At 30.2% G+C, this 72089-nt stretch overlaps 2 protein-coding genes across 4 annotated transcripts; both read left to right on the forward strand.

Moving 5' to 3' along the window:
- Positions 1 to 8915: 8915 nt before the first annotated feature.
- LOC129960773 (uncharacterized) lies at positions 8916 to 17487 on the forward strand. Its single transcript, XM_056074405.1, has 3 exons — positions 8916 to 9009; positions 13056 to 13107; positions 16580 to 17487. The coding sequence occupies exons 2-3, from the start codon at positions 13065 to 13067 to the stop codon at positions 17200 to 17202; spliced, it is 666 nt and encodes a 221-aa protein (XP_055930380.1). The 5' UTR covers positions 8916 to 9009; positions 13056 to 13064; the 3' UTR covers positions 17203 to 17487.
- A 24184-nt stretch (positions 17488 to 41671) lies between these two features.
- Positions 41672 to 59429, forward strand: LOC129960961 (flavin-containing monooxygenase 5-like). Of its 3 annotated transcripts, none has more exons than XM_056074739.1 (4): positions 41672 to 41857; positions 52849 to 53039; positions 55169 to 55647; positions 58154 to 59429. In XM_056074739.1, the coding sequence occupies exons 2-4, from the start codon at positions 52865 to 52867 to the stop codon at positions 59144 to 59146; spliced, it is 1647 nt and encodes a 548-aa protein (XP_055930714.1). In that variant the 5' UTR covers positions 41672 to 41857; positions 52849 to 52864; the 3' UTR covers positions 59147 to 59429. The 3 variants fall into 3 exon arrangements, with proteins under 3 accessions (XP_055930714.1, XP_055930712.1, XP_055930713.1); XM_056074737.1 differs by having other exon boundaries at positions 41673 to 41857; positions 52863 to 53039; positions 58154 to 59428; XM_056074738.1 differs by lacking the exon at positions 41672 to 41857 and adding an exon at positions 49886 to 50025 and having other exon boundaries at positions 52863 to 53039.
- Positions 59430 to 72089: the final 12660 nt, after the last annotated feature.

The following is a 72089-nucleotide window of genomic DNA, read 5'->3' on the forward strand; positions in this document are numbered from 1 at the left end:
AATACCGAAAGTTTAAAAGTAACAAAGACGATTGTGTTTAAAAAAAAGGATTTGTTTTGAGGAAAAAATATCTGAATGATAGAAAAATTTTACAATTTTTGAAATATGATTCCGTCTTTTTCATTAGTCAGAAACTGACTTTGAAAAACAAAACAAAAAAAAAAACTTTATTTCTAATTATTGGAATATTTCAGCATCACATCTTAAGATTTTGAAGGAAAATTCTTTAAAAATGATTATTATAAAAAGCATTTCTCGAATTCAAGTCACATCAGCACATTTTATATATACATGTGATAAAATAAAAAAATTGCACATTAAGATTTTAATTTAATAAAAAAGTGCATAAAACAGATCAACGCATTAAAATGCTTAAAACATTCTTCCACCTTATTCATAGCTGTATGCTCTGGCGATGCTAAAAAGTTTGATGACAATTTTGCTAAAAAAATTAATTTTACAATAATTTAGGAGCTCTATTACCTAATAGATGTATTAAAAATAAGGAGTTATATTTCAAGTTGTAGCTGTTTTTAGATGAAGCAGGCTATGTTTTCATTCCAGGAACTTCTTTCCAAATTACAGGGACACTAATAGACTTCGTGAAAGTTTTCTTACATACTCGTATTCTATGCGCACTGTAATGCACGACTCCATTGTTGATGAGAGAAAGCTGAAAACTCGTTTGAGAAGTATAAATCGAAGTTTAAAATTCCCTTCCTGGAAATCAGTGAAGTAAAAGAAATGAACGACGTATACAAAAGTGTGCAGCTAAGCAGTGTAATTTTTTTTAAATGATCGCCGTGGAAAGTATTCTTGAAATACACTAAGTTTTTTTTTAAGGGTTAAGAATTTGTAGAAGACTGTAAAGTGATATAAAAACTATATATATATATAAAATATATATAGTTTATATATATATATATATATATATATACATATAATGATATTTTAACTCTAATTTCAATTTAATTAATTTCCAAGATTTTATCTTAATTTTGCCCATAGTAACTTCATTCTAAAATATTCTCTTATTTCGTGATCCAATTCCACTTTCTCTACTTAATTAATTCAAGAGAAGCTTCATAAAATTGCTTAGTCAGCTAAACGCCGATACTTTCACACGCTCGGCGTGAAGGGGTAAAAATGTCCAGTAAGGACATTCTTTCTTAAAAGATCCCTGTATTTCGCTTACACGTGATTGACATGCGTCAGAAATCCCTATCAGAATCTTATTAATATATTAGCACAATGAAGAAATATTTTCCCTATCAAAATCTAAGGATATATAAGGCGAGGGATAATTTATTTCAGCCCTTCTTCCCCATTTCCGCTTTTGGCCGCGCTGTGGCGGACGCGAAATGTCCGCGTCTTTGCTTGTAAATAATTATGCTTTCCCGATGGATTAAAAAGAATTTAAAAATGTAAAAAGTCTCTTCACTGTCTTCAAACTGCATCCTGCTTCACAACAAATAATGTTACATATATATGCACAAAAAAATCCATTTTAAATAAGTTAAATAGCAATTACTATATGTACTTTTTAAATAATAATCACTATATATGTGGTAAATTAACTCCACGAGAGGGCACTCTGAGTTCATCCGGTGATAGCCAGCAGTCGGAGGGCAGAGTTCAGAGTTCACTAGACGAGGGGAGAGAACGGACGTCCGCCGAGAAGGGTGCGACCGGAAACCGAGAAGACGTGATACTCTGAAAAAGGGCCGAAACTGGAATTCTTGCGTTGAAGAATTCCTCTGCAAATGCCAGTGCACCACGCGTAGGTGGGAAAGATCCTTTGAACGACATCAACTGTCCATCTTCATGTAATATAAATTCCTTCTTCATCATTGAATTCCATTTGTAAAAACCATCCGAATCATCATTTGTTAATCAAGAAATAAAAGATTAAGCTAATTCAAGTGGACTGATGCATTAAAACCCATCACACCCACAACCATGGGGGCTCGAAGCCGGTGAACAGCAAATTTTAAAAGGTACTGTGCTACTTCTGTTTTATATTTAGTCTTTCATATTTCTTCAAAGTGAGTATCTTGAATAATTTAAAGAAGTGTGATTTAAAAATACTTGTCGAAGAACTCGGTGAAACTGTGTCAGAAAATGCTAAAATTTTGGAACTTAAGAAATTAATTGAGAATTCTGACGTTTTTAAAACGGATCAAGAATTTGTCCGTGGCGTCATCAAATCGATCGATGAGGATCGTACGGCTAAGGCAGTTACTGAACAATCCAAGTTAGAGATGGAAAGAATGAAATTGTCCCGACTCGAGAAGGAGATTGAGCTAGAAAAATTGAAGAAACAATCATTGCCTAGTGAGCGATCAAACGTGCCTTTTAGTGTTGAACATTTAATAAGTATTAAAACACTAACAATTTCTGTTCCTGATAAACCCGAGGCATTGCATTTGTATTTTACTTCCTTAGAAAAGGCATGTATTACTAAAGAAGTTCCTAAAGACTTCCAAGCTGAGATATTAATTAATTTGCTAGGGGTTAAAGCTAATAATTTTTTAACGTATGCAACTGAGCAGGATTTGTCGGATTATGAAAAATTAAAAGAGTTATTTTTAGCTGAATTTCAGCCGACACTCGAGAATGTCTTAGTAATTTTAAAAATGCTCAACGTTTACCAAGCGAATCGCACGTACAATTCGCATCGCGATTAACTGCAACATTTGATTACTATTGTCAGGTAAGAGAAGTAAAAAGAGATTTTAAAAAATTATGTGATTTAATTGTTGCAGATAAGTTGTACGAAACTTTGGATTTCCGAACTAAAGAATACGTAGGTATTCGCGAAGGAAAAACATGGTTTCCGCCAACTCAGTTAGGTCGCGAATGTGATTTATTTTTTTCATCTCGGGGTAAATCGTTATCTGAAGTCAGTAATTCTAATGTACATAGTAGTGAAACGAAAGCATCAAGGTTTCAAAAACAGGCAATGGAAAGTGAATCGTTTCGTCGAAACAAATATCAAAATGTTAAACCTGAAAGGATTTGTTATGTATGCGGGGAAAAGAAGGAAAGCTTTCATTTCGCTCGTAACTGTCCAAAACGATTTGAAAAATCTACAAATGAAAGTGAGACAGAAAACAAATTTGTTATATCGGGAATTGGAACTAAGCCAAAAAATATGCTAGAATATATTGATATTTTTGTGAATGGAAAAAAAGTAAAATTTCTAAAAGATTCAGGAAGTGAACTTATAATTGTGAACAAATCATTTTTTCCTATCAAAAAAATAACGGGAAATATAAAAATTAAAACTTGTTTTGGAAATGAAGTTTCTGCTCAAACTGCAACCTTTTCATTTGCTTTTAATGAGGAATGTAAACCCGTTGTGATTGAGGCAGTTATAAGTGATCAATTAGTAATGGAGGGAATTTTCCCGCCAAAATGTCTGAGTCTTATTCAGAATAATGAATTGGTAAGCACCGAAAATAAACAGGTAGATGCATTGAGCAGGAATGCAGTGTGCATGGTCACCCGTTCCCAAAGCAAAATTACATCTAAGATCGCAACTGCACAAAAAGCTGACGAACGTATGCAATTGCTGAAAACTCTGGTCGAGAAAGAACTCAAAGATGATTACCATATAAAAGAAAATGTCTTGTACGTACAGGTGGATGGACGTGAACTCATCGTTGTACCGGAAACGATGGAACTAGAGGTCATTCGCGGGACAGGTGTGAAGATGCGAAACAAAACGGACCTAAGAATCAAAGAAATCCTAGATCAAGAATTCTTGCACTCCATGATTCAAGAAAAAGAAACAATTCGTGAGGAGGCCAAAGCAAATATCTTCAAAATTCAAGAAAAGAACCGACGGCAATATAATAAACATCGTAGAATTGCCCCACTCTATAAAATAAACGACTTGGTAGCTATTAAAAGAACACAGTTAGGAGGAGGTCTGAAGCTAAGACCTAAGTTTCTTGGACCTTACAAAGTGGTCAAGATAAAGCCACATGATCGTTACGACGTAGCAAAAGTAGGATCTCATGAAGGGCTGAGGCAACATCCACTTCAGCTGATCACATGAAGCCCTGGACTGATGCAGTTGCAACTTGAGATCAATACATTTCTTTTTTCATCATCACCCTTTTTTTGTTTTTATTTTATTTTTATCCTTTGTCTTCAATGTCCTCTCTTTTTTTTTCTCCTTCATTTGTGTGTTTCAGAGTTCGGAGGACCTCACATGTCGATGGCCGAGCGATGTGGTAAATTAACTCCACGAGAGGGCACTCTGAGTTCATCCGGTGATAGCCAGCAGTCGGAGGGCAGAGTTCAGAGTTTACTAGACGAGGGGAGAGAACGGACGTCCGCCGAGAAGGGTGCGACCGGAAACCGAGAAGACGTGATACTCTGAAAAAGGGCCGAAACTGGAATTCTTGCGTTGAAGAATTCCTCTGCAAATGCCAGTGCACCACGCGTAGGTGGGAAAGATCCTTTGAACGACATCAACTGTCCATCTTCATGTAATATAAATTCCTTCTTCATCATTGAATTCCATTTGTAAAAACCATCCGAATCATCATTTGTTAATCAAGAAATAAAAGATTAAGCTAATTCAAGTGGACTGATGCATTAAAACCCATCACACCCACATATATACCTTTAAAATAATAATTACCATGTGTTTTAATAATCGTAGAAAATCAAATGTTAATCCATAAAATCTATTTTTAACTGTATTGTGTTAGAGAAGGAGATGCATAATGTTTCATCTCTATTGAAATATTATACATAATGTTACTATTGTAAAGATTTCATTATCTCTGTACATTGAATTCATTGAGATAATATGCATGAGTAAATGCATAATCACGATGGTAGATTAATTTGACTTGCTTTAATTTGAATCAATCTAATCTAGGTCTACAGTTTTAAATTCTTTCAATAAGTTCTTGCCATTTCTAGCACAGAGAAATACTTGTTCAACTGACTCAGCTGGATATATGGCACAATCTTCTTCTTCATGAGCACAACACCCCCTTGCAGATCTTGGCTGCCTCAACCACACACACTTTACAGCGCTTTCTATCCCCCGCAACACCCTTCCATTTCTTTATCCTCAGAACATTCAGGTCTCTTTCCAAATCATTCAGCCATCTAGTTGGAGGTCTTCGTTCTGGCCTGGGATCCCATAGGATTTTTAAAAGTGGATATTTTGAGGGCGCTGTTTTCAGGTCATCATCAGATATGACCGAGCCATCTTAACCTATTGCTCCGGATAACCAGTGTTATCTGTAGTTGCCTATAGAGTTTGTATATTTCAAAATCGAATCTAGTTCGCCAACATCCTCTCTCTAGTACTGAGCCAAAGATAGTTCTAAGGGTCTTTCTCTCGAACATCCTGACAGTCAGAGAACGCTAAGTCATCATCTCAGTCAATCAGTCATCTCGAACAGTCAGAGAACGCTAAGTCATCATCTCAGTCAGTCAGTCATCTCGAACAGTCAGAGAACGCTAAGTCATCATCTCAGTCAATCAGTCATCTCGAACAGTCAGAGACCGCTAAGTGTCCAAGTTTCACTTGCTTAGAGCAGAACAGGCATAATAATAGTCTTATAAATTCTTAGTTTAGTTTTTCGATTGATTAAGTTGGATCTTAGTTGTTTTTTGAATTTCAGTCCAAAGAAACATTTATTAGCTATTTTTATTCTGTTGTCAATTTCTGATTTGAGTTTATTATTGTTATTAATCATTGTGCCAAGGTATTTGAAGTAATTGACTTTTTCGAAGGTATGACCATTAATACACAGAGGAACACTGTGATTTATAGTTGATGGTGGGAATTCCATAAATTTGTTTTATCTTCGTTGATGGTAAAGCCCATATTTGTGGCAGGAGTTTCCAAAGCTTGAAATGCCTCCCTCGCTAACTTTTCTTTAGGGTACAATCATATTCAGAAATTTTGTTAGATGAATTAGAATGTTTAATGTTTAATGCTGAAATACAAATATTTCTAGATTCAGTGAAGCATACTTAAATTTTGCAAATTTTTCAAAAATAGCATTTATGAAATGTTCTACGTTGAGCTTACAAAATTGTCCGTCTCTTTCTCACGCATCCTTTATCTTCAGAATATTCTGAAAGACAGCACATTGCGGCGGCTTTTCAACCATATTTAAATAAACATATGTGATGAAGATGGATTAACTAATATTACTCATTCCTTTAAAAGATGACAGACGTGACATTTGAGATATTGTAAGAACAGATTTTTTCTCAATAAATTTCAGTAAAATAAATCCTTTGACCAAAATTTTTTTTAAGGAAAAATTAAACAAAATCTATTATTATTTATAAAAATAAATTGATCTTTATGGAATGTTTTGTGTTTATCATCATAAATGGATTTTTTTAAAATTTATCCTTAATAGAATTTGTACGCAGTATAATCCAATTTTAAATTAAAAATGAAGCAATCGAAAATAATTTTATACCTCACAGTACGAGCAACGTTTCAACGTTTAGAGGTGGCATTTTTACTCTCCCCTCCCCCTCAAGAGAGAGAGAGGGTGAGAGAGAGAGAGAGAGAGAGGGTGAAAGAGAGAGAGAGAGATATACTCGTTGGACTTTTGGCGATAAATTGAGTTTTTCTTTTCTTTTTTTAAAAAACAACAACTCAAAACTGCATTTAGTATATAAAGGAATCTACACACCATTAGTTAGTTATTTAAGAACATAAATAGTTTTTTATAACTTAGAAAGAATTTAAAGAATCACTCTGTAATGCCTGCAAATAACGAAAAAGAAATACTAAAATGAATTTTTATTCTATTATAAAAGCTGATGATTATAGATTTCCAGAAACTCTTATCTCGTCTGAAAGTCATACAACTTTTTAGATTGTTTTTCAATCAACACATTTTCTCTCCCTAATGCCACCTTTTCTGCTTCTTAGTAAAATGAAGAAAACAAAGTTCTCTGTTTGGACATTTTACTTTTGAACTGTTGAGTCTAAATGACGACACAAAACTGCAATTTTGGCGAAAAGACTACGTACCAAATTTTATTTATCTGCTTCGTTCCATTTTTTAATTGAGTTTCAGATACACAAGTATGTGCAGACAGACAAAAGTCAACTGTGTTTTGAAATTTACAGATCTACAATAATAAAACTGTATTCCACTGTTTGAAGATGATAAAACCATGAGTCAAATCTCATTAATTCGGTTGTAGTGAATAGCTTATAAGCCAGTTAACAGCTACGCTACCCGAGCAATTGCTTTTGTATCGTGGTCATGTTACTGGGCTGCGAAACATAAGATTCCGATGTTCTATCCTCGCTCATAACATCCACACTACATTGGTAACCTTGGTCGATGAACCTTCAACCTTTGTACAGCTGTTGTGGCGCCATCAACCCCCAGCAACCCAAAGTCGTCAGATTCAATTGACGCAACAAAGCAAAGTCTTCAGACTCACTTGACGCAGCAACAGCATTAGCAGCCACAAACGCTCGCCATAACGCTGGCGCTACTCAAATGGGTACAGCCGCATAAGAAACAACAGCTAATACATCACCACTCAACAGCCATATCGTTCGTCTCATCTCCGACTCCCTGGAGGGAGAATCTGTAGTGAATAGTTTATAAGCCAGTTAACAGCTACACTACCCGAGCAATTGCTTTTGTATCGTAGTCATGTTACTGGGCTGCGAAACATAAGGTCCCAGGTTCTATCCTCGCTCATATCAATCCACCACACGGTCGTTGCTTTTTTGGGTATTTAGTTGCATTAGGAAGGACAGGTGGATAGATACTCATGGACGGACTTCAATAAAAAATTCATATAAATTTACAATTTATGTGTAAATATAATATACTAAATCACATCTTTTTGGTTTAGTGCGTTTTTGAGACATCAAGGTCGCGGAAAGACTGACAAAAGTTCATTTTTTTTCCTGATGCGTGAAGATCTGAAACGTATATATTCTTAAAGTCAAATTTTTTAGCTATTAAAAATAATTTTTTTTTCAATACTTCGCAATATCGAAACTTTTAATCTTATTTTATACTGAATTTTGAAACGACCATGTTTTTCGAAATTTTAGCTGCAGGTCGACATGAAAACATTTTCTACTGTTTTCTGCTTGATCCACTTTATTTATTAATTCACAATTAGTTTTAAAAATGCGATTTTAAAATAAAACCGAAACGAAACAATAAATAAAAATGAAATTCAAATAATTTTAAAGACTACTGGAGTTTTAAAGACTACTGAAATACTGGAATTTGGGCTAGAATTTAAAATAAATGTTTTAATGGCGTAATAAATAAAAGCAAAAGTTGTACAATAAACAAAAACGAAATGAAACAATAAATAAATATGAAGAATTAATTAAAAAAATTACGAAAAACTGAATACGGAGAAAATTTTAAAAAAGTAATGATTTAACAGTCTTATATCTCCTTCTAATACTTTCTCCTTCTTACTTTACTTACCTATAATACTTTTCCTTCCTATATTTTCTCCTTCTAAACAGGCCCATGAAGCTCCATAGTTCTGAGAACGATTAATGTTAATAACAAAAGACTTAAATAACAATTAAACAGAAGTAAAATAAAACTGAATTCATCTTAAATTACAATACCAAGTATTTTTTTTTTTTAAATAGTCAGTACAATAACAAACAATGCTTCATCCGCTGTATTCATTTTGATTTTAAGTATTTAAAGAAGAACTACGAGGAGTTGATTGTTATTGTCACAAAACTTTATGTAAATCATCCAGATAAGCACAACAGTTCCTAGAAAATTTTGCTTCGCCCTTGAAGATGCGGTAAGACACGATTTCGTCTTTTTTATTATTTAAGTATAATAAACGATGCATACATTTCATCTCTCCTTGTCAACGTAGTATTTTCTTCAATTGCTTGAGTTTCTTATAAAAGATCTCAGATTCTATCATCATATCCCCGTTAGCTGACAGGTATATTAGTGCCGATTCCTCTGTTCAAATTTAAAGGCCTAAGAAAATGTAAGTAAATTTTCTTTGAATGTTTTGTATTTGTTTTTACCAAATATTGTATTGTATTGTATAAATAGTAGTAACACAAAAATTTGTTTTTAAGTCCATCAAAAAACCGCATATCTTATTTTAATAAAAACATTGCCGATAAAATGCGCCTAAAATGGAAAATTATTTTTACAAAATGCTTTTTGGAAATTAAAAGAGAGAATTTTAGAGTCATGATCGTTACAAGGTATCGATATTGAAACCTATTAATCAAATCATACAAATATAACATGCGCATTTTCTTTTCTGAAATATTACGAGAATAAGATTTAAGCATGTGACTGCCTACACAGTACTTTTTAAATATGTCATTAAATCACTTTGCAACTTATACATGGCATCAAGAGTGCGTTGATGACAAAAAAATAATAAATTTATTATTGTTTTTCGTTTGTGATCGCCAATCTTTTTTATTTTGTTTGTTCGATTGAGTATACCATATTTTATTCTGCACTTGTTGAGCTAAAAATTGCCGATTGAAATGTAAGGTGTTTAAATATATATTTATGACTGTTCATAATTTTGTTTACTCTGCTAAAGCCCATTGTTGTTGATTGGCTGAAGGATTGTTTCTTATCTGTAAATCACACTTAAAACAAAATATTCTTTTTTAAAAGAGCTTCTCCCATAATTTACTCAATAAATGAAAAAAAAAAAAAACAGGCAATTCAAGGGTTAAAATAAATCCTTTACTTTTAAATTATTATTTAATTTACAATTTTTATTGCTAATTATCCATAATCATTTTTGTTAATAATTGATAGAAGTCTTAATTTTTTAAATAATTTTTTTTATTTATTTGTTTACTAGTACTTTTATTTATTTATTACATAATCAACCATAAGCCCGGCACAACATGCCCCAAAGCGATTCTTGCGTCAAAAAAAAAAAAACCTCAACCAACCATTTGATAATACATCAGTATCAAAAATATTAAAAAAAATAAGAAAATACTTTTATTAAATTTAGAATTGGATATTATCTTGATGATTTATTCAATATAAAATTTCAGATCTTAACAAAAATTTCAAGATTTTTTTTTTTTCTTTTGAATTTAAAATTTTGGGTATGAAAACTTTTTGTTTACAATCCAATAAGGGAATTTTGTGGGAAAAAGAAATAAATAAAAATATTTTCGCTAAAATTTGAACCACAAAATGCTGATTAGTAAACAGTTTCTTTTTTTTAATCGGAATTTTCTTCAGCAGTTGCTACTTATCTACTCCCTCGTTTTCTTATATTATTTTTCAAAAGAGGGAAAACAAATTTCATGGTTAAATTTTCGTGTTTTATTTTACTACAGTGCTCTTATCCTCTCATATCTTATTGCTGTAAAATTCAAAGGACCATGCCATCCTTATCAGAATCCGAATTTTACTTTTAAGCTGTTCTACCAGAAAAAATGGAATGCTTTTAAAATTCTTTATATTTTTTCAGAAAAAAAGGTTAGAAATGTGTGCATGAGCAAATATCAATGGGCAAAATCCATATGGATAAAAAAATCTGATACCAGTAAAATGTTATAATACAGGAAGCCTACCTTCAATTGATGATAGTCCCTTCATATAAGTTCATTTGCCTATTCTTCATTTTTCTCCTAAGTAAAAGATACCATTTAAAAATTTAATTAAATCTACAGGTGATTCAAAATTCAAGGCGCAAACAGTTAAGTGAGGAAGAGAACTCAAAGGCAAGTCAGAATCACATAGAAAAGAATGGCCGAAGAAACCAACAGATAAGCTAAAAGATGTTGTTTGTCAGAGGCATAATTAGATTTTAGTGCATGTTTTTAAACATAAAAAGCGGACGGTGAACACGCAGGAGTTTAAGACTGTTGATAAGTTCAAAATGACAATCTTATATCAAGCATTTTTATCATCAGTTCAAATGCCAGAGCAACACTGATTAATAATTTGCTAATCTATGCCTCGATGCTATAAAGAGTGCATTGTTGTGAATAGTAAGGACTCAGAGCAGGTATTGTGAAATTAAACGTATAAAAATAGCGTCACATAAAAAGTGTCCCCTCGTTTCTTGACATACATTTCTGTATTTCTGTGTACTCTCTACCTCATCAGAATAGCGTTTCCAATGATTCTTATGCAGTACTGTAATTAAGGTGGAGTAGGCAAAGCAAATGCCCAAGGTGCCATTAACACAGGATGCAAAACTGAGGAAAAAACGAGTTGCATCTAAGCTGATAGTGCATTTTTATTTATTTTTTAATCATTCCCCAGATTCTTAAAAATTAAATTATTTGATATCTATAAATGTTAAATCCTAGGTAATAAATAAATCTGATATATATTAACAATTTTTTAGCCATTAAAGCCACATGTGATTCTAATGGTAATTCAATAATTGCATTTATTAAATGATCATAAATTACATAGTTATATTGCATAAATAAGTAACATAAATTAATAGGTACAGAGGCCTTAACTCTTATAATAAGAATTAACATTTGTTTACAAAATATACAGTAAAATATATCTATAAGCTTTACAACCTATAAAAATCTAAATAATTCACAGTTAATTTATAAATATCTTATGACATATGTAATTGTTAAGTAAAAATTAGCTTATGCAGATCATACAGAAAAAGAAATATGATATATATACCTACAGAAATATAATATACACAAACTATTATATCACTAACGACCTTTACAATGTTTAAAAGTAAACTAAAATTCTTGATTAAGGAAGTTATTTGCGATAGTAATCTTTTTTTAATCGAAGAAAATTGATAAAAAAAATGACGAAAGAATGAAATTGGTTTGATTTAAATTTCATCAATGAAAATTACTTTTGCAGTCATATTTAGGAATATTTTTAGATCAACTGAATTTATTAGATAAATCTAATTAGATATTCAGGATGCTTTAATCAGTGACTAGATCATATTAATTCAAAAGTTTTATCTATAATTATTTAGGCTTAGTCTATATCTTCCCTGACTTAAAGTTTCGGAAGAAGAGAGTATAAAGTTGAAAAAAAAAAAAAAAAAAAAAAAGAATGGTGAAGCTCTGTTTTGGTATTCACCTGGACGCCATTTTACGTAGATGTACCTATGTGATTCCTGTTTATTTTCATACTTTCTACCTTTTCTACAGTTTGTAAGCTGAATTTTGAATCGTCTTCCATTCTCACATGTACGATGTATATTCCATCTTATATAATAGTTAAATTTATCAAAAAGATTAATATTTTTTGTGGTCATTTCCGAAGCCACAATTTAATAAAACCCATTGCGAATTTATATGTATATTAGATAACTCGGCTCTTTTCTTTTCTTTATATGGCTGTTTCTTATAAATATTATAAAAGCGCAAAACTTTTTAAAATTAGAACATAATGCATTTTATATCTCTTAAGTTTGCATAAGACTTTGTAATTTGTAGACTGAAACATCCGGAATAATAAAATTTTGGATTAGTTTGTGAATATATTATATCGTTTCCTTTCAATAATGGGGGAAAAAATCGCACAATTAAATGCTTGACAAAACAGTAAACAAAGGTTTAAATTTCACTGCAACTATTCAATGTAGAGTTGAAAATTATTTTCAAAAGATTATTAAAACTCAGAAAAAGATTGCGTAATGAATAAATTAGTATCATTATAAACGTTTTTTTTTTAATTTAAAAACAGCGTAAAAAATCATTTTAATGTAATAATATTTTTGGAAGTCATTGCAAAAGACACCAAATAATTAAAATTTTAAAAAAAATCATCCGAGTTGCACATTTTTACTTTCCAAAATATATTTGGATGGAATAGGTCATCATTAAGCCAAATAATCTGGCCTGTAGAGCGCTAAAATGCACACACACATTCTTTTTTATTACCAATAAAGATGTAAAGAATTTAGGAAATAAATCTTCGTTTGTCATTGCTATGAATTTTGAAAACTTCCATATGTATATATTCCAATTCTTACTTTGAATTTTTCTTTTATTATTATTCTTTTATTTTGTACTAATTTATAAATCTTCTTTTCAGAAAGATATAATGCTTCTAGCTTCCTTAGTTTTGTCAGCTTCACTTTTTTTCGGTAAGTAAAAAGTTAACTTATTTGTTTAAAAAATGAGAAAAAACAAGTGTAATGACCGTTTTAGATAAAATGAATTATTAGTTAAAACATTTACTGTTCTGTTAAGGATTTACAAAAAGTTACTTTCAAGAAATTCAGTTAAGTATCAATTTTGTTTCCTAAATTTTTCAGGAACCGTATACTCAAAGATAAAAAAGAGATATTTCTGTAACATTTATAGCGTAGTCTGTATATATTTTCTTATGTATATATTTTATTTATTTTAGTAATTGCGCCAAAACTCTTTACCAGCTTCGATGAGGATGATGATTTTGATTTACTTTTATGTTCTTATGACATTATAGCTAGATTAAAACTGCAATTAAAACCATTGGCATTACAAACTATTGAAATTACAATTAAAAACTGATAAAAATGATAAGATTCTTGATCATATATGAAATATAGCTAAAAATTAGAAAATGAAAATTTAAAATATTTGAAAACATCAAGATATAAAGAATAAAAATAGGTAACATATCAAAGTAGAAACACAATGAAAAATCCAGGTATTCTTGTCTAAAGGACAAAAGAGATAAAAGCAGTATCTATGATTATATTTAAAATATATTTCCTGTTAAGAAGACATAATTAGATAACATATGGCTTTTAAAATAATTGATGAAAAGTATTTCAGAAATAACTGCGAGATACCATCTTGTTTTGTCTAGACTACAGCCTGATAAAGTTTGAGGTCAAAGAATCAAGTATGGCCCTCATGATAATTTCAAAATAACTAAAGATCATAAATATGATTTATTATTTAAAAAAAAAGTTATAGTATTGATTATAGCAAAACCTTAAAAATTTGTTAGAATTTGTTTTAGATCGTGTGAGATTTAAGATTTGATTTTATAAAGAAATATTCAGTTCGTAGCAGTAATTTCTCTGCTAAATTTACATATGAGGGAATGCATGTCAGAAAATAACGAACTCAAATCCGTATGTTAAAAATTTAATGAGAGCAACTATACGTTAGCATAGACATAGACACCACAACGTATACCTGACTCCAGAACCTTGTTAGTTCTGGTTTGATGATACAATTACAGTTGATACATCATAGGTATTAACTAGAAATATTTTTAATCTTTTGATGTAGTCACTAACGTTATTTCCAACGGTGCGAAAGTCATATACGAGGGGTGATCCAAAAAAAGTTTACAAGCAGCAGCATTTGTAAAGTAGAAATTGTGGATGGGAATATTGTTACCCAGAGTGGAGATAGATGGCCCTAGTTGTCTTAGACCTGTCGTTCGAGCCGATATTGTTAGTACTGAGACCTGAAACAGCGACTGTAATGGAAGACGTCTAGAGAAGTGGGCTCGCACAGAGGTGCGAGACGTAATACGATTTCTATGGGACAAGAATGTGTCCCCATCGGATATTCACAGACAAATCGCTGAAATGTACGGGGGCGAAGCAATGAGTAGACAACAGGTGGCAAAATGGTGTCATTCTTTTGAAGCGGGCAGAGAGGTTGCTGGAAACTGTTAGGTGGGATGTCTGGAGTCACGCCCATACAGCCCCGATTTGGCTCCCAGTGACTATCTCCTTTTCCCAGCATTGAAGAAACACTTATCCGAAACAAGGTTCATATCAGATGATAATGTTCAAAACGATGCCGAGAACTGGCTCAATAGCCTGGGACCTGATTATTACCAAGACGAGTTAAACAAATTGGTCCAGTGGAGTGATAAATGCCTCAACAAGTTTGGTGATTATGTAGAGAAATGACCGCCACATAGGTCTCTTAATTACCATTTGTATTCTATGTCTATTGTTGATAAAGCATTTTTCCTTTGCCTTGTAAACTTTTTTTTGGATCATCCCTCGTATTAGCTGAAGCAGTACTGGTTAAGTAATGGTTCGGATGGAGGGTTATATCGCGTTGAGAACTTTTGGAACTGTTCGGAGTAACCCCATGAATCACTTATTTGTGTGAAAGGATTGAGAATTGCTATGCATCTCTGTAATCTCCGGATTTACATCCCTGTGATAATGATTTGATTCTAAAGATGAAGGAATCACTTTGTGGCATTCGCTGCCGAAATATTTCAGAGATTCCTATAGCTATATACCGCACCATGCAAAAATCATCAGAACTGATATTGCATCAGATATTCTATGACTTCTTCATAGCTGGACAAGTAGTATTCAACGCTAGTGACTGCAAGGAAGGATATAAACATTGCAAGCTAATATCTAGGATGCATTGGTTGTATTTGTATGGATGTTACCATGGAATTTCCAGCCCTAATAAAAAATGTAAACCCATAAACATAGAGATTTTAACCTAATCACTGATGTCTAGCTGTAGAAGGTATACAAGGCAGTCGAGCTAGAATTCCTCCCATCGAAACACATATTTAAGGAATTGTATTCAACAGCATTAGTATCGGTAGAATCAGGCTAGGGTCTCAAGGATTTGAAAGACCTATTAAATAAATAAAATTGCCATTAGAACAGGACATCTTTTTAAAGAACTATGATAATAAATAAACTTTTATGCAATTGTGATAGCTATATTTTGATATGGGATGCTATTTTACAGCCAAATGTATGCACCTAAAAAATTCTCATGTTTTTAGCGACTGGGAATATGTCAACCTATTAACAACATTCAAAATCTAGCAATTAAAAGTCAAAAATAGGCTGCAAGATGTTGGATATCAATGGCTTTTTTTAAGAAATTTTCTTATTAGATACTTAAATGTTCTGTTATTCATTCGTACAAATAAAACAAACTTTCTTTTTCAAACAGTAATTTTTCGAGTATACAAAGTTAAAATATTAAAAAGTCAATGTTTTACACATGCAAATCAATTTTCCCATGAGTAAGACTCTGTCAGTTATATATACTTGTTAAATATTTTCAGAATAATTAAAATTAAATGCATCATAACTTCTTTTGTAAAGGCGTTGATTAGATATTTATGGCAATTCAGTGTATTTTATTCTCGAAATCCTGATTACAGCAATTTTATTTCTATAATTTTATGTTACTTTTTTTTTTTTTTTTGGAAATGACGAATAATTTAGAAATAAATTATTTACGTCAACATAAAAAGATAATGAATTTAACATTTCTTAGTTATTTGTCTGAGTGGATTATTTCCAGAAGTCTAAAAAAATCGTAATTTATTGCCTATATTATCTCACCAGTAGAGATAGATTATGTATAGATTTGTTTTTAAAGTTAACATAAATTACTGCGCAAAGTGAGGATTTTTCAGCTCGATTTTCTCAGTTCTCGCTCCAGATAGCTTTTATTTTCTTTCTTCTTTTTTTTAATAATCCATTGCTTAGAAATTTTATAGGAAATATGATTGTGTTAGTCATTGGAGGTAAGAACTTCTAGAAAACGTAATGTAAAAAATTTCCCTTTGAACATTGCCACACATTTACCAAAGCAATTTTTTTTCTTTCACAGAGAGTGTAACTGGGTCAGGAACAGCAGAAAGCTATTTAGATACAGTTTTAAATACAGCGCTGCAACTCGAAATCCGGTCTCTTGGATTCGACCCATTACCACTTCCAGACTTCCAAGCAGAATTTGAAGATCATGTGAAAATCTTCGGAAAAGTCCATGGAACTGTGAAATACACTGAAGGACTGCTTCATGGACTATCTCATGCCAGACGATATGGAAATTGCTCTGGACCATATTACGGATACGGACAGCAACCTTTCGTCAATTGTTCGATTAAACTTGATGAGTTAGGCATAACTTTTAATGGAAAATTGAAGTACGGAAAACTACCATCGACTTCAATACGTGCTAAAGCAAACATGTCTTCGACTATATTGAGTATTGGTTTATCTTATTATCCATTCGACCTAATTCATCTAAGAAGCTTTTCATTTCTTCGAATAGGACAAATTCAAATAAAATTTACAGGTTTAGGATCTATTTTAAATAAATATTTAAATGTTTTAGAAACCGGGTTTATTGAGCATGCTTGGCCAGCAATTTTTAACAGTGTTGGAAAGGAATTCCAATTTGCATTGGCGAATGCATTTGAAAGGATTCCCTACATGTGGTATCAAAGATAAAATCATGAGTAAAGAAAGGTATCATCATCTTGAAATAGAGCTGAGGCAGATATCTCTTCATCATGTCTGGTAGTATCAGAGGTACTTAAGAATTTAACATTCTAAAATAAAGTTAAGAGAAAGCTTAGATTTTTAAGATCAGTTTTGAATCAATATGCTCTTAAGTACTTTGGGGTCCAAGAATTTTTATAATAGGTAGCTTGCCTTTTTGAAAGTCGTTCGTGTTTGGTCTTGGAAAATAAATTTCAATGTATTTCTCTCATAATGTATCAAATAATGAAAACATAGGAGGTGATATGCAAATAGTGTAAAATAGAAAATAAATTTGTCAAATAATTTATGTTTTGTTTTGGTTTCTGCTCCCAATTTATTTTGTCTTCCTGAATTTTGGCAGGACTTTACAATAAAATATCCCTTACTGTGTTTGTTACTTTTTAACTAAAAAATTCTTTCAGAAAATCGTTTGCATATGATGATTTTTCTTGAAGGAATATTTATTTAATAGCTGAATATTTTTGTTCATTTTTTTAAAGTCAAGGAAATATCAGTTTATTTAATGTATTGTATTTTCTTCTGAGCCGTAGAATTTTGTTGATAGTAAAAATTCGTTACTCAATAATATTTTAAATTAAAAAAATCTAATCAACTCTCAGCAATTTACTTTGCTTTCAGCAATTTTTAATTAATATAATAGCACATTAATTATATCGTTATATTTGTAATTGTATAATCACGTAATTTGATTATACAATTAAACTTTGTAAACTTTGAAAATCACATTTCCAGATTGGAGATGTAAGAGGGATGTCACACAGAAGAATTAATAACAATAGTTGAGAATTACAAGAGTTTTCATAGTTGAAAAGATCAAATCCATTCTAAGGTAATATAATTTTGAGGAAATTGTTCGTAGGTGTTTTATATTCATAAAAATACGGTATTCTGTTTTTAAATGGTTTATTTTTTAAAATTAATTTCTGATTAGATCTTTAAATAAATCATAAATTTTTCAGATATGAGTAAATTTTAATCCTCATATTTTGACAGGTATCTTAAGCTAAGAACTGCTTAAAACCGTTTAAAAGTACAGTTAAAATCCTAATATGACCGTTTTTCTTGAACAGTATACATAAGAGTGCAACAAAGTTCCAACAACAAGCAGTAGATAGAAGCTCCTAGAAACTTAAGTTGAACTAGTTATTCTTATGCTTTTATCTGACATTAAAAGAACCTATTTCCTGTTTGAAAAGTGGATTTATAGCTAATTAAGATCGATAAAAATAAAGTACTTTGAAATTTTACTATAAGCTAAAGACTATTTCTATACCTAAGAAGGAATAGTCAGTATAAAAATAATCAGTTACTACTAGGTTTTTCATCTGTAATGAAATCATAAGGATACAAAATTTTGAAAGAAACAGATTAGATTGTTTTATTATAATTTTGATCATTTTTTTTTTCTTTTGCTTTGTATGATAGTTGGTAAGGGTTTGAGTTGTTCATGTTACCTTTACCTTTGCTTAAGCTACCTTTGGCGGAAAAGCGCCATACTCATTGTATTAAAAGTTGCAAAGAAAAACATCTTACAAAGTAAAATTATTGGTAAAAATGAAAAGAAAAAAAATTATTGTAAAATTTTTAAAAGACGAAGAATATTTAAGGCAAAGCATCACAGTCATCGTTTGGAACAAATTCTTTTGCGTCAGACTTGAATGACTTTCAGTAACAGCAACCTTAACATTATTTTGGACAAATAACCAAATTTTAAAAAATCACAGTTTTCTTTAAAAACTTATAATCCACACGAGTTTTAAATACATTCCCAACGCATTAAAAATGACCATATAAAAAATATGAGAATTTTTTGAATAAAATAATAAAACACGTAATAAGTTTGGAAAGGTTTACTATGCATTGGAAAGGACAATCACACGCTGCAGGCAATGGCTATTTGCGTGACAAACATCCAAATAGGAAAATTACGTTTTTTTTTGTTCCATTTCCCAGTTATTTTATCCTCTGTAATGAAATAATAATAATCTAAACTTTTAAGGGAAAAAAATGACGAAAATATTTACCGTTGTCAGACCTAGAAACAGATACTTCATCTCATTTTCCCCCCTTCCCTTAAAAACAATTTTTTTCCAATGTCACTTAGAGTCAGGAATATCCTCCCATAGCTGCTGACCGAGACCGGTTCTTTCCGGTTCAACGAACTTGTGGTAATCATCTGGGAAGAATATTCTCGGACATAGCTTGGAGAAACAGAGTTGTTTCTTTCGTACGGTCAGGGCTACTAAGAATTTGTTTGTAACCTTGATTAATAGGTTGAGATAGGCTTTTGATGCTTCAGCTGCATATCAGGCTGCGTGATGCTGTTGCTTTCTAAACAGCTAGGAGAAGATGATAGAACCTTCGACAGCCTTTTTGTTGGTTTTTTGAAAATTCTAGGAACTCAAAAAAAAAAAAAAAAAAAAAAACCATCAGTAAAAACATGAACTCTATCACAACATCAGACGATAACTAATTGTAATATTTGAGCAATAAATTTTGAGAAAGCTTACAGTTTGTCTTAACAGTTTTGAGGTGGGAAAAGCGAAAGCCCTTGAGGTCAAGAAGTTTCGAGGACAAAATAGTTATACATATACAGCATAATGTCATCATTTTATAATCCCAAATATACCTCTACGAAAGAAAAATAAAAATACTCGACATCACTTGCCTTTGCCGTGCGACTTAGTATATAGTGTATTGTTAAATTATGGTTCTACCGTACCTTATATAGTTCTATAATTACATTCTAACTCTAAAATAATCATGTGTTTTCACTCGTATCGTCTATTAATAATTTAGTTAAATATTATGTTGTACATTTGCAACTATAAAACTATCGTATGTTCATATCGCAGCTTTATTTAAAGAAGTTTCACATTACACGATTATGAATCACTGTATATTGTGAACCAAAAATTTTCATGACTTCGGATCATTCTTAACATTTAGAAAGTGCTTAGCCTGACTATTTACCCATGAAAATGTGGTAATATTTGGACTGAATATTCTCATCTATGAGGTAAGTTTGTTTGGCGCATCTTTAAGGATATTTAAGTCACAGAAATTTTATTCTTGAAGGAAAAATTGAACGCAGGGATCAAATCTTATAACTTTAAATGAGCAATTCTTGTATATTTATAAATTTATTTATTTCGTGCATCTCGGAAATAGTTCTAACGATTTGGATCAAATTTCATATTTAGATAACGTTTTGCTTCTTATCTATATAAGTGTTTCCTGAAAAAACGTGGTTTTACGCACACACACACACAACATTTTTTTTATAATTAACTATTAGAGCTTTTTTCTACATGTTATCGTGCTGACAATGTATTATAGCGGCATCTCATAAGTTTTTGTGATGCTTGCATTGATGCCATAGGATGATAACCTATTGGTACCTCACAATTTTTGTGATGCTTGCATTGATGCCATAGGATGATAACCTATTGGTACCTCACAATTTTTGTGATGCTTGCATTGATGCCATAGGATGATAACCTACTGGTACCTCACAATTTTTGTGATGCTTGCATTGTTGCCATAGGATGATAACCTATTGATACCTCACAATTTTTCTGATGCTTGCGTTGATGCCATAGGATGATAACCTATTGGTACCTCAAAATTTTTTGAGCTGACGCTGATGGATGTGAGATGAGGAAAAATATTTATATGTAATCAGTATGTGATTCGTATCTAAATATTTTCTCCAAAAAAAAAAAAAAAAAAAAAAAAAAAAGATAAAAAAAAAATAACCACTGCCACAGCGAGTGAATTTTGGTTTTTTTGATTCACTGCCGAGCGAATTTTGGTTTCCTTGATATTTTTAATTTAACTCGGAAGTTTCATCCCAAAAAGATTAAGGAAAGGAACTTGACCAAGATAAGCAGGAAGTTCTTTACTGTAAGAGTTGTAAAGCATGAAATTGGCTTTTAAGTAATTTTATCTCTCATCTTTGTTTTGATTCTCTTCAAAACATTTACATTTGAGTTATAAGGAATAATTATTGAGTTATAAGGAATAATTATTACCTTTCTTGTGCTATATTTTGTATTAGGTGGAAGAAAGAAGAACTAACAATTCTTTTTATTACACTTAAACGTTTTTTGAATGGAAGTTTGCTTTTTTTTTTTTTTTTTTCCAAATGAAACCTGACTGTTTCAGTTATAGTTTTATATAGTTTCTTTAACGTTATTACAGATTTACATTATTTCTCCTCATTTTTTTATAAGCCAACTGCAAGTATGGATTTAAAAGGTTAAAATTCTCGTACATTATACTCTTAGCCTGCATTTTTAGTAATTATTATGAATCGCAATATGATGCTGAATTTTACCTTGCTATCATCAGTCAAATCTACTTAATACGTTGACCTAATCACGAGAAAATTTGCGATTATCAGATTTCTCCAAAATTGTTTTAGTATTCAACATACTAAGCTGAAATAAATTGTGAATGCATTTTTTCCTTTCTCGTATACGTAGTGCAAAGAAAGTATAGTAATCATAATAAATAAATAAATCTCGATATTTCAACGAATCTCCACATTTTAGACCTTCTTGAGTTCTAAAAACACATTTTTGGAAAATGTCCGTCTGTTTGTGACAAAGATAAATAAAAAAAAAAACCCTTTGAGATAGGTGGATGAAATTTGGTATATGGTCTTTACACCAAATTGTAGATATCTATCAAATTTTCAAAAATTTCTGTGCAGAGGAGTCTGTCTGGCTGATTGTTCGAATAAAACACAATAACTACAAAATAAAGGGAGCTAGATGGATAAAATTCGGCACACACTTTTAAGATCTACAGTGTAGACATCTGTCAAATTTTGAGGCAAATCCAATGAGGGGTTGACCGTTTGTTGGTCTGTACTTTCAGAAACATATAAACACGATAAGTCGAAAACGTAATGAGTTAACACATTGAGTCATGTGGCAGTCATAGATTCACATTGACTACCACATGACGCGCCTGCGGGTTAGAGATAATACGTAATTGTACCAAACCATCTATGTTATTAGATGAACCCTTCTTTACTACAGTCAAGAGATAGCAAAGAAGGGGTCATTTAACTAGATAGAGGACCCGAATATTGGGTGTGAGTCGTGGCAGCGAAAGTGTTAAATATATTTAATTTGTGTCTGCAAGTGTAGCTTTACAAAGTTTTGTTTCAATCGATTGGGAAAAACGCATCTAAAATACTGATTCCATTTTTGGATATCAGTAACCGCATGCCAGGACTTAATCGAAAAATAACTCGCTAAGGTTGACACGACAGAATCAGTAAAAATTCTAAATTCAGCCCAAAGATTAATATTTCGTATTTAGAGTACACCAATGCCATGCAAAGCGTTCTTTGGTATAACACCTATATCTATATTTGGAATAACATCTGCGAGAAAGCTGTGGAAAGACCACTTCCCCTGGTTCTATTAGGTGAGGTTTTATTCCTTCCTTATAAGAATTTTTTTAAAACAAAGAACATCACGGCCAAGGATTTGTGTGTGTGTGTGTGTGTTTTCGCTGTCGGCAATTTTAATTTTCTCTTTAAAATTTTATTTGGAAAAGAAATGAGATGATGCTTTAAATTTTTGGAAGGTTGGAAATATTCACGAATAAAGTAATCTCATTTCTTAACAGAATAATCAGAGTTTCATAATTGAGTACAAAATCCATAATGATTTCAAAAAATCTTTAGATTTTGCAAATATGTCGAATAGAAAAGATATGTAATCAACATTTCTGTTCATTACATACATCATGCACATTTTCGATAATTTGCCACTGTTTAAAAACTAACCGAAATTAATACAAATCTTGAATTCTAAACTTCCTTCGCATGTAATTTCATATAATCTCTAAAATAAATGATAAAAATTTGCTTATTCCCCAAAAATAAAACATTCGAGTACGGATGCTTACAGAATTTAACATTCAGGCTCCAAAATCCAGTCCGGCCAAACACGTGTTTACATCCGAAGTATAACACACGTGTCCAATAAAAAAATGGAGGTTGAGAAAAGATGGTAAATGATCTTGACACAGTTCAGTTAACTGCAATCTCAATGACTGCGAAATGAACGGCGTGCCCATGCGATACGTGATACGAATGGCGAAAAGTCTTCCTCATCACGGAAGGGTCCACGATTTGACTGGATATCTCATTGCTTGCCCGGGGATGTTTATCTCAGAAGAAGAGAGATAAGGTCAATGCATAGAAGTCCAAAGAAAACATAGTCGTTAATAGAGGGAAAATATCTTCTGAAGAGGAACAATACGTTGCTCATGCGGTCATACACCTTTGAAAATCAACGGACAAAATGCTTGGTTGTTTAAAAGCAACCCAATTAGAAAAATAAATTTATTATCTTTCAAAAATTTATTGGAATTTTTTTTTGTTCTTAACATGTAAAAAGGTAGGCACATATTTGACTAGTATTTAAAAAATATTGGAGGCATATTTGACTAGTATTTAAAAAATCTTGGAGGCATATTTAACTCGAAAGCAAAATCGAAAAGCAATTAAAATTCGTGAATACTTATCACGCAAAGCATAGATTCACATTTGGATCGCAGCGCTGCAGAGTTTGGATTTTATTCGGAAGTAAAATAGAAAGATATTTTTAGGGGATAAAAATTTGCATGCATAAAGGATGTTAGTAAAGTATTTTATGATTTTATGCATTAAAATCAATGGCCATCTCTCGTTAAATTTATACAAATTAAATAAATAAGTGGGAAAATATCAGTAACATACAGAACACAACCACTGTTCAAGAATCATGTAGTTTCTATTCTGCCTGGGCAAAGAAAGAAAGCATATAGCATGAAAATATTTACTTAGAATTAAAAAAAAATGTTAGAAATACTCTAATATTCTAAGCACGATTTTTTTTTCATTTGATAAAAGACCCATTGTATATATACTTTTGTAAATATTTACTTAGAATTAAAAAGAAACTGTTATAAATAACAACTTCGAATTTGTTTCTCTTCGTTTAGTAAAAGACTCAAAATAATATTTGTATAAGTTAAATTCATTGTATAGTTTGCACAATTTTAAAATGAAATTTGTAAAGCGTCGATGATTTCTAATTTCTGTGAAATTAGAAATCATCTGTGTGATAGACAAAAAACTTTATAAATGTTAAAAAAAAAAAAAAATAAGAATCAGCCATCTGACTAAATGAAAAGTTTAGAAACATTAGAAGTAAATAAATATGATCGTTATATAATAATATTTTAGACAGTTTATTATAAATAAAGCTTTGTAATAAAAATATAATTGAAATGATATTTACATAAATGATTGATTGGAGGAAAATAAATGTTTTCTGACATATTTTGAAATTTTTCTATGCAGTTTTACACAGAATCTTGTGATTTTCAATCGTAATCAAAGAATTTTTGTGGTGCATCAGTTCTGATTTTACATCAAGGAATTTCATTTCTTGTATGTGTTTGAATTTTCCATTAGCGATTAATGGAGCAGATTTTGGATTTTTTTTCTTTTTTATCATTTTATAATTTTATACAATAAATTATTTACCATAAATATTACGCTTACATATTTTTTAAAGTATACAATTCTCCTGAGATAAAATTATAGTGATTATAAACAATCATTCTATGCGCAAAAACCAAAGGAGGTAACATTATCAAGAAACGGGGCAATAGTATAATGCAACCCCGTTCCACCACACACAACCAATATATTTTTTTAAATTATGGAATTTTTGCTTTTTAAAGGTCAAAATTTTGTTTAAAAATATGCCCATTTTACATACAAATATGATTTGATAACATTATGGTGGAAACTTTTAAATTTCAGATAAGATAATGCTGAGGTCTTGTTGAAACTAATAAGATAATGCAGAGGTCTTGTTGAAACTAATGAGATAATGCAGAGGTCTTGTTGAAACTAATTAATGTATTCATCAAATCTATTCTAAAAGTATATGACTTTATTTTAATGTTATAAATTCCGTTATTTTTTTTTTTTTTTTTGCCTTTTTATCTCTCTAATTCCAATGTTCTACAGAAGGTTCTGTTTATTTGACTTGGTTGCTAAGCCAGCTAGTTGCTCCAGTGATATAGTAAATCTCACATATCTTTTGATACGTTTAAGTTTAGAAAACTTCACTGACTAACAGCAACTGATACAGGCTGAATCAGAAAAATCATCAGGGTTACTGAAATCATTTGGAAATTTTCAACAATTTTGTCCAAATTCAAGTAAATTAGACTCTTCAACAGGTTCACTTCGTCTGGTAGCAGATCTTACTAAAATTTCCTGATGAAATTGAAAATCATTTGCATCATTATAGTCATCATTGCTTAAAGTTAAATGACGATTTTACTTCGCTTTCTTAATGTTAGATAAAAATCCAAAATTTTAATTTACAGCGTTTAGTCATTCATTCTAAAGTTGATTGAGATATCTAAAATATAAATATTACATTTTTGCTTGTATTATCCTTTTGAACAAAGAGGAGTTTCGACTTCTGATTTAATCTAAAGAGAATTCTGCTTTAATCTCAAGACAATCTTGCCTTTTTATTTGGAGCTCGCGTTTCTATTGAACCCTTTTTTTTAAAATTCAGGGCTCCGCTTTCGCAACGACAGCCGTTGTCCAGTTTGCCCGGGTCTCGGTCTGCGTCTGATAAAAGCTACAATACATCAAAAATTAAAATATTTAAAATTTCAGTCTCACCAAGAAAAGCAATTGAAAGTAAAGAGTAAACAATAAAAGTTTTCGTAATTTAGTTGAAAGATAGATAATTCCGCTTACTTAAGGTTGAATCGTTTTAAGACTACAAATTTATTATTAAATATTTAACGGTTACAAATTGTAGGATTTCAGGACAATTTACCTTTTTTAATAGTTCCTCAAACGGTCAAACAAGATCTAATCATCGATTAAACATTATTGATGCGAACTAAATGTAAAGGAGAAAAAAGCTCAGATGTTATCAAAGGTGCAATAAGGAATTGTGTTCTAACCGAAAATATGTTGCAAATTGATGCACAGGTTTCCATTGGGAGCATATTAGCATGAATTTAACAATTCGAATAATCGGCATGAGCTCCCTAGATGTATTTTTTTTCCTTAATCATGTGTTTTTTAACATTAAGATAATATATACACTGCTAATAGTTTTTTCTTTTTAACTAATAATTAACCATAATTTTGAACTTTTCATTTTTATCTACCTTTAGCAAGTTAAAAAAAATACTTTTTTGAATTTAAATTTTTATCAGAGCTGTCAAATTTATGATTGTTTAAAATATATGTATACTTTATTGAAAATGTCTAATAATCATCATGTTTAATAATCATTAAATCATGATTAAAAATGAGCAGTATACAAATGTAAACATTTTTTGTGGAGGAAAAATTCTCAAAGATTTTTTTTTGGCGGGAATATTGAAAACATTTTAATTACCAGTTAATCATTGCTAAAAATTATTTAAAAAAGGGCGTATTAGAAATATCTCAAACATTTTTAGAATATTAATGGAAATATTTAAGATGGTCTGTCTTATTGAAAATGCCACTAAGTTTTTGGAGAACTTTCAAGCTTTTTACAACAGTATTTTTCAAAGACTAAAAATGTTATATATTATTTGATTGTACAGAGATTTGACTAACTGCTCGTAGGGAAAAGATAATAATTCATTACATTAAAAATACATAGTTGGTAATGGGTAATAAGCATCAGAGCCTTAAATAAATATTTCTTGTAATTTCAACGCCATTATGTTCGATGTGACTTGAGAAAAACTACAATTTTTATTATTACAAATTTTGAATGAAAATCCATTGTTGTAGATTCTCAGATGTCAGATTAGCAAGCACTATAAAAAACATAAAAAAACAAGTTCCATAAAAAAAAATTAAAAAAATCATCAATAGGAGAATTTTTGGCAGGACAAAACCCGATTATAAAAATCGCACGGAAAATCAAACATGCCAATTTCATTAATGTATGAATGATAAAAAAATTTCCATAGAGAAATCAATTACATACAGTATGAGACGCAGAATTTTTTTATTAATTAACAATAAAGCCCTCTAGCAAAATTCATATTCTGATTATTCTTCTGCGCAAGATACTGCATTGGTAATTTGTTTTGAAATGAATCTCACCATGTCTTTTACAGTCTGCATATGAAATTCAGAACATGGTTCAGAATGGTTTCATTCCATTTGTTAGTTTTGATTGCAAATGCCTCCAAACAGAGAAAATTACTCTATGATTACCTACAAAATGAATATTACAAAATTTATATAATTCAAAATCCTATTGGTAACATAGCTTTGTAGTCACTGAAACCTTCATGCAGTGACTTACTTTCCCTTTAACAATACCCGCTGCCCTTACGGATTATAAGAGAGGAAGGACTGATGCAGTGCAAGTTTACTGAGCGTGAACTGCATTATAAAAGCTAGAATGCTAAAGGATATGGAAATTATCTCTTAAATATATTTTCAAAACCCGATAGATTTTTTTTGTAGTTAATATCATTTCAAATAAAAGCGGCTAAAACAATAGTCACAGACAATATCTTCTACCATTTGTATTTAAATTGAAGTATTGTTGATACCTGGAAAAAATTATTTGATAAAATGCAGCAAATTTTAGCATTCAACTTAAAATTTTAAAATAGTTTGCGAAATTAAAACCTAAGTTATATTAATATTTACAGCTGAATAATAATAATAAATGAAATCGATTTTTAATGTGGGTGCGGGAAACTTAAAAATGGATTTATAAAATCTAATCCGGGGAAAGGTATTACATCTCAGCCGATGTAATATTAAATTTTCTTTTATTCTAGTGATATCGGCTTTATTCGCTTCTAGATACATTTTGTGTATTAAAAAATATCTTCAGTTTCCTTAGTTTTCAAATAGAATGCTTTCTTAAAGTCACTTTCTCTTATAAAAAAAAAGTTTATTTGAATTTTAGTCTTAAGGATAATATCAGTATGCAATAAAAAACAAATAGCAGTTTTGTGTTGCCACCATTGCTTCCCAACAGAAACATTTATTCGAATAATCATTGATTACTATCTCATTTATATAAGTTAATTCACAGATAACAAGTTCTACAGTTTCTAGGACAAAAAGATGACACATTTTCGTGAATCAAACTTAGTTTGTTGGTGAAGCAGATTAATTAATTCGAAAAGTCTAATTTGATTGGCTTTTTTAAATCTATCGAAATCAATTTGACAGAAAAATATTAAAAAATTACTAGTATTGAACAATAAAGTGTTATAAAATTTTAGTTATACATAAAAATTTGGAAGTGATTTTTTTAATCAAAACATTCTGAAAAAGCAATTCTAGAGGTAATATATAGTGAATTCATTAACTGTAATAGTTTCAGTAAATTCATTTACTGTATGCAAGAATATTAAGTTTATAACTTGGAAATTGATTCTTCATGAACCTGAAAATAAATATGAATAAACATAAAACGACTGTTTAAAGAGAAAGTTGAAAGGAAAAAAAAAAAAAGACTTTTCGCATGAGAAACATTTCACGCTCCCATTACTCATTTCCCGTGACTTTTGTTTAAAATCAAAATCGACACGAATATATGTTTTTGCGATTGTGTAGATTACATAACTCTTGTAATCTCAATGTTTCCAGCGCAAAAAGAAAAAAAAATGATTTCCTTAGATTTCTAGAAAAAATAAGCACAGTTAAGAAAGTTGAGACTACATTGTGATCAGAAGCAATGTGATTAGCTGCAATTTAAGGACATACGAGTTATTTTGCCAATAGCTAGCAGATAGTCGCGTTACTCAGTGCTAAATGAAGTAAACAAAACTACAAAAAATATAAGGTCAAATATATTTTTAGTTCTACTAAAAACTCAATTTTTTTTTTTCTATACCTAGCTGCTTTGAATTTTAAACCTTCTTCATACTAATGTAAATCAATGTATTACAAAATTCAAATACAATTAGAATACATGTTTTTGCGATTTTGTAATTTGCATAATCCTTGTAGTCTCAATGTTTCAAGCGCAAAATAAATAAATAAATAAATAAGTTTCTAGAAAAAAAAAGCGCTTAAAATTGAGACTACATAGTGATCAGAAGCAATGTGATTAGCTGCAATTTAAGGACATACGAGTTATTTTGCCAATAGCTAGCAGATAGTCGCGTTACTCAGTGCTAAATGAAGTAAACAAAACTACAAAAAATATAAGGTCAAATATATTTTTAGTTCTACTAAAAACTCAATTTTTTTTTTCTATACCTAGCTGCTTTGAATTTTAAACCTTCTTCATACTAATGTAAATCAATGTATTACAAAATTCAAATACAATTACAATACATGTTTTTGCGATTTTGTAATTTGCATAATCCTTGTAGTCTCAATGTTTCAAGCGCAAAATAAATAAATAAATAAATAAGTTTCTAGAAAAAAAAAGCGCTTAAAATTGAGACTACATAGTGATCAGAAGCAATGTGATTAGCTGCAATTTAAGGACATACGAGTTATTTTGCCAATAGCTAGCAGATAGTCGCGTTACTCAGTGCTAAATGAAGTAAACAAAACTACAAAAAATATAAGGTCAAATATATTTTTAGTTCTACTAAAAACTCAATTTTTTTTTTCTATACCTAGCTGCTTTGAATTTTAAACCTTCTTCATACTAATGTAAATCAATGTATTACAAAATTCAAATACAATTAGAATACATGTTTTTGCGATTTTGTAATTTGCATAATCCTTGTAGTCTCAATGTTTCAAGCGCAAAATAAATAAATAAATAAATAAGTTTCTAGAAAAAAAAAGCGCTTAAAATTGAGACTACATAGTGATCAGAAGCAATGTGATTAGCTGCAATTTAAGGACATACGAGTTATTTTGCCAATAGCTAGCAGATAGTCGCGTTACTCAGTGCTAAATGAAGTAAACAAAACTACAAAAAATATAAGGTCAAATATATTTTTAGTTCTACTAAAAACTCAATTTATTTTTTCTATACCTAGCTGCTTTGAATTTTAAACCTTCTTCATACTAATGTAAATCAATGTATTACAAAATTCAAATACAATTAGAATACATGTTTTTGCGATTTTGTAATTTGCATAATCCTTGTAGTCTCAATGTTTCAAGCGCAAAATAAATAAATAAATAAATAAGTTTCTAGAAAAAAAAAGCGCTTAAAGTTGAGACTACATAGTGATCAGAAGCAATGTGATTAGCTGCAATTTAAGGACATACGAGTTATTTTGCCAATAGCTAGCAGATAGTCGCGTTACTCAGTGCTAAATGAAGTAAACAAAACTACAAAAAATATAAGGTCAAATATATTTTTAGTTCTACTAAAAACTCAATTTATTTTTTCTATACCTAGCTGCTTTGAATTTTAAACCTTCTTCATACTAATGTAAATCAATGTATTACAAAATTCAAATACAATTAGAATACATGTTTTTGCGATTTTGTAATTTGCATAATCCTTGTAGTCTCAATGTTTCAAGCGCAAAATAAATAAATAAATAAATAAGTTTCTAGAAAAAAAAAGCGCTTAAAATTGAGACTACATAGTGATCAGAAGCAATGTGATTAGCTGCAATTTAAGGACATACGAGTTATTTTGCCAATAGCTAGCAGATAGTCGCGTTACTCAGTGCTAAATGAAGTAAACAAAACTACAAAAAATATAAGGTCAAATATATTTTTAGTTCTACTAAAAACTCAATTTTTTTTTTCTATACCTAGCTGCTTTGAATTTTAAACCTTCTTCATACTAATGTAAATCAATGTATTACAAAATTCAAATACAATTAGAATACATGTTTTTGCGATTTTGTAATTTGCATAATCCTTGTAGTCTCAATGTTTCAAGCGCAAAATAAATAAATAAATAAATAAGTTTCTAGAAAAAAAAAGCGCTTAAAATTGAGACTACATAGTGATCAGAAGCAATGTGATTAGCTGCAATTTAAGGACATACGAGTTATTTTGCCAATAGCTAGCAGATAGTCGCGTTACTCAGTGCTAAATGAAGTAAACAAAACTACAAAAAATATAAGGTCAAATATATTTTTAGTTCTACTAAAAACTCAATTTTTTTTTTCTATACCTAGCTGCTTTGAATTTTAAACCTTCTTCATACTAATGTAAATCAATGTATTACAAAATTCAAATACAATTACAATACATGTTTTTGCGATTTTGTAATTTGCATAATCCTTGTAGTCTCAATGTTTCAAGCGCAAAATAAATAAATAAATAAATAAGTTTCTAGAAAAAAAAAGCGCTTAAAATTGAGACTACATAGTGATCAGAAGCAATGTGATTAGCTGCAATTTAAGGACATACGAGTTATTTTGCCAATAGCTAGCAGATAGTCGCGTTACTCAGTGCTAAATGAAGTAAACAAAACTACAAAAAATATAAGGTCAAATATATTTTTAGTTCTACTAAAAACTCAATTTTTTTTTCTATACCTAGCTGCTTTGAATTTTAAACCTTCTTCATACTAATGTAAATCAATGTATTACAAAATTCAAATACAATTAGAATACATGTTTTTGCGATTTTGTAATTTGCATAATCCTTGTAGTCTCAATGTTTCAAGCGCAAAATAAATAAATAAATAAATAAGTTTCTAGAAAAAAAAAGCGCTTAAAATTGAGACTACATAGTGATCAGAAGCAATGTGATTAGCTGCAATTTAAGGACATACGAGTTATTTTGCCAATAGCTAGCAGATAGTCGCGTTACTCAGTGCTAAATGAAGTAAACAAAACTACAAAAAATATAAGGTCAAATATATTTTTAGTTCTACTAAAAACTCAATTTATTTTTTCTATACCTAGCTGCTTTGAATTTTAAACCTTCTTCATACTAATGTAAATCAATGTATTACAAAATTCAAATACAATTAGAATACATGTTTTTGCGATTTTGTAATTTGCATAATCCTTGTAGTCTCAATGTTTCAAGCGCAAAATAAATAAATAAATAAATAAGTTTCTAGAAAAAAAAAGCGCTTAAAATTGAGACTACATAGTGATCAGAAGCAATGTGATTAGCTGCAATTTAAGGACATACGAGTTATTTTGCCAATAGCTAGCAGATAGTCGCGTTACTCAGTGCTAAATGAAGTAAACAAAACTACAAAAAATATAAGGTCAAATATATTTTTAGTTCTACTAAAAACTCAATTTTTTTTTTTCTATACCTAGCTGCTTTGAATTTTAAACCTTCTTCATACTAATGTAAATCAATGTATTACAAAATTCAAATACAATTAGAATACATGTTTTTGCGATTTTGTAATTTGCATAATCCTTGTAGTCTCAATGTTTCAAGCGCAAAATAAATAAATAAATAAATAAGTTTCTAGAAAAAAAAAGCGCTTAAAATTGAGACTACATAGTGATCAGAAGCAATGTGATTAGCTGCAATTTAAGGACATACGAGTTATTTTGCCAATAGCTAGCAGATAGTCGCGTTACTCAGTGCTAAATGAAGTAAACAAAACTACAAAAAATATAAGGTCAAATATATTTTTAGTTCTACTAAAAACTCAATTTATTTTTTCTATACCTAGCTGCTTTGAATTTTAAACCTTCTTCATACTAATGTAAATCAATGTATTACAAAATTCAAATACAATTAGAATACATGTTTTTGCGATTTTGTAATTTGCATAATCCTTGTAGTCTCAATGTTTCAAGCGCAAAATAAATAAATAAATAAATAAGTTTCTAGAAAAAAAAAGCGCTTAAAATTGAGACTACATAGTGATCAGAAGCAATGTGATTAGCTGCAATTTAAGGACATACGAGTTATTTTGCCAATAGCTAGCAGATAGTCGCGTTACTCAGTGCTAAATGAAGTAAACAAAACTACAAAAAATATAAGGTCAAATATATTTTTAGTTCTACTAAAAACTCAATTTTTTTTTCTATACCTAGCTGCTTTGAATTTTAAACCTTCTTCATACTAATGTAAATCAATGTATTACAAAATTCAAATACAATTAGAATACATGTTTTTGCGATTTTGTAATTTGCATAATCCTTGTAGTCTCAATGTTTCAAGCGCAAAATAAATAAATAAATAAATAAGTTTCTAGAAAAAAAAAGCGCTTAAAATTGAGACTACATAGTGATCAGAAGCAATGTGATTAGCTGCAATTTAAGGACATACGAGTTATTTTGCCAATAGCTAGCAGATAGTCGCGTTACTCAGTGCTAAATGAAGTAAACAAAACTACAAAAAATATAAGGTCAAATATATTTTTAGTTCTACTAAAAACTCAATTTATTTTTTCTATACCTAGCTGCTTTGAATTTTAAACCTTCTTCATACTAATGTAAAACAATGTATTACAAAATTCAAATACAATTAGAATACATGTTTTTGCGATTTTGTAATTTGCATAATCCTTGTAGTCTCAATGTTTCAAGCGCAAAATAAATAAATAAATAAATAAGTTTCTAGAAAAAAAAAGCGCTTAAAATTGAGACTACATAGTGATCAGAAGCAATGTGATTAGCTGCAATTTAAGGACATACGAGTTATTTTGCCAATAGCTAGCAGATAGTCGCGTTACTCAGTGCTAAATGAAGTAAACAAAACTACAAAAAATATAAGGTCAAATATATTTTTAGTTCTACTAAAAACTCAATTTTTTTTTTCTATACCTAGCTGCTTTGAATTTTAAACCTTCTTCATACTAATGTAAATCAATGTATTACAAAATTCAAATACAATTAGAATACATGTTTTTGCGATTTTGTAATTTGCATAATCCTTGTAGTCTCAATGTTTCAAGCGCAAAATAAATAAATAAATAAATAAGTTTCTAGAAAAAAAAAGCGCTTAAAATTGAGACTACATAGTGATCAGAAGCAATGTGATTAGCTGCAATTTAAGGACATACGAGTTATTTTGCCAATAGCTAGCAGATAGTCGCGTTACTCAGTGCTAAATGAAGTAAACAAAACTACAAAAAATATAAGGTCAAATATATTTTTAGTTCTACTAAAAACTCAATTTATTTTTTCTATACCTAGCTGCTTTGAATTTTAAACCTTCTTCATACTAATGTAAATCAATGTATTACAAAATTCAAATACAATTAGAATACATGTTTTTGCGATTTTGTAATTTGCATAATCCTTGTAGTCTCAATGTTTCAAGCGCAAAATAAATAAATAAATAAATAAGTTTCTAGAAAAAAAAAGCGCTTAAAATTGAGACTACATAGTGATCAGAAGCAATGTGATTAGCTGCAATTTAAGGACATACGAGTTATTTTGCCAATAGCTAGCAGATAGTCGCGTTACTCAGTGCTAAATGAAGTAAACAAAACTACAAAAAATATAAGGTCAAATATATTTTTAGTTCTACTAAAAACTCAATTTTTTTTTTCTATACCTAGCTGCTTTGAATTTTAAACCTTCTTCATACTAATGTAAATCAATGTATTACAAAATTCAAATACAATTAGAATACATGTTTTTGCGATTTTGTAATTTGCATAATCCTTGTAGTCTCAATGTTTCAAGCGCAAAATAAATAAATAAATAAATAAGTTTCTAGAAAAAAAAAGCGCTTAAAATTGAGACTACATAGTGATCAGAAGCAATGTGATTAGCTGCAATTTAAGGACATACGAGTTATTTTGCCAATAGCTAGCAGATAGTCGCGTTACTCAGTGCTAAATGAAGTAAACAAAACTACAAAAAATATAAGGTCAAATATATTTTTAGTTCTACTAAAAACTCAATTTTTTTTTTCTATACCTAGCTGCTTTGAATTTTAAACCTTCTTCATACTAATGTAAATCAATGTATTACAAAATTCAAATACAATTAGAATACATGTTTTTGCGATTTTGTAATTTGCATAATCCTTGTAGTCTCAATGTTTCAAGCGCAAAATAAATAAATAAATAAATAAGTTTCTAGAAAAAAAAAGCGCTTAAAATTGAGACTACATAGTGATCAGAAGCAATGTGATTAGCTGCAATTTAAGGACATACGAGTTATTTTGCCAATAGCTAGCAGATAGTCGCGTTACTCAGTGCTAAATGAAGTAAACAAAACTACAAAAAATATAAGGTCAAATATATTTTTAGTTCTACTAAAAACTCAATTTATTTTTTCTATACCTAGCTGCTTTGAATTTTAAACCTTCTTCATACTAATGTAAATCAATGTATTACAAAATTCAAATACAATTAGAATACATGTTTTTGCGATTTTGTAATTTGCATAATCCTTGTAGTCTCAATGTTTCAAGCGCAAAATAAATAAATAAATAAATAAGTTTCTAGAAAAAAAAAGCGCTTAAAATTGAGACTACATAGTGATCAGAAGCAATGTGATTAGCTGCAATTTAAGGACATACGAGTTATTTTGCCAATAGTTAGCAGATAGTCGCGTTACTCAGTGCTAAGTGAAGTAAACAAAACTACAAAAAATATAAGGTCAAATATATTTTTAGTTCTACTAAAAACTCAATTTTTTTTTTCTATACCTAGCTGCTTTGAATTTTAAACCTTCTTCATACTAATGTAAATCAATGTATTACAAAATTCAAATACAATTAGAATACATGTTTTTGCGATTTTGTAATTTGCATAATCCTTGTAGTCTCAATGTTTCAAGCGCAAAATAAATAAATAAATAAATAAGTTTCTAGAAAAAAAAAGCGCTTAAAATTGAGACTACATAGTGATCAGAAGCAATGTGATTAGCTGCAATTTAAGGAAACACAAGTTATTTGGTTTCTCTCTGTTTTGCCAATAGCAGTGTTGCTCAGTGCTAAATGAAGTAAACGAAAATACAAAAAATATAATGTCAAATATATTTTTGGTTTTACTGAAAACTGAAAATTTATTTTTATACTTGAGTATTTTGATTCTTAAGCCTTAATGTGTTCAATTCTTCATACTAATGCAAAACAATGCGATTTCTTTATGAAATTCTTAATGAAACATTTATAAGTGACAAATGGATAAAAAATAATGCATAACTGGTTGTATTTGCTTGAAGACAAACATTGAAACACATTAGTAGATTTATCAGAGGGCAATATATTTTGTGCTCAAATTCATATTTTTGTCACATATAAAAATAAAAGTGACTACATATTACAAATAGTTAAAATGCGTATTTAACAAATATCTTATGGTAAGAATGAATGAACTAAACCTAAGACTTTTATTAAAAGTTTTTACTGGATTTCAAAATGAATTCACCAAATTTTGTATTTTTTGTGTGCTTTAAAGTGCTGTGTTCTTATTTTTTTCCATGTAATTAATTACGATTGACAGATGAATTCCAGAATTTTATTGATGACACTGAATGCGAAGACTAACGATCTTATTTGTTTGCATTTCTAACAAATAAGTTTATTGAAATAATAAGAATTATCATCAAATTGTTCGTACTAGCCTGTTAGTACAAAAATACTTTTAAAAAAATAGATTTGATTGATGTAAGCACAAAAGCGCCAAAAAATGTACTCTTGCTTCTCAAGGGGAAAAAAAAAAGAAGAAGAATTTACAAAACAAAATTTAAGATTTTCTTGCAACTGATGAAGAAAAAAATTTGCCCACAAATGTTAGGAATTCTGGAGATAGACCGGTCTCTGGGGAAAGTTCTTTCGTAAGAACCACAATCAAAGAAAGAGTGCAAACAAATTTCGCCAAAAACCGAAAAATAAAAATTTATCATTTACCAGTGACCAAGAATTTAAGACGGATGTGAGATAAAGGAATTGTAATCTAGAATTCCAATGAAGATAAAGATTTTTCAGAAAGTTCTTGACATTGTTTACATTCAAGATACCCCCCCCCCCCAGAACTGACAGTTGATCAAAATCTATACCCATGTCTGAAACTTCATGAATTAGGCTTAATGAATGTAGGCATCAACGAAGAACATGAATCTGCGTAGGAAGATTAGGAGTTCTAACCTCTAACTCAAAAATTTGTAGACAATATTTAAAAAATACCGCTATTATTCAAAAATTTGTAGAATGATGTGTGTTTTATCAATGACTATTAAGAGAGTTCTGATTTCAGGGTAACATTCTTGGTTTATTACGAACCCCCCACCGGGGCAACTCAAATATGGGGATGAAAAAATTCTTGTAGAGCGGTTGATTCTTGCTTCCCAGGTTAGAATATTAAAGATGTGGAGTCAAGTCACCTCCACTTCCAAGAGGGGACATAACTACAACAAGAAGGTTTTTACCTTGTCCGATGATAGCCATTAGAATTCAACATTAGTTCCTGCCCCTTCACCGTGCTATCGCAAAGGCAATCCCCAAATTTTTTTCCCTCAATATTTTCACAAAAGCCTAAGCAGGGTGGGGATAATTCTGTCTTGGTTTTTTATCACGAACCAAAGCGCAAACGTGAGCTAGCCTCCCCTTAAAGTTCCCCAAGTAGGAAACTTACCCTTAAACATTAGATTAAAGTGATATTTAGATGGTCCAAAGTTCTTTGATAAAACGTCTCCTCTATCAAGAGTCATTTCATGAACTTGACTAGAAATGCTAGATCATGTGGGATTAGATTTTTATACAATATAATATACAGATCATTGGAACTAAAACACCTGAATATGAATAACTTTTATTTGCAAACTGAGAGTACCGTGTAATATCTGCTCTGAATATTCATGCAATAAAGTGTATAAAAAGTGCTTAAATGGTCTTAAATGAAAATTTATATTCAAATTTGATGGATAAGTATTTGGTCTTCAGTATTCTCAAAATAAGGAATATGTACTATATTTATAACGGCAAGCACGCTCATAAATATAGATTTCTAGTGAGTATCGAATTTCTAAAACTGTTTAGGAATGTTGGAAAAGATTAGTTTCCGATGAGTAGGTGCAGTGCATTCCAAAAAAATAATGGTTAATGCAGAAAGCTGAAGGAGTATGTTATGTAAGTTTTCTTTTTCTTCTCTAGCCTTGAGAATTATCAGGTGTAATTAATTATGCATCATTTGGCATCATCATGTGACCCCTAGAAGCTTGTTATCTGAGCTCTTAGAAATCTCGAAATAAGAATAAATATTATCAAGAAGCATTAATTATAAATTATCAAATACAGCCATACAAAAATACACATTATCAAATAAATAATTATCAAATACAAAAAGCTTTAATTATAAATTATCAAATATATATCAAATGTTTTTCCTTTTTTTTCACATTTTATTAAAATCGTATATTTTGAATGCATTAGTTTCCATTTAAAATAACGCCTCTGTTTCTATCATTTAGTAAGAGAAAATATCATTAAACAATTAATAAATATATTTATTAATACTATTTTGTTTAATTAAGGCTTAAATAGCTGGTAATTCACCGATATCATTTATTTTATTAATTTCTCGATCATTTCTGTCATTTAGAAAGAAAAACCTATCATTAAACAATTAATAAGTATATTTATTAGTAATATATTTAATTGATTCTTAACTTAAATAACTGATAATTCACTAACACCGCTTACTTTATTTAATCACATTGATGACAACATGTTTGTATTATATATTATCATATATTATTGCTAATTCCAGAAAATTGAAATGAATATATATATCATACGAAAACAGAAAAAATCTCTGGATTTCACTTATTTTCCACACACTTAACCACAGCTTAACTAAAATCTCACTGTAAAACTTTATTAATTCAAAACTGAAAAATACATTTTAATCGATGATCTACAAGAAATCGAGTGTAAGTGATGTAGTTAAAGTTTGATTGGCGATAAAAATCGGTATTTAAACTGTTATCATGTGTTTTAATATTGAAGTTATCATAATAGTTTAATTACGAAATATTAAATCAAGCAATTTACTAAATAACAGCTATTTATTCGAATTTTTAAAAAGCTTCATGATTTTATAGAATAATTCCCAATGTCACTGGCACACGAAAAAAAAAATCGGTATTAATTAGAAGTAATTCTAATTGAATTATTAACTATCTCACAAAAAACCGTCGCATACTACAATAAACATGAAATCTTCACATCACAGAAAATAAAAAAGTCGCCTTTTAATATCAATTTCAAATTATAGACTTCCTATTTGAATCGAGTATTTATTTAGTGTTTAAAGCTCTAGTATAAAAAAAAATATTTCGCAATATAAAGTATAATTCATGATGTGCGTGCATGTGCATGTGCATGTTTACTACCCATGTACTCACTTTTCAGTTCATCAATAAAACATTTCAGACATAATACATGATTTTTATATTTTTTTATGGGATTCTTTTGAATGCAATAATACATCGTTCCACTTCAGTGAATATCATTATAATATTTTAGTATTATTAGTCATTTCTAAAATTAGTTATAAAAATTTTAATAGAATTTCTAGTCTCTTTTCAATTATTATTTATTATTTCCGCCAACTTATGTGTTTTTATCCAAGATTCGTTATTCATATTCATATTCATAAATGCGTTTCTTGAATAAATCTTTATCTTGAAATGAAACTTGGAAGAATGATATTTAAGCTAACATTTATACAATGTAGAGTAAGGCGGGTAGAAAACAAAACATGATTTTTTAAAAATTAAATTCTTAAATCATTTTATATTTTAAAAAGGAACGTTTTTCTTGCTCGAAATACAGTATCCATATTTCTAAGTTTGATAGTTTTTTATACTCTCCTACTTAATAATTGTTGTCCCATTATTTAGTCTTATTATACTGAATCGGTGGAATTCTATTAATTTGTATAAATCTTTGAGCAAACATCGATACTTTTTTCAGTGAATTTTATCCATGAAATCGTCGGATTTGTCTACTAAAAATGTAGGACCACTCTGATATCATCCTATATCACTTGAATGATTACATCCGTTTCCCCAAAAAAGGAATTATTCATATTAGAGTATTAGTTCCTTAACGATTCTTTATTTGAAATTAAAAGGATAAAATCCTATAGATTCTCCCGAACAGTGGAACAGTGGATCTGCGCAGGGGAAATACTGTCTAATTACTAGCAGAAGGCTAAGATTAAAAAACAAATAGAGTTTTATTTCACCCTTAATCAGCGAAAATCCGACTGTTAGTCTTAGAAAAGCCTAGTCCGAACTAATGTTGCATATATTCTATTCTACAGAAAACTATTGCATATATGTTACTCAGAATTAAAGAGAAATCGTTTAAGTTACTGAAAACTATTGCATATTAGTTATTTTATTAAAATCTACTGAATATTATTTAAATACTGAAAATTCGTGACTCCTGTGTGTAAGCAGTAGTATGACGATTTAAAAGAATTCTAGACTTTTTAGTTGAAATAAAGATTCTTTCGGTGCTTTCAATGAGCAAAAAGTTTTAATTTGAGCATTTATCTTTAAAATTAAATAACTGTACCAATGGAACAAACTTTGGAGTAACAAAAAGTTTTATTTTTAGCTTTCATTTAAAAAATCAAAAAATTGTTCCAAGGAAATAAATCAGAAGAAGCAGAATGAATTCATATATTTAATTCTTAGCAAAAAAACGGCAGCTCTAAAATTGCTAAGATTACATTGTATTTGAAGATTTATATGAACTTGCATTTTCTACAACCGTTTTCATTTGAATTCTATAGAAAGTGCGGGAAAAAGGATTCATATTTTTAACATTTTGAGCGATAAAATTATTTTCCTCTATTAATAATTAACGCAGTGGCGTAGAAACTCTATATAGGGTCTGAAGTATAATATTTACACGTCTTTTTATATCTCATGGTGAGTAGAAACTAAACGTAAGTAAAAACATTGCTTTAGCAGCTCCCATTGGGATTGGTACCTGAGGCATGTATTTCTCCTATCTTCACCCCTCTTAAGACCATTGTACTAATAAGATTGAAAATTAGAATATAACTTCAGCATTTAACTGCGAATTTATCTCTAATTTCATAGAAACTTTAAAAAAAAGAAAATATTTTCGCTATTCTAATGGCATGCAATATGCATCATTAATTATGACGACCAAGATCTACTAACAGCATGAACTGTTACTCTCTTAAGAATAATAAATAAGAATTAATAAGATTGCATTAATAAGATTTGCATTAATTTTGCATTAATAAAATTTGAATTAATTTTGCATTAATAAGATTGCAAAATAAAATATTACTTCAGCATTTAATTGCAAATTTATTTTCAATTTCATAGAAACTTTTTTAAAAAAAGAAATGATTTTCGCTATTCTAATGGCATGCAATATGCATCATTAATTTGGAAAACAAAGATCTACTAGCAAAAAGAACTTTTATGTTATCTAACCTAGTTTTTTCTAATTAGAAAAGACAGAGACAAATAGTGGAGAGTGTTGAAAACCCGAAGTGGATCAAATTTTATTCCCTCAAGTCACGGACTGCTTCAAGTAAACAACACGAGATGTCGCTGTACCAACCTGTTGAGCGGTCAAATAACAATAAAAAAGAAAGAAACCTAATGGAAGGAGTTTAAGTAGCTTTCTGATAACTTTCTTCCTGTTTCAAGAGCAAGGATGAACTGGACTGTTTGCTGCCTTCCGCAGTGGACCAACTAATTTGAAGTACTCTAGGTAAGAGTTGAGTTACCTTTCTTATACTTATCCGCTAAAGAGGTTCTCAGCGGGTTTTCGTTTCAAGTTGGCTTTTTCTTGTCTGTTAAAAAATTAATAACAAAAGGTACTGTCTCCTTGATTGGAAACTTTTTATTCTTATTTAAAGTCACTGAATGCATTTGGTTAATTTAAAATCGTTGTTCAAAATATAAGGTTTTACAACTGAGATGCATTTCGCTGTTGATAAGTAAATCCTCATTTAATTCAATTAATTGTCAGATTAAAATACTTGTCATTGATTTTAATGTAAAGTTAAATGATAAAAGAATTTCTTTATTCCTGAAACGAAAGCTAGTATAGATGGTATAATAGTAAGGCAATAAATATAGCAGTTTTATGCATTAGGCCAATATTTATTATAATGAGCTGTGACTGAAAAATGTATATTTTTCTTCGATTTTTGTTTTTTAAAATTATATTACCGAAAATTATAGCTTGAACTCGTTTTTAATGATACCCATTTCTTCATGAATCTCATGGAAAAAAAATAAAATTGACGCCGAAATAAGAAAAGATGAAAGAGATTATTAGTGTGGATCCCTCCCTTAAAAAAAAAAAAACATCCTTTCAAAATCAATGCATTTGACCACTCTATTGCCATATCGAATTTAAAAATGACTATCTACATATTAATTTATTGCTTTGTTAAATAATTTTAATTTTACCCAAAATTCAGATAATAATTGTAATAAAACTCATTATGTAAAAACAATGAATATTTTTTAAAAAAAAATCTCCTTAAAAATAGAGAAAACATGAACCTTTATTTAAGAGAATATCAGTTGGAATTCTTCTGAACCAAATAATATACCCGAATAAACTAATGATAATATATGAAAGGCAGTTCAGATGGTATGGATTTTCAAATGCTAAATTCTAATAACGTGAGCTTTAGATGCGAACTCACGCTATAATTGATGAACCAATAACACGTTATTAAGGAAGGAATTGTTTGAAAAAAAGATTCACAAGAGAAATTGTTAAGGTTAAGAGGTTCTTTAAGAATCTCTTTTCAAATATTTTCATTTCAAACAGCATGTCATTGATTTTATTGAAATTTATAATGTTAATTTTTATGTTTTTGATTTTATTAGTGATTAATTAATTTTATTAGTAATTATTAGTGATAATTTTATTTTATTAGTGATTTAGTTAGTGATTAATTTAAAACACTAACTCATTTGTAAAATTTTTTTCACAGTATATTTCATTATAGAATGTCGTTAAATATTACCATCATTTCCTCTGAAAAAGTTGAAAGATCAGATTGAAATAAAAAATTGGAAAATCTGAAATGACCAAGTTTTTTAAAACATATTTTAAAGAATTCTTTGAAAAAAAAACATAAAGAGAACTTCAGTGCTATACAAATTTCTCCATATGTTTTTAAAGAATATCTTTACCCACATTTTTTAACTTAATAGTTTATGTTATCTGATCTCAATCAACTAAAAATTGGGAAATTAAATGGCGAATACTGTGGACTATAATTATTATTAGAAGTTTTTCCAAACAGAGTAACGGATTTTGTGCCACATTTTTCATTATAGTAAACTGATAAATTTATTAATTTTTACTTTTAAAAACAGAAAGTTAGCAATCTAAAGAATTTCATATCTATCAGGATAACAAAACTGTGTTTTCTTTAAAAGTGTTCCGATTTCTGGTCAGTTAAATTCATATACATAAATTTCAAATCAGTATGTACTATTATGAGATGTTTCTATTATTTTGTCTTTTTATCGTAAAAACAATAGCATTAATTAATGGTTAGAAATGTTTTAATCTTTTATAGATAAAGTAAATAATATTCATGAAATAATTATGAAAAAAACCCACATTTTTTTTTTAAATCAAAAGAATAGTATAGTTGTTGAGGGAATATTTCCTAACAAAATAATTTTAAAAAATGAAAAATAAAATTGCCAAATAAAAAATTATTATGCTCTAAATTCTTATGTAATTATTCAGTAAATTGATTTGTATTACACTTTTCTGGCTTATCAAGAGAATTAGTGCAAAACCATGACAGCAGATTAGGATCTATAAATAATATCAAGAAAATACACGATTTCAAAAGAAGATTTTGCAGTTTCTATGAAGTTAATGAACCGTTTAAACATCAAGAATAAAATTCTCATTTGGTTGATTTACTCCAGCTATAAATAATTTAAACGCCGATTATGAAACGTTATTTGCATATCTCACCATTAAATTTTCTGATTAAAAAAAGATATATATCGCCACTGTCATGTCAAAATGTCACATGTCAAATGTACCAAAATATTTTATTGATACAAAACACTTGTACAAGTTAACAACATTTGCTCTCAATTTTTTATATGTGACATGTGATTGTTTTATATTATCACAAATTGTCGTTGATTATTCCAGACGTTACAAAAAATTTTCGTTATGCTTTGCTGCATGTAAGATTTGACATTAGACATTTTGATACAACAGCAACGATATGTATTTTAAAATGAATTTCCTGGTTTACATTGATGGAAAAGAAAGCCATAATTTCATTGAAGTATTTAATAAAATAATATACAATTAATTTCTGTCAGCTTATGCTATAATTTCTACTAGATTAAAATCAATTATTCGAATCTTAATGCTTATAATGATGATATTCGATTTATTTTTTTATAGTCCTTCATTTTAAAAATTAATCGGTGTATTAAATGCATCGATTGGTAAAATTTTGTTTCAAAAAGTTAAGCTATTTGGGAAAATCTTAATAAGCTATAATTACATTATTTTAGAATTTTTCCAGTCGATTTATTATTTCTGCGTTGATGATATTTTTCAGGAAAATTTTAAATGCATTAGTCAGCGGAACATTCCAATTATAAAATATTCAGCAGATAGTATAGCAGAAATATTCAGCAGTGTCAAGAGACTGTACAAATACTATTTTAGTATTTTACAAATTCAACCGCATTTTCTGAACTTAAACCCTTGAGTCTAGCTAGGGAACGGTGGAAGGAGCTACAGACAAAATCAAGAAATAAAATAAATAAATAAAGTAAATGAAATAATAAATCATATAATTTTAAAATTTAGAAAGAATTAATGAATCTTAATTTTTTTTTTCTTTCTTTCCTTTACTAGGGTTTTTTTCCCTTCAAGATGATTCGCGATCATTTATCATATTGAAGAAATCCTATTCCAAAACAATGAAAAGTTAAAAAGAAGCATTATACAGAAATTAACTTTTAGAAAGTCAAAATCTACTTTGTTAGCTTTTCTGATATGATCTATAACTGCTTGCAAGTAAGGGAAAAAAAATCGGGATGTTTGAAAGACATTCAATCTAAAGTAAAAAAATATCAGATTTAGGGTAATTCGCTCCTACTGGAGGGTGGCATTGAAAATATGCAGTTTCATCCCCATATCAGTTTCCGGTATGATGGTTGGTTCTCGCTTCTCGGATGAAGGCTTAAAGATGTGAGGTCGAGTTATCACCATTCCCATCATGGATGCATTTCCCATGGAAGGGGTTGTGCGGTAACCGGTGACAGCCATTATCATGATGTTAGTCGTTCAGTTTTAAGCCAGATACCTAGGTGGTGCTAACTGAGGTTTTGTAACTGGATAATTTGGATCATTTAATTATATTTAGCGCATGGCGAAAAATGTGAAAAAGGACTTGAAATCCAGTTAATATTTTTTAACATAAATTATTTACTGAAAATCAAAATCAAAATTAAGTCATCCTTCTTTTGATGTTAGCTATTTATTGATACGTATGAAATTGGACAATTCAAATATAGAACATTTTTTTCAGCTCATGGTTGTTTTTCTAGGAGAAATGGAATCAAATAATAAGATTTTCTTGTCTAAATCGAGACGTCTGGTTTTCTTATATGAATTGAAAAATTTGGAAAGGAGATTTATTTTATTCTTATATATATTTAACTATTTTAACTAACATATTTTAAAATTAAAATCTAATTCATATCCTTGATCAGAACGATTTGATTATAAAAACATGAGATAATCAAGGACATATAATGTAAATTTGGAAGAAGAAATACGGAACAAAATTGCTATTCAGGAACAACAATCGAAATTCAGGAAGTCGGGTCACCTTAGATTTACTTGATTTATGTAAGATTTCCTTTTACAATGTTGATGTTTAAGATTAGTTTTGTGTTGTTAAAATCTAAGCATCACCTCATTAAGTACAATTTAAAATATCTTCGGAAACAAAAACAATCACACTCACCTCGAAATTCACTTCGAGGAGAATGTTGCAACCAAGACAGAAAAAAAAAAGCAGTTATCCTTGAAAAAGTAGGTATCCTATAAAAAATTGTGATAAAAATAAGTAATAAGAGAAAAAAAGGTGAGACTATCGAAAGACTGTTCTTTATCTTTGAAGAATGTAGGATTAATTAATATTTTTCGGAAAGTATAAGAAGAGACAACTTAATTTTTCAATTCATTCTATATTTAAATTCAATATTTGGAATTCGCAAGGATTTTTTTAAAATTATTTACTTCTGCTTCTGATTTCGTCTAAACTTTAACAAAATCAATGATTTAATTTACCTATTCTTAGTTTACAGAGATAACTCGCATCGTTTTCGTTGATTGTCTTCTTTACAATGTAGATTTTTGGTAGTTTTCTTTAGGTGGATCAACTCTAGAGGCATAAAAATTATTGAAAATCAGCATACGGTAATATTGTTAAATGATAACCATCAAGTTAATGTCGTTAATCATATCATTAAGGTAAATATCGTTAAACAAAATGTAAGGTTAATGTAAACCTTACATTGCATTGTGGTGAACCCGGACGTGATTGCTAAAAATACGGTACGTCTGTTTTTATTTGCAATAAGAATTAAGTAGTGAAATAAAAATGGAGATGTCCGTTAAGAAGCGAATACCTATTAGATCTAACTTTACGAAAACGTATAATGTTTTAATTGAAAGATTAAATGTCGATGAACCTAAGGAAAAAGAAATTAAATCACTTTTCGGCAATTTGGAACGAATTTATTCGGATTTGGCCAAATTAGATAATGAAATATGTAGTTTTCTTCTGGAAAATTCGGATACCGAAAAGTATGAAGATGAGTATATGAAAATCGAAGAATACAGCACAAAAATGATTGATGCGAAAGTAAATGTGGACATATAGATAGATAATAAAATGGAGTCAGATTAATAACGAGTGGATTATTTCACATTACGATCTCACATCTTTGAATCTTATTAGCGGAGAAACGACTGAATGAAATGAAATTCAGGTAGAGTCTCAACACTGTGGTTGAGACTCTACCTGAATCTGACTCTGCATAAAATATGCAGTTTCATCCCCATATCAGTTTCCGGTATGATGGTTGGTTCTCGCTTCCCGGATGAAGGCTTAAAGATGTGAGGTCGAGTTATCACCATTCCCATCATGGATGCATTTCCCATGGAAGGGGTTGTGCGGTAGCCGGTGACAGCCATTATTATGATAACAGTCGTTCAGTTTTAAGCCAGATACCTAGGTGGGGTTAACTGAGGTTTTGTAACTGGATAATTTGGATTATTTAATTATATTTAGCGCATGGCGAAAAATGGGAAAAAGAACTTGAAATCCAGTTAATATTTTTTAACATAAATTATTTACTGAAAATCAAAATCAAAATTAAGTCATCCTTCTTTTGATGTTAGCTATTTATTGATACGTATGAAATTGGACAATTCAAATATAGAACATTTTTTTCAGCTCATGATTGTTTTTCTAGGAGAAATGGAATCGAATAATAAGATTTTCTTGTCTAAATCTAGACGTCTGGTTTTCTTATATGAATTGAAAAATTTGGAAAGGAGATTTATTTTATTCTTATATATGTTTAACTATTTTAACTAACATATTTTAAAATTAAAATCTAATTGATATCTTTGATCAGAACGATTTGATTATAAAAACATGAGATAATCAAGGACATATAATGTAAATTTGGAAGAAGAAATACGGAACAAAATTGCTATTCAGGAACAACAATCGAAATTCAGGAAGTCGGGTCACCTTAGATTTACTTGATTTATGTAAGATTTCCTTTTACAATGTTGATGTTTAAGATTAGTTTTGTGTTGTTAAAAGCTGAGCATCACCTCATTAAGTACAATTTAAAATATCTTCGGAAACAAAAACAATCACACTCACCTCGCAATTCACTTCGAGGAGAATGTTGCAACCAAGACAGAAAAAAAAAGCAGTTATCCTTGAAAAAGTAGGTATCCTATAAAAAATTGTGATAAAAATAAGTAATAAGAGAAAAAAGGTGAGACTATCGAAAAACTGTTCTTTATCTTTGAAGAATGTAGGATTAATTAATATTTTTCGGAAAGTATAAGAAGAGACAACTTCCTTTTTTAATTCATTCTATATTTAAATTCAATATTTGGAATTCGCAAGGATTTTTTTAAAATTATTTACTACTGCTTCTGATTTCGTCTAAACTTTAACAAAATCAATGATTTAATTTACCTATTCTTAGTTTACAGAGATAACTCTCATCGTTTTCGTTGATTGTCTTCTCTACAATGTAGATTTTTGGTAGTTTTCTTTAGGTGGATCAACTCTAGAGGCATAAAAATTATTGAAAATCAGCATACGGTAATATTGTTAAATGATAACCATCAAGTTAATGTCGTTAATCATATCATTAAGGTAAATATCGTTAAACAAAATGTAAGGTTAATGTAAACACAAAACACATTTCTTGTTTTTCGAATTCCTTTTAAATTATGTGATGTAAATCTTTTGATTTATTTAATTATAATCAAAGATATAATTATATAATTGATTATAATCAAAGATATGTGCGTGCAACTTTAGAATGGATTTCACAGTTTTAAACTATGGTTAAATTACGAGGACGACTATTGCGCGTGTGCCTCCCCCCCCCATCCCCCACACACCATATCAAAGTGAAGACATTCGACTCGACCTACTTACATCATCTTTTTGATTTTGCTTTAAATTAAGACTTCTTAAATTTCGGAGTTCATTACAATGTAAGAGGCAGATCTTTTTAAAGCTCCCTTTAAGGTAAAGTTAAAAAAAAAAGTTAAATACATATTTCTTAAATTGTAAAAGGCATTCTTTAACAAATGATTCATTTTGTATATAGTAATAAACCCTTGTTTGCCTAAGAAATCCCTCTTAATATACAAGAAAGCAAACTAGGACATTTCTTTTATTTTTCTCTTATTTTCTCTTAATTTAGACAATGTAGATAATGACAACGACAACACTATATTTAGCCATTTGCGTAATTTTAAAACACTTGTTTTCCGCCTGTGAATATCAACATTAAATCCCCAAAAAAGTCACCTCATCAAGTCAAAAGTCAAGTATTTTCTCTAGCTTTTGGTTTATGATAATTGTATGTTTTTGTATTTTCCTCTTCTTATGCTGTCGATTGTAAAGCGTTGCGTGACATCGCATTTGTAATAAGTTTTAACCAAGAAAAAATATACTTAATGACAGATTCCTGAATGTATTTCATCCATGGATGTCGCAAGGAGTAATGATTTCTTTTGCATTTATTTTCTTATTCATTTTTTATATATTTTAATTTCGTAAATACACGCTGCGAATAATATATCTAAGAATCATTTATGGTATAATAGCATCCCATGCCAAAAATAAAATATAAATGAAACCCAGCTGGGTTTTCTGAACCGCAAATCAAGGTTTCATAAATCTTACATTTTATTATTGAAATAGTTTGTGGAATAAGGAATACTTAAACGAGTGAACACGAACCTATATAAAAGAATCTCTTGAGCTTGCAAAAAGACTTTTATTTCGTGTTCTTCAAGTTCAAATTCGTCGGAATAACTCTAGGTTCTTTTTGCTAATTTATAAACACTTTCCTGGTAGACTTCTCTATCAGTAATTACACAACGGGACGTAAGACAAATACTAGGAATACTTATTGCTACTAATTGCTTAACGAAATATTGATTTTAAATGAGTCTTATTGCTGCTAATTGCTTAACGAAATATTGATTTTAAATGAGCGATTTCCTTAATACATTGTCTGCTGCACTGTAACACTCAATTATTTTCATTTGGAATCAAGATGCTTTAACTTGAAAGAAACCAAGAGGTATGTAAGTCATATATGCTTTACTAAGCCGTGTTGTTGAAAATGCCGAGAATCAAATACAACTCATATTACCCAGTTATATAACGCAGTTACCGAGTTAATATAATTATTCAGAGATAATTTCTTCATATATAATTTCAAAAGTATTATATTTTTTAAATTATTTACAAATTTAAATGATTTACAAATTATTTTAAATTTAGGAATTCTCTACAAGGTATACAACTCTTATGTTCGATAGATTTCTCAGAATTTTCATCAGTTTTTTTTTACTTTAATTTTTTATTTATTTTACAACCTCGTAAATTCAGAACAATGTAAGTCCCAAATTCTACACTTAATGTACTTACTTAATCGTTAAAGAATTTTGAAGTTCCATAGCCAAAATATAAAATACCTAAAAATAGATCAAAGTAACTGAAACTTAGTATATGTAGCTCTTCTATCATTAAGAATCTGCGTTTGGTGCAGCATGGCCGCATATGGTTCTTGTGCTATTAAACGGAATAAATAAATTAACAATTCTTCATTGCAAAACAATGTACCAACTGAAATCGCTTTGTATTAAGAATTGTAGTAAATATTATTGCTCATAAATATTATTTGTATGCTAAAATTTAAAATTCCTCTGTTTGGTTAAACATTCTCTCATTTTGTGATTCTGTAAACATTTGTTCAGTAATAATGCCTTATAGTTGCACTCAAACTGGTTTTAAGAAATTTTAAATTATTTTCTTAGATTTGTCTCGTATTTTAAATTCTATGTAATTACCTTAAAATCTGTCAATAACATGGCTGTAACAGAATTTGTCTTATATTTAGGACTTTTAAAAAATCTAAAATTGATTATGTTAACAATACAGTTTTCTTTTAGTTAATTTGGATTATCTTCATTTGAAATTCAAACTATGATGATCAAAATTAAATTTACCTTCTTATGCAAAATGCACAGTTACATTTATGATCTTTCAAAATTAAATAAATTAAATTTATTAAAAAGCCTCTTTCAATCAGCAATGATTAATGGAAAAATTCATATACTGCTTATTAAAGTTTATTCGAATTGTAAAAATAAAAAAATTTTTAAAAATTATAAGCAGAGAATTGTTATTTATCACTAACTTGGATAGTTAAATAATTTTTTTAAATAAATTTTATTTACAGGATATTGTTTCTCGATTAACTCACAAATTCGCAGTTATTTAATACTAAAAGGAAGATACAGAAATCATAAAAAAATTGCTTAATGAAATAGTATTGCAATTTAGCTTTAAGTAATATTTCATTAATTCACAAGCTAAGCATTTATTGGATGTTTAAAAACTGTTTTTATTTAAATTTATTTAGATTCATTTCCCTTTTTCAAATAAATAAACGAGAATCTCATCTCCTTTTCAAAAAACCTTCTTAGTTTTAATGTAGTTAAATTAATGTATACAAAATAATAATGTTCTCTCTGCTTGTAACTTATATTGTGGGAAATACCTCTTAAACGCTTAAACTAACAATAAGAAAATTTGAAATATCTGTCGTATCAGTTTAAATTATTTTAAACACTTTTCCTTAACTTGATTTGTTTCATGTTTGTAAATATGGAACTTTTGCAACCGAAGTTTCACTCTTTTCTTGATAGGATAAAAAGTTTTTAGATTTGTATATTTTCGATGACACTACACTAATTTAATACTTTTAGAACTCATTTATTTTTAATCGATTAATTTAATTTAATTTCGATATTAGTAGGGGCCCTAGGCTTGAAATGCAGGGGGGTTGTGGGAATAGATTCCAAGATAATATTTATAATAACGAAACATAAATTAAAAATTAAAAAATGATTAATATAAAAGTAGCGCTTCTTCTTATTATATTAATAAAAATTCATCTTTAAAGACTGTTTTTAATTAAATATATTGATTATTAATGATTACATATGAATAGTTTTTAATCTTACCGACATATAAATTGTTAATTTAAATTATAAAAAATCACGAATTCACTTAGTTTAACAAGTTATTCGAAATGATCTGCTATAGGAAAGTATCCATTTTACATTTTATTTATCATTATTTATATTTTTGAACTTACTCTCAATTTTACCCCGTGGAATCAGGTCCGAAATGACGCTATATGACATTGTCAGCACGAGAGCAAACAGAAAAATGTTCTATTAATGAGATATAAAACAAAATTTTTTTCGTGTGTGTGTAAAATCGCGTTTCTTCACGAAAGATACCTATATAGATAAACTTAAAAAGCAAAAATATCAAATATAAATACATAAGTAAAAAAAATAAAGCGAAAAGCGGGACTCGAATCGATTACAAGCAACACACGTGTCATCCATGCTGTTCTAAACACTATACTGCACGACCCACACTTCGAAACCGAAGTTGAATACACTTATTCTAATAGCTACTTATAAATTTTTTAAAATATAAAACCTCGTTTTTTCAGTAAAGACACCTATACAGGTAAACTTAAAAAGAAAAACTTATGTATATATAAACATTGATCCAAATCGTTATAGTCGTTTTTGAGATAAACGAAATAAATTTATATATATACAAGAATTGGTCGTTTTAAGTTATAAGATTAATTTCTTTATGTTTTTCACTGTTATGAAATTTAACAATGTGGAAAGGAAAAACAGTTAACTGTATTTGATCCTTCACGATAATCCATAACAGATAATCCATAATAATCCATAACCGAAAACAAGTTGAGCATGAATTTTATATTGATTAATTTTATAGTTATTATCTTTCCAACTTTAATTTTAAAACAAGTGCTAGTTAGATTGAATATATACTTATTAATTTTAAGTTGATCTTTTCAAGACATGAAAGACATTATGGATGGTGTGCAGAGCAAAAAGCGAGTAGCTGTCATTGGCGGTGGCGTTTGTGGCATATGCAGTATAAAATGTCTCAAAGAAGAAGACGTAGAGCCGGTATGCTTCGAAAAGACTGGATTTTTTGGCGGAACATGGAGATATCATGAAGATGACGTGGTTGGTAAGTGAAATCAGCGATAAATACTTTTTATGATTAGTTACGCTTTTGTAAGCAATTCTACATTCGTTGGATACCTCTCTGAAATTTTATATCTAACTCTACCAAAAAAGTGCATTGTTTGATCAATGTCGAGTCATGTATAAACAGGTGAAAGTCTACAATCTTATTAAGGAAACAAAAAACGGGATCCGGTTAAAAGTGATTGTAGGTTAAAAAAAATTACGAAAGATGATGTTTTATTTAGCTCACACGTGAACTAGAAAGTGTTCAGTCATGAAAAAAAAATTAAAATGCAGAAAATTCCTGGACATTATTATCAAAATGAATGAAATAGATAAGAATTTAGGATTGATTAGTTTTTTAACATTCAGGTACAAATTATCAGTTATTGTTTCATTTATTGTTTATTAAATTACTCTGCAATATTATCTTTGCTATCTCACTAACTCTGATAAGATGTGAAAAAATTATTATTGATTTATTAAAACTTAATTTTTGTTGTGTCATGACCAAGATTCACACCAAAAACAGAACCAACATAATTCACTTAGATCATTCGCACTCGTGAAGCAATAAATCCAGCAGAATATTAAACCCTTTTTATTAGGCAAAAAATTAAGCTACTAAATTTTTGTTTCCTAAGCCAGATAAACAGAAAAATCCATATCAACTATGTTTCTCGTTTGTTTTCAGTGCATTTTATTTTCAAATAAATTTCACAGTCAAGTAAACAAACGTGTGAACATTCTTTTCTTTTTTCTGTAACACTTACTATATTCTTTCAGTTATTGTTGATCAGCGGATGAATGAAGGAAGGGGATATAAGCAATGGAGGTTGGTACAATCGAAATTTCTGGCAAAGAATGCATGCATCTCTTTAATAAATAATAGTGTTCAAACAAGGTATCATGTACCTCATGGCAGGAAATTGAGCTATTCATCTTTTTTTCCCTTTCAAAATAAATTTGTGTATTGTAGAATTCACAAAGATATCACTCTTCCTGGACACGAAATGACCAATATATTTGAATAATCGGGTCATCGCAAATAGTAACATTGTTACATGAGCCGTTTAAAAACACCCTTCACCGAACCATGCGTCAACCCCTCCCATAAGAGGTATGTCCAGTATCAAAGATGTGATTAACATAACCTCACCAGCAGTATTGCATCCTCCAGGAAAGCGAGAACCCGCTTCCTTATCCGACAACTTCTTATCTCCATATTTCAGGTACCCCTTGTTGGACTTCAATTTTAACTTTAACATCAAACCCCCGAGGGGGGCACCTCGAAATGAGGATGATATGCTTTCGGCATGGTGGTTGGATCTCGCCATCCTGGAGGGTACACAAATAGGTGGGGAATCTGGCTCCTCCCATCGATGACGGAACGCACTTCCTTCGGGGAGGGTTGTACCGTGGCCGGTGATGGCTCTTAGGACTCAACCACAGTTCCCGGCAGTGTTGCTGTTGCGGCGGTCCGGTCATTCAGTTTTATGGTTTAAATCCGTGTGCCTTCGTGGCGGGTCGGAGAGTCAGATGGCTGACTTAACTGTAACACCACTGCATCAAGAATTGGGAAGATCCCAAGTTAGAGGATCAGGACTATCCACCCCCCTTCATATTATCAAAATATTATGATACAATTCAAAACTTCTCTACATGAATCAGCATAACACTGCAAATAGAAATAAAAGTATTAATTTTCACATTAAAAAACAAATGCCTAGAAGAAGTTACGAAAAACATTTGGAGTTAGATTGATATTAAGAAAATAGTTACATTTAAGATTTCTAGAACATAGTAATTCCAACACCTTTTGCAGGGATACTTTGAAAAATAATTAAATGCATAGCCAGTCTACACACTTAAAATAATTGAAGCCTCACATTTTCCATCTGTACCTAAAAATTATAAAATAAAAAAAATGTGTTGTATCATGAATGTTTTTCTAATTGTTTTAGCTGATGTTTGCATAAAATATTCTGCTAAAGGTCTCCATTCAAACTGAACGTCCTGCAGTAAAATTCGATTTCAATTTAGTATGTGGTTAGCACACAATAAGCATATTCTGCGTAAATAATTTATTCTTGATCTTCATATAATAATTCTTTTCTTTGACGATTTCAGGATTAGCCGCTGTCACTTCAGCTACTGTTGCTAACAACAGCAAAGAGATGTCGGCCATTAGCGATTTCCCACCACCAAAAGAAATCCCCAATTATCTTTCTCATAAAAAAGTCTACGAAATGGTTTGCGGATACGTTAACCAATTTGATATTCTACGGTATATGCACTTCAATCATGAGGTAATCAGCGTCAGGAAAGCTGAGGATTACGAAACATCTGGGAAGTGGACAGTAACCGTGAAAAATTTACTGACGAATAAAGTGATGACAGATACTTATGATGGCGCATTTATTTGCACTGGCCAATTTGGATACCCCAACATACCGAATTTTCCAGGGCAAGATAAATTCAAAGGGCGGATTCTTCATTCAAAACAATTGAGAACATTCGAAAGTTTTAAAAATGAACGAGTTGTTGTAGTTGGAGTTGGCTGCTCTGGAGTAGACGCTGCTACAGAAACAAGCAATTTTGCTGAGCAGGTATGAATATTTTTTATTAATTTTAATAATTTTATGAATCTAGTCTAAATTTTTTTAAATAATTTTAATTAAATTATTATATATATTATAATATTTTTTATTAATTAATTAATTTTATTAATTTTTATTAATAATTAATTAATTAATAATAATAAATATTTATTAATTTTTATTAATAATCCTTTTTTATTATTTTTTATTAATATATTATATTTTATCTGTACAATTTATTTGGGTTTAAAAGAAATGCACGCATTAGAGAATGAGTGCACTTACTTTATCTCTAATGGTAACATGTTTTCTCTAATAACGCCTATGACAAATTATTGGTCTGAAAAGTAGAGTTGGTAAAGGTAAGAAATGAATACGCCGGGATAAAAGTTATTGCTGAGCATAGAAAAACAGCACAAATTATTTACAACAAATTTTACTCAGGCGAATTCTTAGACAACAAAGTTATATGTAATTATTTCAGTAAAGAAATTATACATCAGTAATCTAGCCTACATTTTAGAAAGTCATTTAAAACTATGCATGAAATCAATTCACATATCTTGAAAGTGCTGAAGACCACCGCACTTGTCACTCAAAACGCCGTACAATGCAGAATTTAAAGGCTTTCTTGGATCATAGAAAATGCATTGGAAGAGGTATATGCAGGGATGCCATTGCAATCATGCTGTAGGCAATATATGTTTATGCATTTTACAATAAAAAAAGGTAAATTTTATCACTCATCACCAACGGTCGAAGTTAACATATAAGTCTGTTAAAACATTTCATTATCTTTTAAACATTTGAAAGATTTTCTATTCTACTATATCTTTGCAGTCAATATTTATATGTGGTAGAAAAGTGAGAATAGAAGTAGATTCTAATTGCAATACAGAGACGCATCTTTTTAAAACACCAAATATCTTTATAATGTAAGAAATCTTAACTATTTTTATTTTATTCATTATTATGACATTGAAGCCCGAGACAAATGATGATTTTTTTTTAAAAAAAAATCCGAGTAACCAAAGAGAAGTGCAATCATTAATTAATAATTCGTGAAATCGTTTCCTTCACTAAACCCTTTAAATTTTGAATCTTCTTTCACAGCTTTGAAACTCAACATGTTTATTTTTCGCCGTTGCAGCTAAATCCTTAACGAAAACGAATTTCTGGTAATAAAAAAGGTATATTTATAATTAGAAAAGCATATGTTAAACAATGCGTATTATTCAACTTTAATTGAAACAGATATATCTCAAAGGCATTTTTAAAAGCATTTCTGGAAAATGAATTGTTAGGAACTAAGAATTTTTATTTATCATGTGTTTATCCACTTTGAGATATTTAAACTTTTCATAGGAATTAGTAACCATAGTAAATAATAAACTTTAAAATTAACAACAAAATTTAAAGCCTGCTTATTGAGGTAAGTCAAAAGTTTTCTTTTTAATTCTTAGGGAATAATTTCGGTAACAGCTCGATTTATATTTGCTAAAAAATTGTTTATCAGAGTTTCTGAAGAAAAAGGAAGTATTACAGAAAGTTTGGGATTGAATGTCTTACAATAGGGAAATTTCTTAATCATCCCCATATGAATTATTGCTCAAAATGATGAAATCATACAAGTATCCCTTGCAGGAAGAAAACATAATACAAGAGAAGATAAATTTACTTAAATAAATAGCCAAGGAGTAAGAACGTCTGCAAACTTTTATTTCAGCAATAAAATCTACAACAAACGCTTAGTTTATCTCATAGGTTTAATTTTATACTACTTTATTCAGCTGACACACATTTGTAAAGAGAGAATGAATCATGTATGAAACAACGTCTGTGGCTTACGCGTAAACTAACATGAAACTGGCATCCAAATAATGTTTGAATGAAGAAACCGAAGCATATTGAAGTAAGGCATGCTTTTTAGCGCCGAATCTACAACTAAGAAAATTTTCTAGGGTTAAAGATAATTCTGGATGCTTCATTATCGAAAAGATAATTCTTCATAGCCAGCTGATGTAACCTTGTTGTCTAAGATACCTTTACGAAGTTTCCAAACTAATATTAGACGAAGGAAGTTTGAAGAAACCTCATGCAATGGAAATTGCAGTTTGCCTCCAAGAATGTACTTCAGTCGGGTTTTCTAGGACAATCATGCTTCATCATTAGGTAGTTATCTACTCTTCTTGTTACTCCAAAGGTATGTAAAGCTAACTATTATATACAGCCGTAAGTAAGTAATAAAAATACCGATGACTTCTTTAACATACGTAAATCCATCGATTTGAAAGAAAATTTACACCTCTTTTGTTTCAATTAAATTATATTATTCAGTTAAATTTTAAATCCGTTAAGATAGTTTAATCATGTTTTTACTCTCAGAGGTATGCAACCATTTTATATATTTTTGTATTCTTTTGGAAAATGCATGAAATTAGGAGATCATACAAAATGGGGGACGCTATATGAAATAAGCAGTTTTGTTTATTTAATCACATGCTTTCTATTTTAGGTGTATCTGAGCAGTCGCAATGGAGCATGGATCTTTCCTCGCCTAGGTCCTTATGGCCTTCCTTTTGATATGTGCTACCTCAGAAGGTGGTCTGACTTCATGTATCGTACGCTACCCCTTTCTTGGACCAGCTGGATGTTTCAGAGAAATCTGGAGCGATTGAAATTTAATCATGCTTTATACAGTTTGAAACCACCCAGTCATCTCTGGGCTCAAGATCCTGTTTTGACTGACATATTACCATCAAGGATAATATCAGGTCATGTAATTGTGAAGAACGATATTAAGACTTTCACTGAATCAGGAGTTATATTTGAAGGCGAAACAAAAGCAATAGAGGTCGACACTGTTATTATGGCCACAGGCTATGAATGGAAATTCCCTTTCCTTGAAGATGGGATAATAACGAAAGATGGAGATTGCTTAAACTTATATAAATGTATGTATCCAACTCAGTTGCCGCATGCAACTCTTGCCATTCTTGGATTCTTATTACCATTAGGACCAGGCTTTCCATTGGGTGAATCTCAATGCAGATGGGCATCTCTCCTTATTAGCGGTAAATGCAAACTTCCCAGTTCGAAGGATATGCTTGCCGAAGTCCAGAAAAAATATGAAGCTAACCTTAAGCGATATAAGAGATCTGACCGATTGACAACAAGAGTTGATTATATTGAATACATGGATGACATTACATCACAGTTCGGTGCAAAGCCAAATTTATTTAAGATGTTTTTCACAGACCCAAAGCTGTTTTGGGCTTTATGGTTGGGTCCTTCTTTGCCATACCAATATCGTTTGCAAGGACCTCATAAATGGGATGGAGCACGAGAAGCTATTTTGACATACAAAGAGAGAATGGAATATCCCCTTAGAAGGCAAGGTTATAGGAAAACCAAGAGGAAATTTCAAGGATTTCCAGTAAAAATTTTCATTGCTCTTATTGTATTTTGGTTCTGGATCTTCGTTCTCGCTGAAGTCGAAAATTTGTAAAGTAATTGATGGATTTCGATTCTGCCAAATTTCTTTGCAAGTACAAAGCTATAAAATGCAAAAGAAAACTGTAAAAATAGATAGCATTTGCACTGAACTTCAACTGAAGCATTATACAAATTTTTTTTTCTTTCCTTACATTTGTGTCACAACAAAACTATTTCTAACAACGTCGAAAAACCATTTTGAAGTAGTATAATTTAATAAATTTTATTGTTGATGATCAATTATTTTCATGCTGATAGATAAGCTGTAGTAAAAATTATTAATCGATTATTTATAACATTTTTTGAAGTATAATATCAAGAGAAAGAATTGTATTCAAATACTAAACTACACTGATATTACTTATTTTGAAATTATTTTGATAAATATATTTTGTTATTCAATCAGTTTTTTTCATGAATGTTAAAATGTAATAAATAAATTTTTCTTACTTTAAACTGTTTCATTTCATTTTAGATATTTGAACAATGAAGAAAAAAACTAGCGAAAGGTTTTAGCCTTTTAATAAATAGCAAGTGTAATATTTCCCATGCAATTTGTATTTAGATATTTTAAGACTAAATCATCACCATTTTTTAACCATCATCTACACATTATTCAAAAGAATTTGATAAATATATTTTCCCCATTTGCAAAATATAATAATGTTTTATTTTAAGATTTTAATGAATGTTTAAAATATGCTTCATCCCTCTGAAACTAAAGCGATTTCAGGTTAATATACTATAAGCGTTAGCTCAAAGTTTTGTTTTAAAAGTCATGTAGAAGTACGTGGAAGAAAACAATGCAAATATTATCTTCCAGGTTTGTATCTACCGAAAGCTAATCAGTGACTTAAAAAATTCGTAAAAAAAAAAAAAAAAAAAAAAAAAGGAACGAATGATTTTTAAAGCTGTGTCTGGTCAAGTTATTCTTCTTCTATACTATATTGAAATTACTTATTCTTTAAAAAAATTACAAAAACGAAAATCTTCTATGAAACGTAAAGAATCGTTTCTTTAAAAGAATGTGGACTTGAACAAATTACTGTTTCGTAATCGCGCATTCGAATTTCGATTCAATGTGCTGAGACATGCTATATTTCAAGAACCTTGCCTTTAGGATAATAAAACAATTATTAGATAACAGATTTGCTTCAGGCGTCATCGTCTTCAATTGTCATTGTAGAAAACGAGGTTTTTTAGTCAGCATTTCGAAATCTATTGATAACCTAAAACAGATGATCAGGAATGAAAAGCTGATGAAACCTTTCTCAGCAATTTTAAGTCAATTTGATAAATTTTTGTACAGAATGAAGTTTTTAATACTTCCTCAACAGGCTAATAGATAAATTCAAACAAAACCAATGTGATAAGAATCTGTTCTAAAGTAAATCAAACATCGATTTTTGATATTTGTTTATATTGATTTTTGTTTCAGTGCTTACAACTGATATAATAAAAAATTAAATAGAAAAATTCGCAAAACATAGAGCAGAAATCTATTTTAAGGATCGTAGTCTTATATGACGTTATTATAGAAATCATAAGGTAATTATACTTGATTTAAAAACTGATATAGGGTTAAAGACTTAGGCACATTTGTCTTTGCCTGATAATGATTATTTCTCGTCTTTTTTTTAATCCAATAAAAATGTTAAAAAAAAAAAGGTTTACCTCAATCTTTATGCTAAAAATAATTTTAATTAAATTATTAAAATCTACCAGGAAAATATTTAGTAAGAACCTGCACTGCAGTGTTTTAAACTATAAAAATAAATGCATTAATAGGTGGAAGTAAAAATTAACGAGAATTATATCGATGAAAGAACTTTAGTTCAATCTCCCGACATCTTTTTAAAATATCTGTAGAATTTAACTGAAAATGATCACATTTGTAAGCATAAAAAATAGAACAGTGTTACTTTAGGGGAAGTTACGAATCTCGTTTCTTAAGAAGTTCGATTACGTATTTGCTTTGCCCTAATGTACTATGCCCACTTTTTCTTCTTCTTGCATACGAAGTATACAATGAGAAAGTATTGTAACCGTTAAGAAAAATCGATATTTCGCTGAATTTCCATTCTCTGGACTTTCCTGAATATGAAAAGAATAATTTTCGAAATAATACCCATCGTTTCATGAATTTGATAACTAAAAAAATACAAGCAGCTCGAAAGATGAAATTTAATGTATGGTCTTGTCACTAAAATTCTAAATTTGTTTCGTATTTTGAACCCAATCGGTCGGAAAGAACACAATAAAAATAGGTACTCATTTTTTGCATTATATTATGAAACGTTAAATTTACTATATTGTGCTATTGCTCGAGAAAAACCAGGAGAAATTAAACATTGCCTCTGGTTTTGTGATCGAAAAAGTGACTCATATTTTACTATTTACAAATATTACAATAATTCGCAAATGTCAATTGTTCTTTTCAGAGGAAACATTTTTTTAAGTTAAACATTCTAACATTTATACTCAAATACAGATGACGTTAAATTATTTATAGTAATTTCAGACAAACAAATGAATATAAATAAGAAGTATATATGAGGAAAAATAAATACAAATTTTTTAATGGGTGCATCTCACAGCCACTGAAATTAACCCTTAATGTCACTTGTTCTCTAACGTAGAAATTATTATTAAAACCTTTAACAGTGCTAAAGGTGATAGTTTATCCATTTTACAATTTTTTTGGGTATCATTTTATCTTTTCAAAGAAAAAATTAAACAAAGGATGAAATTTGTTCATATTCTATTAAATTTTATAGTAATATAATAATAAATAAATTCCATAATATTCTATAAAATAAAAGCCTTTTATAAAATGATTCATCTGCCTGCCGTTGTTTATTATAATTACATTCCATTTTATTATCATTGCCTAACTAAGTTTCCGCCCCAGTCAGCTAGAAATTTTGAAAATGGCCAATTAAAATTTGCAGTGTTTTGAGTTTTACTGACTGTAGAACTACGAAGGGAAAAAATGCAATTTTGAAAAATATTAATAATTACTGTATCTGCAATAGAGAATTATTCTACTCTTATCCTTCCTTTCGGGCTTTCTGAACTTCAAATGGTTCTAAGATGACATTTAAGATTATACAAAATCTTGGAATAAAACTATGTTGATTTTCGATTGAAAATACTTGTTTCGTAACCTAATTAAAGAAACTGAACGATATTGAATTTAGTTTATATACTGACGTCCCATTTAAAAAAAACAACACTAGGGCTATGTTGTGACGGACCTTGTAATTTTGAACCACGGTTTGATGACGGAGTCGACATCTGAGCTGGCATCCCCCTCAGAAATTCCACATCACATCAGCGAAAGAACGTTTGCCTCGACAGATTTAACGTGCACCAGACCACCCGCTTACACGAGGGTTCTTTCGTGGAATTGGGCCTCGAACATGAGGCCTTCAGGTTCCCAAGGCCTTCAGGCTCACAATCATGATCTCAGTAATATAAGGTGACCATTTTTTTTAACCTGAAACCAGGACAACATGAATTTTGACCAACCACGCCCAAATTTTATAAATTTTTATCAAAAATTCACCCAACGGCCAACCTGTATACCTAAGTAAATAAAAAACTTTTAGATATCAAAAAATGTTGCGTTTATTTAAACACAAGAAATGTGAAAACTAAAATATGATTTTACAATATAAAAATAAAACATAATAAACATAACATGATAAGCCATACCTAATATAATAACATAATAAAACATAAGAAGTTATTTAATTTAGTTTGTTTTTTTTTATATTTTTCTGAGGAGTGAATTGCTTTTAACAAATTTTTGTTTTCCTGTATATTTTCATAGAATTCCATACAGGTTGCATTTAAATTATTTTTGACAATCAACAAGGATTTCAAAGTTTCCATTTTCAATTGGGTTTTCTCGCTAGTCCAGATGTTGTTTAATAAAGAAAAAAACCCGTTCGGTCGGTGCATTAGTTCCTGGCATACAAAGGCAATACTCTACCAATTTGCCAATATTATTGGACACATCACTTTCTTTAAAGGTTTTAAAAATTTCAATTCACCTATCTGATACTGAAACACAATTTTGTTTCCAATGCCCAAGTTTCTCATCTGTGGTGTAGCGCTGAATGAAACAGATTTCATCTAAGAGCTCAGTTAAATTTATTTCCGGATAATGTTGAATTAAATAGTCACTGCATACTTGAACCATTTGATGCGTAGGTTTCATGTTTAATGTAATTCAATTAAACTTCTCGATTCCCTCAAAATGGCCTTCCCATTCTTCCAGATACTGAAAACATGTACTGTAAAATTCCACCACTTTTTCTTAGAAAATATTCGATTTAACTAAGCCGTCTTCTTCTAGCTTTTTTAAATTTTGTCGAACTTGCAGGGGCAGAAACACACTTGCTATCCTGTCAGCAATTTTGGCTTTAAGGTCCTTATAAATGATATTTGTTTCCAACATAGAAATATCTTGTCCTTTTATTTTTAAAACCGTGTTATGAAACATTGACGACACATTATAGAGAAAGAAAAGCCAAGATTCGGTTTCAGGATTCTCAAAATAATTTTTAACAATTGTCGGAATTTTTTCATTAGACGCAAAATACGATTTTAATGCAGGAAATATTTCCAACACGCGCTCAATAGCTGGTCGTAACGTTAACCACCGCGTAGCACTGTAACCCAAAAGTTTTTAATATTCTATGTCTACAAAATTACAAAATTCTTTTAATTCACGGACGCGCACAGTATAAATGTAAAAGTAAGAGTAAATCTTGATAATTAAAGTTTGTATATCAATTGGAAAGCAGACCGCCACGGTTTGTATAGAATTGTTTAAAAGATGCGCTGAGCAACCAATTCCCACAAGCTCCCGTCCTTCCAAAGTAGCTTTTAGCTTCTACATTTTTCACAATATACTTCACTAGGATCAATATTATTACTTTCTTTAATAAATGTTTATTTTAATTTTAAATCATCATTAAATACGCACTTTCGTCGTTTTGCCGCCATGATAATAATAAGGTAGGTACATCACAGTAGTTAGTACATCAGACCACCACTGGCTTGTATGACGTCGGGGCGGTCCTGCTCATGCGACACCTGACGATATCACATGGAATTATCAGGGTTGCCAGTTCTAATTTTATTATTTTTATTTTATTACTTTTTTGTTTTAATGTTTTCTAATCTAAAACCAGTACTTTTCGTGTACTGGTTTTGTTTAATGACTAACCAGGACTTATGCCCTGAAAACTTGTACTGTACTGGTAAAATCAGTACGAATGGTCACCTTACAGTAATAAATATCCAGGATATTATTTATCCATCGTAATAGTTAGGCATCTTCAAGAATACAAAGATTTATGGCAAGTGATGTAACAATTAACAAAATGGTTTCATAGTTTAGGGTAAATAAAACTAAATAATAAAAAATTGGATATTTTTACTTAATCATCTCATAAATACTCACTTTAAAGTATTCCATCCAGGTCATAATTTAAATGATAAATGAATTTATAAAATAAGGTTAAGAATTTTTATAATAGAGATTTCTGTTTTTTTTTTTTTTTTTTTTTTTTTCAAATCTTCTTTTTGCCACTATCCATCTGGCGAATTTACCGAATATCGCCTTAAGTTAGAGGCGGCAGAGGAAGTTCGACGACAGGGGCGGGGGGGGCAGATAAATTCGACAGGAGCTCACCCACAATTTCTTTAATTTAATGCCAAATAATTAATTTTATCTTTAATGAAAGAAAATTCAGCATTATTTAGCTTTTATTGTTCAGATACTGACTTTTTCTCTCATTGTTGAAAATTTGCAAAAATATTTGAAAAAAAAAAAAAGTCTGAATTTCTTTTACTGGCCTTCAAAAAATTGTCAATGTTTGAGTCTATGTTTTTAATGAAATTTTCGATATTTACTTCTAGAAAAACTATGATTATATTTCATTCTAGATTCTAGTATATAGATAGAAACACAGGTTGCAACATCACTAAATTACCTAAATTTGTAGTAGCATGATCAATGAAATATTTAATCGAAATTTAACGAGGAATACGTTTTTAACTACTTTGAATTTGGTTCAAATTTGATAGAATTCTTAATCTTTTGGATCTTTTTTTAATATTAATAAAATGTTTTAGTTACAACAAAAATAAATTAATCGAACAGAACTACAGTAATTTATAAATGCCTAATATTGGATAATGATAACATAAGCAAAATAGTACTTTACAAAATGAAATGATTAACTCTGAAAATTCATAAGAGGTTTTCTTGGTTAATTAATTTTCTTGAAAGTGAACAATGCTTCTACAATATATAATTATATGGAAAGAATCAATGTATAAGGCACTATCGATTCAAAAGAAAACACGGAAAAATATTAAATTCTGTGTTAATTCTTATAAACCCCTTCTAATTCAAAAGAAAGAAAGAAAATCATTTATCTTTGACAGCGGTTCCATGAAGAATTTTAGAGTTCTAATCGTTTCAAGCTAGGACTTTCGATGAAATAATTTCTCATAGATCCTCCCTTGTCTTCACTCCCATTTCTAAGACCGGAGCTACGAGATTTTGCCGTACCAATTCTGGATGTCTCACACTCGTGTGTCTTTTAGCGTGATTCATTCATTCAAAACATTCTTGAAAAAGAATGCAACACTGCCAAGGCATTAGAAGCAGGCATCTGCTACGATCCTCCTACGTGTCGTGTGCAAAATACAAGTTGTAACAGAAAAAGAGTAGCGTTCTGCTTGTTGTTCATTATTTCGTCAGTGTGTAACGGACCTCCATTGTTGCCGCTGTTCCTGATTATGACTGCATAGTACATACAGTATTCGTAAATTGTTCTTGGTGTACGCTTAATATTTTTTTAAGTGTACCAAAATGAAGATTACAGAATTTGTGTTAAAATGTGAACAGTTTCTATCCTTTAACTTATTTTTTCCCTAATAAATTCTTGAAACGCGCCGAGCAGTATATGAACTGCCAGTACAAAGCCTTCTATTTTAGCTCAACTCGTTACCAGCAACTGCTTCTATGATTCATTAGGCCGCGGCCGTGTTCACATTCTACGTGGTTTGAGATAAAAGGAGTGCTTAGTACTCGATAAGAAGTGAGAAAATACGTATTATAGCAATGAGTTATTATATAAAAATTTTGTCATCTGTTAATGATGGGCCAAGGAATGAGTTCATAGAATGTTCTGGTAATGGGCTTGATTGATGTATATGGCGCCAGAATTTCCATCAAATAAATCTACATGTAATCGCGCCATTCTAATTCTATGATGTGGTTTTAATTATTTAGGATCTACATCTAAAATCTATTTCTAGCTTTCAATGAATCGAAGATATCATAAAACACAGAATAACATTTATTGACGAACACGAACACAAAGAAAACATCGTTCTACGTTACATCTCTACTTAGACCTTACAAATTCTGAATCACAAGGTAATAAAAAAGAAGCGTATCAAAGTTCAACAGAAACTGCGCATGTGCCGGTTTCCTACTGACTACAGCTGGAATAGGGGAAAGGCGTCTCTAAGACAGAACAGGGCTATCTGGCTTTTTTGTTGTCCGGCCTGCCCTTTCGCCACATTAGGCCGGATACTTGGGACTATACTACACTGGTGGACAAAATTAAGAGATGGAAAACATTTTCGCACATTTCTCTAAAAATACCGCACAAAACCTGGACAGTTGATTGCCATATATGGTCACTGTAGCGCTATTGGCCCTGAGATAAGTTTACGTATTCTTGTGGGCGTTGCTAAGACAGCAGGAGGTATAAAAGTTCGCATCGAGCTGTTCATCTCATTCCACTCTTCAACACAGTTGCAGATTTTAGTGCATTTTTTGAATAATCGTGTTGTTTCTTGCTGGTTTTTAGGTGAAATGAGTGAACATCATCGTTTAGACGACGGTATGAGGTGGTGAATTGTGGGTATACTTGAGGCAGGCCAGTCCCAAGCTCAGGTTGCTAGGGAATTGGATATAACACCAAGCGTCATTTCCAATTTGTGGAGTCAGTTTAAAACTAGTGGGACAGTATGCAGACGACCAGGACAAGGTCGCCCGAGGGCTACAACGGCCAATGACGACCGGTATTTGTTCGTTTCAGCTATGCGCCAGAGGACGCTACAGCCACTCAATTGTCTAGGGACCTCGCGGCTGCTACAGGAACATCAATTTCGAGTAAGACAGTTTCCAAAAGACTCCACGAAAGAGGGCTGTATGCCAGGAAGCCCGCTATTTGCATCCCACTCACTCATTCCCACAAAAGAGCGCGTGCAGAATGGTGCAGACAACATCAGAATTGGACACAGTTTCAATGGGCTAATGTTCTCTTCACCGATGAGTCCAGATTCAGTCTACAACCCGATTCTGGACAGTTATTGATATGGAGGGAGCCTGGAACCCGATACCATCCCAGCAACACTATCGAAAGGGACCATTATGCTGGTGGAGGACTCATGGTTTGGGCAGGGATCATGCAAGATACCCACACACCGCTCCATGTGTTTGACAATGGTTCCGTGAATGCCCAGAGGTACAGGCAGGAGGCTCTAGAGCCCTATGTGCGTCTTTTCAGGGGCGCTGTTGGCAATGAGTTCATTTTTATGGACGACAATGCGCGACCACATAGGGCTCTCATGGTTGATGAGTATCTGGAAAGCGAGACATTCAACGAATGGACTGGCCAGCCAAATCCCCTGACCTGAATCCTATTGAACATGCTTGGGATGTTCTTGAGAGAGTTACTGCGATGCGCCAACCTCCCCCCAGAACCATTCTAGAGTTAAAAATTGCTCTGGTGGAAGAATGGGAGGGTCTTCCCCAACCCCTCCTTAACTCCCTTATTAACAGCATGCATACTCGTTGTGCATACTGTCTGTCTGTCAGGGGTGACCATACACCATACTAGAGGCAACACACACTGTACAAGCCTCACTTTTATTGTCACCTTTTATCCTTAAGTTCAGACAACATTGGATTTATTGGCAATAGGTCTTGCCAGTGAATGGCACTTTCATTTTTGTTTTGCATACTTTATTATCATGGTATAAGCTATATCCATACCAAATTTCCTTTATTTAAATTCAGTATCTTTTGAGATATTTGGGAAAATGTCTTCCATCTCTTAATTTTGTCCACCAGTGTATATGTTCAAAAGGTTTTACAAAAGAAACTTTCCAGAGCTCGCGTGCACAAACGAAAATAATTCGGACACTAACAATATAGAATGCGAAACAGATACGATGATGTTATTGTTTCTTAAAAAGGCTGGTTAAATTATTTTGTAAATGTATGTACAAACTTGTTTTTTTCATGTAATGCTTATAAAAGTATGAAAATATGCAAATTAAACATTAAATTCTCCAAGTATATACAGTGGGTAAAAAAAGTTTCCGTAGGCAGCTATGACTATTAATAAAAGTATAATTTTTGGAACAAAATATTTTGTTATGAAATTGGAAATTTTAAAATTGGTTTAACACAATTTCATTTATTATTTATGAATATTATAAAGGAAAAACTATGAAGAAAATTAAATACTTAAATTGAAAGAATAAAAAAATGCCACTAAGAAGGAACAAAAAATTTTCCGTACGGAATTTACATTTTACGTGAAAGACCTTTTTCATGCTGACCAACTTGCATTTAATGATCGGTAGGCTTTCCTTTGGAGTTTATCACTTCTCTCAAATGTTGTGGCATAACCCCCATCAGTTTTTTGTTGTTTCTAGAGAAATACTACTCCAAATGTCTTGAATGACCCTTTTGAGTTCATACTTGTTCTTTGTGTCATAATTTTTTAGTTCACGACCGATTTCTTCCAATAAATGTCCTATAAGAATTAAATCGGGAGACTGGGGGAGGGGCTATGAAGCTGTTTTTTTTTAACATTATAGAGACATTACTCTTGACAAATCTTGGAGGTGTACTTAGGACTGTTGAAAAGTAAAGTCCATTCCAAGGGACAGTTTATCTGCATTGGTTAAAACGTTTTGTTTTAGAATGTCAAGATGTATGTACCTATCTATATTTCCATTTATAAAACATAAATATTCGACACCAGCAGCACTTATACACCCCCATACCATATTCCAACCATCACCGTGGTTCACAGTTCCACATAAATTCTTAAGTAACATATGCTGTTTTGATTCCCTCCAGATCATAACTCGACCATCTGACTCACGGATATTCAATTTTGATTCATCACTAAAAAAGGGCCGATTCCCAAAAAGATGGAAACTTGCTTATATGCTTCTTTATAAACTCGAGACGCTTTTTCTGTTGCAGAGACTTATAACAGGCTTCTTACGGGCCCCACATCCATTGTAATCTTTTTTTAAATGACATTTCTCACAATTTAAGATGCGAATTTAATGTTGTAACTAACCGTTAAGTCAACTGCAAGTTGAGGTGCACTAATCCGTGGGATTATCTTGTACCTTACACATGATATTCATTTTATGCAAGCGATTTAACTTCGGAGTTCTTCAGGATCGATCTCTATCTTCAAATGTTTACACATCACGGTATCTTTCAATAATATACTGCATTGTAGACTTTGGCTTGTAAGTCATTTCACCGATTTATTTCATAAATAATCCATTTTTTCGCAACCGAATCACTAACTCACGAATGGACTTCTGAATTTCCATTTTAAGACGATCAGCGAAACTGTGGAATTAAACAACTGTTCTTCAATCAGAGTGAAGATCACTGAAGTCGTATTCTTCACTCTGACAAACCATCACACTTCGAATATTTACTGTGGATTAGTTGTACAGCACGTCAGGAGGAATTTGTATATTGCGTACGGAAACTTTTTTTGCATGATACTTCGTCATTTATCTTAAACGGACTTGCTGAGTTTTGTAAAAGAGGGAAATTTATTATGAAACTTTAAAGACTCATATTAACAATATATAAGTAGTTTATAAAGATTAAAAGCAAAGATAAGAAATTATGCTAGTTAATTTTTATTTTAGTCTTCCGTACGGAAACTTTTTTTACCCACTGTACATATTTGCTATATTTAGACTTAAAAACCAAAGCATTTTAGTCAAAAACAATTAAATCTTGAATCTGAACTCCCCTATCTTGACTCTTTGGCACGCTTTCTTGTCGTTAAGTACTTTTTTCCCTCGAAGCTTTTGCAAGTTAATATTCTTTCCTAAAAGATGAATGTTTTTCTGTCAATTGCATGCACTGGTTTTTCTAAACTCTATTGCATAAAATGGCGAATCTTGACTCGCATATCAGATTACTAAATTCTAAATTTTAAATCTACAATTAAGTGAAAGTATTAAGTAATTGAAAATGCAAAAATCGCTTAAAAAAGCCTCAGTATCTCCAACATCGTTTTATTATTCAAGGAATTAAAATAATAATAATTGTCCAAAATAATTAGTGTAATCTAATGAGGTAGTTAAGTAAATTCGTATGTGAAGAGGCTAATGTTATATATGAATATCTTTGAATAACTATTTTAATCATCATTTTATCAATAACTTTTATCTAATGACTTTAAAAAATTTAGAAGCCTTGAAATTATATAGTTTTTGCCGTGAAGAGTAATTAAATGAATTAATGAAAAAGAAATTTCAAAAAATACGCTTCCCAATTATATACTTATAATACTGAATGCAGAATCTGAAGAATTTAGGTGGTAATTTATTTAATAAATTTTGTGCATACTTGGAAAAATTCTTTTATGCACTGGTTTTGCATGAAACAGCTAGTATGGTAGCTAAAAAGCTACCATGCGACCATACCAAGCTATATGTGGTTTGGTAGCTGAAAAGCTACCATAACACACATATTTATTTATTGTCATCACTTGCAGTTGGTAATATTTCTTAAGTATAATAATTGGAGCCTGTAAATTAGATTGCAAAAAACAGATATTTTATTATTAAATAAACTTAATTTACTCTTATACAATTTACCTGTACCAGTGATTTATAATGAATTCACATAATCTGGTTATAGCAAAGTAACTCTTCTTAACATGCGTATTGCACAAGAGTGTCGAGCGAAAAGAAAGTTTTATTAAATTTAGTTTAACCGTTTGTTATATTTTAGTCAGATAATTATTATAGTGAAATAAATAAAATAAATTTACCGATTCATTGCCGAGAAAGTAACAATTGGACGAATAAAATGACGATCAATTTTAGAACTATTCATCGCTCTGTTCATGTATAATAAAAAAGCTTTCATTTCCCTAATAATTCCATTGACAAGTGATCGAAATAGTGGATACAAACATTTTTTTTTTTTTTTTCATAAATGATGATACCATCTTACCCGAAAGACAAAAAACTAGTGAGAAAAATGCGACATCTTATTCACTTACAAATTGATTATTCTGCTAAATATAATGAAAATTATTAGCTGAATGAACGCCATTTGAGTCAGATGTCTGAAAATCCATGGACTTAACATCATCAACATCCATCGCATTGAGTTCTCAGTCAACCGACCAATTCGATACTCCCAAAAATACATCTTATTCTCCAGCCACCTTCTCGATTATATTACCAAAAATAGTGCAAAATATAAATTTAATGAATGAATTTGAATCAGATGTTTGAAAAACTGCGAACTTAACATCGTCGACATCCGGCCAAAAATTATTGGCAAGATCCGACATATTATAGACTTATCACCTTATCAATTATTTGGCCAAATGTAGTCAAACCATTATTTGAATATTTCGATTGTTTACAGTATATTAACTTTAAGATGGTTTTGAAATTATCACAATCTTTCCAGATCTTTATATCAGTTCTGAAGAGGTGAAAACTTTTGCCGACGAAACTCTCAATCTCTCACCGGAGGGGGGGGGGGCAAACAGTTGCCGACAGGGGCAATCGTCCCTTGCCCCTCTGCTAACGCTATATCTGCCTTTAATGTCGGATATCAT

The sequence above is a fragment of the Argiope bruennichi genome, chromosome X2 (genome assembly GCF_947563725.1).
Source record: "Argiope bruennichi chromosome X2, qqArgBrue1.1, whole genome shotgun sequence".
NCBI lineage: Eukaryota > Metazoa > Arthropoda > Arachnida > Araneae > Araneidae > Argiope > Argiope bruennichi.

Bases quoted from the DNA above. Each gene is read 5' to 3' on its own strand.
- LOC129960961 (XM_056074739.1), top strand. From the start codon at position 52,865: ATGAAAGACATTATGGATGGTGTGCAGAGCAAAAAGCGAGTAGCTGTC. The intron at 53,040-55,168 runs GTAAGTGAAATC...TGACGATTTCAG, and splicing joins TCATGAAGATGACGTGGTTG to GATTAGCCGCTGTCACTTCA. The intron at 55,648-58,153 runs GTATGAATATTT...TTTCTATTTTAG, and splicing joins CAAGCAATTTTGCTGAGCAG to GTGTATCTGAGCAGTCGCAA.
- LOC129960773 (XM_056074405.1), top strand. From the start codon at position 13,065: ATGCTTCTAGCTTCCTTAGTTTTGTCAGCTTCACTTTTTTTCG. The intron at 13,108-16,579 runs GTAAGTAAAAAG...TTTCTTTCACAG, and splicing joins GTCAGCTTCACTTTTTTTCG to AGAGTGTAACTGGGTCAGGA.